Genomic DNA, 60948 nt, shown 5'->3' on the forward strand with positions numbered 1-60948 from the left:
TGCTTGATTAATATTTGTTGAATGATCTGAATAATGGAAGTAGATCCCTGAAATAATGGTGTAGATGAAAGAATTCTAGAATCACAGAACCTCCCAGTTTGAAGAGACCCTAGCAATCCTTTCAGTGACTTGCTGTCAAGTATTCCCATTTAGAGCGAACAATCTAAGAAGTGAAGCGGTTTGATCTACGTCAAGTATCAGTAAATGCCATCGTGATAGCAAGGATGTTTCTTCTAAAGTGTTGGTTGAAAGTATTCATGAGAATCCCGACAAAAACTCAGCTTCGGGCTCTTTGAGGGAGACGCCTTACTAGTCTACACGTCCATCCTCAAACGGATTTCACAGTCAATCCAGGAGTTGCAGGTTAACTAAATTAGTCCCCTTCTCTGGGCAACATATTTGGGTTTCTCTCCTCACTGCCACTTCCCCTGCAGGACAGGCCACCCACGAAGAAAGCAAGCCGAGCCAATCCCAGGGCATGAGTTTTGGCAACTTTTACAAAAGCCAGGCCCGGGGAAGCAGAGTTGGTACTTGGCACCTCCAGTGTTGTCTCTCGGGAGCTTTTCCACTCAGTCTTTTTCTCTTTGCTCGACACTGTTCTGTGTTTTACTCCCTGAAGGGTCGAATGTCTATTAAGGCAGCACTACTCCGAGTGCGGCCCCTGAATCCACTTGTCACCGGCATGTGACCAATCAAAAACTCACGCCAGCACGTAAATCACAACTCCGAAGCTTTTCCATTGGAAACATCTAGCCACCAAGACAAAATGTATATGTATCAGGTGAACTACACCGTCTGCTTAGGGACAAAACGGACTTACATCCTGGCACGGGGTCCTGACCTGGCTGCAAATCAGTAACAAATCGCTTCAGAAGCCTGGCACTTTCAGCAGCATTGTGCCGGGCATAAGACGGTCTCTAAAGGACAACAGGAAGCTTCAAATCAAAGGAACGAATCCCTAGGTATAGGTTCTAACACACACATACATAATATATTATTCCTGGAGCAGCTGGACACAATTTTTTGAGGTTTGAGGGGGAGGTTTGGGAGGGAACCATCGAAAAGAGATATCCCTGGATGACCAAGTCAGTAACACAGCAGGTGCAGGAAACAGCATCAACTCATTTTCTCCTACCCTCTGCCCCAATCCATTGCCTTTCAAAGGAGCACCTGCATTCAAGTCACCCGAGGACTTCATTAAACACGATGTTGCCAGGCCCTCCTGCATTAGAATCTCTGAGTAGGAGACCTAGGAAGCCACATGCTTAACAGGCATTCGAACTTTTTTTTTTTTTTTTTAATGTACACCAAAATCTGGGAACCACTGGACTAGGTCAGCTGAGACTGGAAAAAAAAAAAAAAAAGATCTTACTGCTTACACAGTTTTACAGCTGCCCGCCCCCGCCCCCCAAAAAAAAAGCCAAACGTGGGCATCAAATAGGAACTTTTTGCCCTTGACATGCTCACTTCAGAAAGCATGTGACTACGGGTAGCTGACCAACCAAAACCACTCGCACCATAAACAGGCTTTGCCCTGCAGCCTGTCTACCATTTACCGTTTAAGCAGCCCAAGTGCATGGTGTCGGGAAGGAAAAATTCTTTCTCTATCCTTCAACATCTCAGCTGGACTGAGAATTCAATTTATATGAAACAGGTTAACAGGAAGAAAAACCTAAGTTTCATCACTGTGTGCATGGAGCCCCAAATAATGAAACTGAGACCAAAAGAAATGACCGAGGCAGGCAGTTTTTATATGTTTTAGACGAAGAGACAATAAATTTGTGAGAAACAGACAGTATAAGGAAAAAGGATGTTTGGGAGCTTTAATTAGTAAGGAATTCTAAGCCGAATTTGGGCTGAGGTTGTAGATTAGTTTAAGAAAAAAAAAAAAAAAGATAAGTTCACAGAGGGTCCCTTTCATATGGGAAACTGATTTTTGCTTTCAGAGAGACAAAGGAAGATCTGAGTTTTCACGCTGGCTGTTTCTTTAGTAACTTTTATTTAAAACAATGTGCAAAGGGGGCACATTTTGGGGCAGCCTGCCCTTGGCCCCTACAATGGTAACTGCCATTAACCTCATAGGATTCTTGATATCGAGGATCCCATTTCTCAGTATGATACTGAATTTTTAATTGTGTTGACTTGAGGAACAATGGATCCTTTTGATTTTTTTTTCTTGATTTTTTTTTTTCTAATAGAACTTCCTCATCTCAGAAGTAGGCTGGACTTCAATCAACCTTTTTCTCAGTACGGAAATTTCAAAATAATGGACTTCCTTCAAACGGGATTTGTCTCGCAAGTCCCCTCAGTGACTGGCTTGCCAAACCCCGCTCAAGGAAGCAGGTGGAGTGGCACTGCTGGAAGTTAAATCATCTAGCACTGCAGCGACAATGTAAAACAGGATATCAATCTTTAGATCTTCTCACTACCCTGAGCCACCAGCCATGACCCCTCTATAAGACGGGGGACCATGGGGATCCCTGGGTGGCACAGCGGTTTGGCGCCTGCCTTTGGCCCAGGGCCTGATCCTGGAGACCCGGGATCGAGTCCCACGTTGGGCTCCCGGTATGGAGCCTGCTTCTCCCTCTGCCTGTGTCTCTGCCTCTCTATCATGAATAAATAAATAAAATCTTAAAAAAAAAAAAAAAAAAAGACAGGGGACCAGGCCAAGTGCTGTATCATAAAAATGACATTTGTCTGCTGTGCCATCAATGCCCAGTCAAGCTACTGAGCTCAGTACACAGTATAGTTACACCGGAACAAGCATCGAGGGGAGACTCTAAACCATAGGGGTGGGATCCCTGGATGGTGCAGCGGTTTGGCGCCTGCCTTTGGCCCAGGGCGCGATCCTGGAGACCTGGGATCGAATCCCACATCGGGCTCCCGTGCATGGAGCCTGCTTCTCCCTCTGCCTGTGTCTCTGCCTCTCTCTCTCTCTGTGACTACCATAAATAAATTTTTTAAAAAATTAAAAAAAAATTAAACCATAGGGGTGAACACCAAGAAAAGAGGCATAAGAGGCACCAAAGGTCGGGGATGCTGGGTTGGCTGGGAGAGGAGTCAGAGTCCGCTCCCTCTGTGTTCAACGGTCTCGAGGCTGAATGCTTCGTACTGACTTAGGATATGGAACCCGTGAGAACCAACAGCCTGGGCGTGAAGTCTACGCTTGTTAACAAGTTGGCTCATAATGAAAAGGCTCTCACCAGCTGGAAAAAATGGACCACGTCAGGGACACCTGGTGGCTCAGTGGTTGGGCGCCTGCCTTCAGCTCTGGTCATGGTCCTGGGGTCCCGGGATCGAGTCCCACATCGGGCTCCTCGCAGGGAGCCTGCTTCTCCCTCTGCCTGTGTCTCTGCCTCTCTCTGTGTGTGTCTCTCACGAATAAATAAATAAAACCTTTTAAAAAAAAAAATGGACCATGGCAGCTGAATCACACACTTCATAAGAAAGCCGTGACCCAATTTGTTGAAACTGCTCAATGCTGGTTTTCACAAACTGACTCCCAAACACAGAGGGATAAGGAGAGCTTGAAGAAAGGCCCCTCCAGACTGGTAGGTGGCCGTCCCCAGAAGCCAGGGAACTTACGAGGCTCGTCTTCAGCAGCCAAGAGACAAGTAGATGTTCATGCCCACCCGCAAGGACCTTGAGAGTTTGCACAGAGGCCTGCACTGGGCTCAGTCCCAGCCTGCTGTTCAGGTGGTCTGAACCACACGCGGCTCTCTCAGGGCGGCCTCCTTGAAAATGGCTCTGGCTGTGGGAATGGTGGGCGGACAGAGGGTACCTTCCAAGGAGGGGATCAGGTGAGGAGTCTCTGATGGCCTCGCTTTAGGTCAGAGGTCAGCCAGTGGTCACGTGCTCCCATCAGCCCCACCAGCAGTAAGAGGAAAGATCAGATAAAGAGACTCAGATCTTTGCCTTCTGAGTTCATAAGAGTTATGCTGTGCCGGACACGAAGTAAATCATTACCCTAACCAACATTCCCGTTTCTTCCCTATCAGCCCACACTGTCTTATACACCTGACACCAAATATTATAATTTATTTTTCCTCTAGTAGAGTCGGAATCAGCAGAAACAGGAAAATTTGGTTGTTGGGTTTTTTTTGTTGTTTTTTGTTTTGTTTTGTTTTGTTTTTTCCCCCCACTAAAACACAGGGATAAGTCGGATAGCTGAATGACTGAAGGGGAAAGCAGCGCTTCACGTGTTACACCCTCTGTTAGGGTGTCGGAGGTTTCCCGCCTCCTACTCCAGGTAAAGTTAAATGATGAGTGTCCCTGTTAAGTGCTGGTTCCATATACACCCAACAACGGACAAGACGTTGGTGTGTGATAGAGATCGCACTCCCAAACTGGTGGGGAATAGGTGAAATAGCAAGTAATGTTTGGGAAACGGGGCAGCCATTCACAGAGAACAAAACTCTGCATTCGTAACTCAAGCTCAGAACTAATGCCAAATTGAAGCCCTTCAAAGTGTATCATGGAAACCAGAGACACTGGTGTACTTGATCATATTAAAAATTATGTGTGTGAAGGATAAGTACTTGATGATTCCACTTATAGGAGGCATCTCACAGAACCAAAGCCATAGAGACAGAGGTTAGGATGGTGGTTGCCAGGGCCTGGGGGAGGGGAAAATGAGGAGTTGCTATTCAATGGGTATAAAGTTTCAGTTAGGCAAGGTGGGTAGGTTCTAGTCATCGGCCGTACCACGCCGTGCCTATCGTAAATGATACAGTACGTGCACTTCAAAATTTGTGAAGAGGCTAGACCTCATGTTAAGTGAGACCTTACCACAATTTTTTTAAGAAAACATATGATAAAATACGCAATATGTAATAGATAAATGGCTGATCTCAAATATGCGAAAAGGTCTTCAATATCAATAGGATTGAAGTCAATAGAAAAACAGTCAAAAAGAACGTTGAAACAGAAGTGACACACACGCACTCCTCGGCAAATGACTAGCAAACAGGTGAAAGCCCCATCAGCACTAACCAGGGGAGATAGAGGCCTTCTCTGCCCGTTGGAATTAGCAACACACTGTTGTCAAGGGCGTGGAAAAACTGTTATCCGCTGTGAGTGGGAGACTAACCAGGATAGACTTGCTGCCAAGAGGGTCGGCGACTGCCATGAAAATGCTTAGCTATGCTTCCACAACAGCTAATCCACGTGCAGGTTTTTATCCGGAGGAGAATTTAGGCACCAGGGCGTTCACCCCTTTTGTTTAGAGTGTTTAAATGTAGGAAACAAATGTCAATAATGTAAGACCGGGTACGTAAAACAGCGTACTTACATTCGCTTGTGTGCACAGGTGTTAAAAATGAGGCAGACCTCTATTGGACACAATGGAGAGATGCCTAAGGGCTTAGAAGAAAAGCACGTTACCTGGAATTTGACCTTATTTATGTAAAAGCCTGTTCATATATCTGTGCCCATCTGCTCATATGTAGAGAAGACCAGAAGAATATTTACCAAACTGTTAACAGCTGTTATCTCTGGGTTCTGGGGCTGCCACTGAGTCCTCGTCTCTGTACTTCCTGTACCAAGGAGGTTTTTATGTTTTTACAACGGGTATGTATCATTTTCCTTGAAACAAAGGTCTCTTTTTCTAAAAACGAGGCTAGTTTCATCAGACACATATATCAGAAACAGAATAAAAAGATGCTTTTCTGCTTTTAGGACTGACCATAGGACTAATCCTGAACCACTCAAGGTTTGCCGTTCGTTTCCTTATTATAAAATATCTGTCCTGTCACCTGGAACTGCAGGACTGCAAGGTCTCGGCCAGTCTCGGTCAACTCCTACCAAAGACACTGACGACGTCAGTGTGCAGATTAGCAGCATACAAACCAGACGTGAGGCTCAGGCCACCCCCGGCCCTCTCCCTTCATACCCCAATTTGCTCAACTGATTTTCTGTGTTAGCACCCACTGGACTCCGGGGCACACAGCAGTCTGCGTCTTTTCTGCGTAATGGCGATTGCTTCACAAATTTACCAAGCTGTGAGGACCATCGTATTGACCCACAAACTATTCAATGCCGAGCCTCCCTGCACTAGATGTTTGTTTACATCCTACTTCCAATTTGTAGTGTTTGCGTCCTCCCACTGGACGTGATGGAGCTTTCCTCAGTCCCACTCAAAGTATAATCTGTGGACTGACGCTGATCTGATCCACAAGCAGCTCACAAAACTGCAAGAGATAAGCAGGTATTTAACAGTAAGCATTTCGAAACTTGGATAGCAATCTGAAGTTCTATGCTGTTGAATAAAAAAATAAAAGCATCGGGGGGCTCCTCTTTTATGTGCTTTTTTATTTCATTTCTTGTCATTGTTTTGATTGCATTTTCTAAAAGAATCGTCCATGACAGATTAGAAAATTTTAAATTTCTAAGAAACAGCCCTTCGCCTCAGTTTGAGAGAAACTGACTTTTATGACTAATATACAGAAGCAAGGATACATTAGTATGATAAATTTCCTGTTGCTGCTAGAGCAAATTACCACCAACTTAGCAGCCGAGAACAGCACAAGTATTATCTCACAGTTCTGTAGATCAGAAGTCCAGATAGGCTTGCCTGGTTTCTAGCCTCAGGGTCTCACAAAACCAAAATCAAGGTGTCAGCCAGCTATGCTGTCATAAGGAGGCTCCAGAAAGGAGCCACTAATAAATGCATCCAATTGTAGCAAAATCCAGTTCCTTTTGGCTGTAGGACTGAGATCTCCGTTTCCTTGTTGCTGGTCAGCTGAGGGCTGCCCCCAGTTACAGGCTTCTCTGTGGTCCTTGCACACAGACTTCTCTACATCTCAGAAGCAGCAATGGGATATCGAATTCTCATGTTGAAATCTCTCAGCCTCCCCTTTGGCCACCTCTCTCTCACCTCCAGCCAGAGAATGTTCTCTTCTTTTAACAATTCATGTGATTAGATTGGGCCTTGCTATAGGCTGAATATTTGTTCCTTCAAAACTCCTACATTGAAACCTAACGCCCATATAGACAATGTCAGGAGGTGGGGCCTTTGGGAGACACTTAGATCAAGAGGGGGGAGCCCTCACAAAGGGAATTAGTGCTCTTCTAGGAGATCCCGTAAAGCACCGTAGCTCCTCCAACCATGTGAGGACACAGAACACATCGCAGGCTCTCACCATACACTGAACCTGCCGGCGCCTTAAGATGTTAGGCTTTCCCAGCCTCCAGAACCGTGAGAAACAAATTTCTGTTGCTCATAAGCCACCCAGTCTATGGTATTTTGTTGCAGAAGCCCAAACAGACCAAAACAGGCCTATGGGCATAACCCAGGATAATCTCCCTGTTTTACAGTTCACAGAGCCTTAACCACATCTGCAAAGCCCCTTAGCCACATAATGTGACATGTGAACAGTGTCCAAGGAGTAGGTGTGGATATCTGGAAGGAGCTACCATCCTGCCTAACGGACAGGGTCAGGTGAGTCCTCACACATTTGCTGGTTCACGTAGGAAACCTAAAGGCGAACACCAAAGGAATGAAAACACATAATGATGGAACCACAGAGGAGGTGATGCGGAGGGTAAATCAAACTCCTTTAGGAAGTAACTAACTGGATCCTGGTAGGGTCGTCCTTTCCAGTGTCATGTTCCAGGATGGCTGCTGACTGACAAATTTGCTGCTGTGACCGCACAGCCAATGAGAATGTCAAGCGAAGGAAGGCAAAGTGGGGGTGGCACGCGTGGCCGGGCTCCCTCCTCACTAACCATGAAGGGAAGGCAATACACGGGAAAACAACAGCATACACACAAGATTGGAGGAAATCAAAGATAGAAAGAAGCTGCTTACTTGTAGAGAAGCAAACGTTGTTCATAGTCTTACCACCTTGTGAGACAAGGCCACGAATTACAAAGAAGCTCACGTTTCCCCAACGTGGACAGAGAAGCTGACAGAGCTACATTTTTGAAAAAGAGAATGAAGACCACCATAGCGTCAATCCTGAGACCAGACAGGGGACAAAATCCTGGCCCCCGAGGACACTGTGCCTTTACAATCTCGAGTCCCTCTGCGTTGGCACAGCCCTCCCTCCTCGGGCCTCCCTCCAGCTGCCACTTTGGATGCCAGCTTTTAAATAATTATTTTATCCCTTCACTTTCACCTCTTCATTTTAAATCACGCTTTAGACGATAACTGATTTGCCAACCTTTTGCCTTTCCTCACTTTATAGTGCAAACCTCTAAATCTTATTTCGACTTTTTTACTACCACGCAATAAATCACACGAATCTGAAAATTGATTTTTCCGCCGGTCTTATCTCACCCCCTTACGTTTCAAGAGGACCAAAGAGCATGACTGTAATTAGAGCACCTGCACCACAGCCTAACATTTATGCCCATAATCTTAAAGTTTCTTTTCTAAAAAATTGTATTTATTTGAGAGAGTGAACGAGAGAGAGAGAGCACACACAAGCCAGGGAAAAGGCAGAGGCAGAGGAAGCAGATTCCCCACTGTGCCTGATGCAGGGCAGCTCCCTCCCAGGACCCAGGATCATGACCTGAGCCAAAGGCAGACACTTAACCAACTGAGCCACCCAGGCGCCCCTTAAAATTTCTTTAAATAGAATTCTATGCCAGACAGAAACAGCTCACCAAGATATTTTTAAAATATTAAAAGATTCAATGTCTTGCTGGGTTGCTGTGGCTACACAACCTGTCCCCCTGCCTTCCTTTCTTCCTTTTTTCTTTCTCTCTTCCCTCTCTTTGTTTTGTTTTTACATCTTCCCCCTATCATGTGGGTTTCTAAAATCCCACCTACTACAAAGTATGAATATCAGGGTTGGTGTCCTGGGCTCTACGAGCTGATATCATAGCCGAAATTGGTTATATTCTATGCTGAACGTGGAGTCGTTCAGATGGATTTACTCAACTGTAGAATTCAAATGTTAAAGTAGGTTTTTTCACAGGAAGCAGGTAAGGCTGTCAGGACAGAAATATCAAGCCTGCAAAAAAAGAATACTTGAGGGGTTGCAAGATGACAGGAGAGTAGGGGACCTCGTTTCATCTTGTCCCTTGAATTTAGCTAGACAACTATCAAATCATTCTGAACACCCATGAGTTCAACCTGAGATGTAAGAAAAGAATATCTGGAACTCTACAAGTGGAAAAGCAACCACTTTTTGCAAAGCAGGACGTGTGGAAAAAGTGATTCTGGGGGGATATATCTACAGACAAATGGCAGGGGGTGGGGGAAAACCTTCGGTAAGCCGGCTACTGGAATGTGATAGAGCCCTGGAGGGCAAAATCAGAACCCTTAGAAATCTGCTCCAGTGACAGATACCCCTGCCTGTAAGGTGCTCAGGTGGTGACATGGAGCAGAATTCTAGGTGGGACAGTGTGGTCTCAGCAACCCTGCAGTTACAGACAGAACGGGGGTGCCTGAGCCAGTAGAGTCTCCAAGAACTGGAGCAGGGAAAATGGTTATGGTCACCAGCCCAAGAGGGGGCGCTCAGGTCATTTGGCCATAAAGAGTGAGCCAAGTGCCCGTCAAGTGACTGCTCTCCATGTGGGGACCCTGCAGTGGACAGGAACGCAGGGTCCCTTCACCTTCCCCTGGGAGGGCAGAGCAGGTGTGCCCATAGCCAGATAAGAGCCCTCAGTGTCAGAGCCCTGCAAAAGAAAGGAAAGCAGTGATCCTCACCTTCCCCTGGAAGGGCAGAGTGGGGGTGTCCATGGTGAGGCCACCAACCTTGGAGCCAGGACCCTACAAAGTGCAGGAGCATGGGCCCCTCCACTGTCCCCCAGGAGGTTAGGTGTGGGCGCACACCACAGGAGTCTACATTTGCCACACTCAGAGTGAAGACCATTTATCCCCAAGGTTTGCTGAAGAAAGGGGACTGTGATCTTTCAGCTCTGAGGCTGGAGATCCCGGCAGGGCCACCTTTATTAAGAGGTACACAAAATGTTCAGGGAACAAAAGCCACACAGAGCAACCAAAGTAAGCCCGTCCCTGGTGAGCGGCGGTGCAACCCCACCCAGGCACAGACGCCTAAGAATCTGCACAGCAGTCCCCTGCCCCAGAAGACCAACAAGAACAGGTGCACGGCAAGGTTAGGACCAGGTAAGACTGTAAAACTCCAAGGCTAGGGGAAAATAGTATATAAAATTCTAAGTTTTTTCTCATGATTCATTTATCTTTCGGTTTAAAATTTCCACTTCCTTTTTTTTTCTTCTTTCCCTTTTCAACTAATTTGTTATTTTATCAACTCTTTAAGTCTTTTGACTTTCATTTTTTACATTTACATTTTATAGATATATTCTTCATTTTTGGCTTCCTTTCACTCTATTCAATTTTATTTTTGTATATATATATAAGTTTTGCTTTCTTTACAGTTTTGGGATTTAGTATCTTCTAACACACATACCAAAATACACTCAGGACCAAGTGGATCGCCCTGTTTTATATACCCTGTGAAATCATATTCTCTCCTTTTATTTTATTTCTCTCCTCCTTTTTCTATTTTTTGCTTTTTCTTTTCTCTTTCTTTTCTTTTCCTTCCTTGGTTTCTGACCTCTTCAGATATATCTAATGTGTATTTTGCTTGGGTTGTGGTTGATATTTTTGTTAATGTGCACTCATTCATCCATTCTTCTCTGGGCAAAATGACTGTAGAAGGAGGAATTCAGAACAAAACAAAGAACCAGAGGTAACACTCTCTGCCACAGATCTAATTGCTATGGATATAAGGAAAATATTGAAGATGGAAATCAGGATAACAAATTATCAAGTTACTAGCTGGGCTTGAAAAAACCATAGAAGACACGAATCTCTTAGGGGAGAAATGAGATCTAATCAGGCCGAAATTAAAAATGCTCTGAGATGCTGTCTAACCTGGATGCTGTAAGAACTAGGGTAAATTAGGTAGAAGAGAGAGTAAATGACATAGAAGACAAGTTGATGGAATGGAAGGAAGCTAAGGAAAGGAGAGAAAAACAACTAATGGACCGTGAAGGGAGCTTCAAGAAATCAGTGATGCCATTAAATGAAATATCAGAATTATTGGGGTCCCCGAGGGTGGGGGGGGCAGAAGGCATATTTGAGCAAATCATAATTTAGAACTTCCCTAATCTGGGGAAAAAAACAGGCATTCATGTCCAAGAGGTAGAGAGGACCCCCCTCAAAATCAATAAAATAGATCAACATAAAATAGTGAAGGTTGAAAATTTCAGAGATAAAGAGAAAATCCTGAAAGCAGCTCCAACAAGAGGTTCTTAACCTGTAAGAGTAGGAATGTTAGACTGGCATCAGACTGCTCCAGAGAGACCTGGCAGGCCAGAAATAGCCGGCATGATATATTCAGGGTACAAAACGATAAACACATGCAGCCAAGAACATTTTATCCAGCAAGGCTGTCATTCAGAATGGAAGGAGAGATAAAGAGGTTCCAGGAAACAAAAACTGAAAGAATACATGACCACTAAACCACCTCTGCAAGAAATATTAAGGTGGATCTTATAAGCAAAGAGAGGCCCAGAAGAAACAGAGACCATCTACAAAAACAGGGACTTTACAGGTAATTCAATGGCACTAAATTCATATCTTTCAATAGTTACTCTGAATGTAAATGGGCTAAATTCTCCAATCAAAAGACACAGAGAGTAACAGGTTGGATAAAAAAGCAAGACCCATCCATATGCTGTCTATAAGAGACTCATTTTCAACCTAAAGACACCTCCAAACTGAAAGTGAGGGGATGGAGAATGATTTATCATGCTAATGGACCTCAAAAGAAAGCTGGGGTAGCAATCCCCGTATCAGACAAATTGGATTTTAAATCAAAGACCGTAGTAAGAGATGAAAAGGGACACTATATCCTACCTAAAGGGTCTATCCAACAAGAATATCTAACAATTATAAATATTTATGCTCCTAATTTGGGAGCAGCCAATTATATCAAACAATTAATAACAAAATTAAAGGAACACATTGATAATAATACAATAATAGTAGGGGACATCAATAACCCACTTACAGCAAAGGACAGATCATCAAAGTAGAAGATGAACAAGGAAAGAAGGGCTTTGAATAACACAATGGACCAGATGGACTTCATATATTCACATTCTATCCTAAAGCAATAGAATACACATTCTTCTCGAGTGCACATGGAATTTTCTCCAGAATAGATCACATACTGGGACACAAATCAGGTCTCAATCCATACTAAAAGGTTGGGATTATTTCCTGCATATTTTCAGACCACATGCTTTGAAACTTGATCTCAATCACAAGAGGAAATTTGGAAGGACCTCAAACATTTGGAGGATAAAGAGTATCCTACTAAAGAATGAATAGGTCAACTGGGAAATTAAAGAATTAAAAAAATCCATGGAAACAAATGAAAATGGCAACACAGCTGTTCATAACATTGGGTATACAGCAAAGGCAGTCCTAAAAGGGAGGTACACTGCAATACAAGTCTCCCTTGAAAACTTAGGAAAAGCTCAAATACAAAAGCTAACCTTATACCTAAACGATCCAGAGAAAGAACAGCAAATAAAGCCTAAACCCAGTAGGAGAAGAAAAATTTTTTAAAATTAGAGCAGAAATCAATGAAATAGAGACCAGATCGGAACACATTAACAAAACTAGAAGCTGGGTCTTTGAATGAATTAGTAAGATCAATAAACCCCTAGTCAGACTTATCAAAAAGAAGAAAGGACCCAAATTAGTAAAATTATGAATGATTTCAACCCCAAGTTGCAAGAATCATCAGCAATTGGTAACATGGCAAGATATAAAATCAGTGCACAGAAGTCTATTACATTTCTATACACTAACAATGAGGCAGAAGAAAGAGAAATTAAGGAATCGATCCCATTTACAACTACACCAAATACCAGAAGATACCTAGAAATAAACCTAACCAAAGAGGTAAAGATCCATAATATAAAAACTACAGAACACTTAGGAAAGAAATTAAGGAAGATGCAAAGAGATGGAAAAACATTCTATGCTCATGGACTGGAAGAATAAATATTATTCAAATGTCCATGCAGCCACCCAGGGCAATTTACACATTCAATGCAACTCCTATCAAAATACCAACATTTTTCACAGAGCTGGAACAAATAATCCTAAAATTTGTATGGAACCAGAAAAGACCCTGAATAGTCAAAGGAATGTCGAAAAAGAAAACCAAAGCTGGTGGCATCACAATGCCAGACTTCAAGCTGTATTATAAAGCTGTGATCAAGACAGTATTGGGACAAAAACAGACAAACAGATCAATGGAACAGAACAGAGAACCCAGAAATGGGTCCTCAACTCATCTTCAACAAAGCAGGAAAGAATATCAAAGAATCAATATCAAAGAATATCAAATGGATATTTGCTATACATATATTTTTTTTTTAAATCTCCTACATACTTTATTGGACTTCAAAGAGTCTTATGAAATAACACAGAAAAACCATGTGAGGGTGTCCAGGGGGTACAAGGCAGTCTGCAGCCTAGCACCCTCCTAAGACCAGCCCCAGGTGCCTGCACCCCAGGCCCAAAATAGGATCCCAGAGTAAAGGCATGGGAAGGAGTGGGGCAAAAGGAAAATACCTTTACAGCCATAGCAAAAACAGGTAAGGAAAAGAGTTGTCTAGAGGGTGGAAAGGGTGTGAGGGAAGAGGTCACTGACACCATCTTCCTTAGCCACCCCCTTCCCTAAACCAGCTGTGTTCAATAAATGGTGCTGGGGAAATGGAGCAGCCACATGCAGAATAAAACTGGACCTTTTTCTTATACCATACACAAAGTTGAACTCAAAGTGGATGAAAGACCTAAATGTAAGGAATCCATCAAAATCCTAGAGGAGAGCACATGCAACAACCTCTTCAACCTCGGCCACAGGAACTTCTTATTAGACGTGTCTCCAAAGGCAAGGGAAACCAAAGCAATAATAAACTATTGGGACTTCATCAAGACAAAAAGCTTCTGCACAGCAAAGGAAACAGTTAACAAAACTAAAAGGCAACCTATGGAATGGGAGACGATATTTGCAAATGATACAGCAGAAAAAGGGCTAGTGTCCAAGATACATAAAGAACCTACAAGCTCAACATCCAAAAAAACAAAGAATCCAGGCAAGAAATAGCCAGAAGACATGAACAGACATTTCTCCAAAGAAGACATACACATGGCCAACAAGCACATGAAAAAATGTTCCGCATCACTGGCCATCAGGGAAATACACAGGGAAATTTCCCATCAGGGAAATACATCAGGGAAAAACCACAATGAGATACCACCTCACACCAGTGAGAATGGCAAAACTTAAGACAGGACACAAATGTTGGTGATTATGCAGATAAAGGGGAACCCTCTTGTACTGTTGGTGGGAATGCAAGCTGGTGCAGCCACTGTGGAAAACAGTATGGAAGTTCCTCAAGAAGTTAAAAATAGAGCTACCCTATAACCCAGCCATTGCACTACTGGGGATTTACCCCAAAGATACAGATGTAGTGATCCGAAGGGGCGCCTGTCCCGCAATGTTCATAGCGGCAACGACAATAGACAACCTGGGGGAAAAGCGGAGATGTCTATTGACAGATGAATGGATAAAGCAGATGTGGTCTATATATACAATGGAATATTAGCTATCAGGAAGGACGAATACTTACCATTTACATTGATGTGGACAGAACTGGAAGGTATTATGCTGAGCGAAATAAGTTAAACAGAGAAAGACAATTATACGATCTCATTCATATGTGGACTGTAAGAAACAGTGCAGAAAATCGTAGGAGAGGGAGGGAAAACTGCAGGGGAAGCAATCAGAAAGGGAGACAAACCATGAAAGACTCTTAACTCTAGGAAACAAACTGAGGGCTCTGAGAGGGGAGGTGGGTAGGACAACTCGGTGATCAGCATCAAGGAGGGCATGTGATGTGATGAGCACTGGGTGTTAAACACCACTGATAAATTACTGAACACTACATCTGAAACTAAATGATGTACTATATGTTGGCTAATTGAATTTAAATCAAAAGTTTAAAAAAAGAATACTCAAGGGTGAATGGATGCTTAGGGGCTGCAGTGGGAGGGTGTCTAAGCAGCTACTAGGCAGTTGTTTCCACTCTATATTCTCTACAGAATTCCCACTTCCTCCCCATGGCTACACCACCATCATCACACTTACCAAGTTGTTACATCATTTCAATTCCACTAAATATTTCTTGGTCCATATGTTTCTTGACTTCTTAGCTGTGTTTGGCACCACTGATGACTCTATCCTTGAAACATCCTTTCCTTGCCTTCACTGATAAATGTTCCTGTAGTTTTCCTGGGCCCACCGCTGAAGCCATAGCACTCTCCTTCTCAGGGCTGCAGGCATCAGAAGTCTTCCCAGCTCCCAGACTCTCCCTACTACCTCAGTCTTAGCAGTTAACTAATCTCTGAGTTAATTCAGCATCCAGTTTGCTCTATCAGCTTCCCAACACGTGTTGTGATAGTTTGAAAATATGTCAACAAATTCTTTGATACTTCTCCCTTTGAGAATGGAGCTGAATTCCCTTCCTCTTGTGGCCTGGACTTGGTGACTCATGTCTAACACAGAGTGTGGCAGAAAGGACAAAGAACAAAGAAATGAGAACACAAAAGGCAATGTCGCTTCGCTCTTGTCCCCTTGGATCACTGGCTCTGGGGGAAGCCAGCTACCATGTCACGAGGATATTCAAGCAGCCCTGCTGACAGGCCCACATCAAGAGAAACTGAGGCATTTGGCCAACAGCCATGTGAGAAAGGCATCTTGGAAGTAGGTCCTCTAGCCCTAGTCAAGCCATCAAATAACTGCAGTACCAAAACTACCATCTACCTAAACTGCTTCCAAATTTCTGACCCACAGAAACTATGAGATAACAAATGTTGTTTGAAAAGCACCTAGTTTTAGGGTATTCTATTACACAAGAACAGGTAACTGAAACACTAGTATTAACAACAGCCTTTATTATATCCTCTCCCAAATACCAAGCATTATTTTAAATTCCTGAGTAGACCCCAACTAATACAAAATGCCAGTCTTTTCTGAGTTCATCATTGGCTGACATTCTTTAGAATTTTGATTATTAATTAAAAGCCAAAGGCTTGAACAATTTTCAATGATTTAATGGCTCTAATTTAGTCTTTTAATATGCGAACAGGAAGGGCAGACTGGCAGATAATGATATATATATAGTTGGTTTAAATATATATTGTATATATTCTCTTTATATGATGTCTCTTCCTCTTTCTCCCTCCCCCTCCACCACCTGCTGTCCTATGTCTCTATCTCCCTTTCCCCCCACCAAATAATTCTAGTCAGGATGAGAAAGGAGCTAAGGAAACTGAGATACAATGAAATTTAAAAACTGGTCTAAACTCATATAAGTAGTGGAGCCAAGATTCAAACCAGACAACTTTCAAATTCTGTGCTCATCACCACTATGCTATCCGATGTCTCCTAGAATATATATCTGAACACATGTTAAGAACATCAAAACAGGTAAAAGTTCTCATATTCGCCATTACGGTTACATAGTCTCTACCATGTGGCTGGTATTCCTTTCCATGGTATTAACACTGTTAACAGTTAAATATCAACTGTTCTAAGCAGTGAACAAAAGATTAATACACACACACACACACACACACACACACAAAGGGACACAAAGGAAAACATCTTTTTAAAGAAGGTACCAGATGGTACACAGATAAATATCAGAATTCAAAGGAAATATCTGTAGGTAGTTCCACAGTATGTAATGTCATGCCCCAGTACATGATCTACAACTCAGGTCCTTGAAGATATTTAGCGCAAAGATGGACACATCACCATCTACTGTGCTTACTTAGAAAAGAAAAAAAGAAAAAACATTAATCCAAGTCACATTGGGAGATTTTTATTAACTTAAATTGACATCGCTAATTTTGTCTGCCAAGTCCTTAGTGAATATACCTTTATTTGATACAAACCTACTGGTTCTTATCAATACCACAGGATCATGAATACTTACAGTAATCAGTGTTTTATAATGATTAAAACAATGTTCAAATAACAAGTTACTTCACTGACATACTTAAAAGAATATTCTGGGGAGTGTTTGAAAGCTCTGTTTATAAATAGTAATTGATATACTTAGGTATTTGGTGTTGAAGATAAACACTTCTTATATAAAACATTGTTTTAATACATTGCTCTACTAATGAGCCTAGTTAGATATAATATATTTCTAACACTAAAGAATAAAGCTTTATCTTCATATTTATTTTATTCATAGGACTCTTATCAATGAAGAATGTTGAAACTAACAGTAAACTGGCATATTGCAAATGACATTCTATAGAAGTGAAAAAGAAAGCTGCAACAAAACAAACTAGATCACTGCATTACACATTCTTTATACAAACAGCCCACTCTGAACAGTAGAATTAAATGCAGACCAAATGCTTTTAAGTTTTTGTGCCTAGCTGGCAATTACAATCTCCACACACTAAAGAGAAAAGGAACAATAATAATAAAGAACACAGTATTTTTAACGATTATAGCACATTTAACACCTTCAGCCATCCATTGGGTACTCAGATCAGATTGGCAACTGAAATTTCACATCCACCTGGGCTTGCTTGGCTAAGTTCACTATTTCAGAGAGCTTTACAACCTGAAAGGAAAAAACAAAGCAGCTTTCTCTCTTATTTCCACAAAACCATAAAATCAGAACTACTAGTAAATGTGAAATTAATGCATGTTCAATCTTTTTCACTTAAAACATCTGGGCTATTCTTACATGGTTATATTCCACTTCACACTCTTATAAGCATGTGCCACTCTTGAAGGATAGTCAAATCTGACATACTTCATAACTCATGCCCCAGTTCAATACCTTCTGATTTCGTATATATATACCTCTTTTTTATTGCCTAAATTTTATCTATTTTAAGGCAGAAACAGTGTCTTAGTTGGATATCACATAATACAAAGCACATCTAATTAAAAGTGTAAAAGTGTTCAAATAATACGTATACAATCTTAACTTGCAATATCGGGATAGGAGCTTAGGTCCAGGAGTTAGTATTTCGCTTTCTGTCAAGCTGAATTCCAATGTTGTCTCTACAATCTGTCTGAGAATAGCCAGCTGGTACCATACAAAATATCAAAATTAAACATGTCTAAAACCAAACACAGATTCAGCCTCCCTCCTGCTGAAGAGAGCAGCAGAGGGTTTCAGTTAGGCCCCCTGGGTTCAAATCCCACTCTGATGTTTATGACATATGACCTTGATGAATAAGTTCATTTATTCAGCCTCTGTTTCCACATCTATAAAAACAGAAATTATATAACCAAATTCATAACAAGATAAAACCAGAAGAAAAAGCTTAGCATTGCATGCACAATAAATAATAAGTGGCAGCAGTTGCTACTATCATTATCACATTATTATTAATACTGTCATAACTTCCATAATCTCATAATCAGTAGAAAAACACTGCAGTCACAACTTAAACCAACTGTTCACTTTTATCTTTCATGGTCTGTTTGATCAAGATTTGATTGATTCTTCTACTTTTTTCCCCATGTCCACAAAGCTCTCTGAAACACTTTTGCTTTAGCATTCCCTTGCTCAAAATTTTAAACTCAGGATTGAGTATAAATCTCTCTGATACTAAAGTATAGTTGATTTTTATTTACTAGTAAATACTTTCCCAAAGTATGTCCCAAAGAAGGACGTTAGGACCTCCATTATTTTAATGAAATGACTTCACACTAACTCAGCAAGTCTCAAAACCTTATTGCTGATTAAACCATATAGCCCCAGAGTATTCCATGAAATGTCTATAAACAAAGGTAGGAAAGAATCAAAAGTTCTCATTTAAAAATATCTCTATGTCTACTATGGTGTGTGCTCCAAGACAGATTATTAAGTAAAAGCAATGAGATAAAATATATGTTACCATCATACAATGTGAGAAAGCAGAGCTCTAATATAGATGTATACACATACATTAAATATTTCCTAATCATTTTTAAAAAGTAGAAGGATAGACTAAAAACTTCTTTAAAAAGCTGGTTATGCGTGGAAGAAATAGGAATAAGTAGAAAAGTTAGTTTCTCTGCATATACCTTGCTTTAGTTTTGACTTTGGAACCATGTAATATTTATATAAAACAAAACTTCCTTTAAAAATAAATAAATAAGAGGTGCCTTGGTTAAGCGTCTGCATTCGGCAAGGTCCTGATCTCAGGGTTCTGGGGATGAGCCCCATGTCAGGCTCCATGCTCAGCAGGGAATCTGCATGTCCTTCTGTTACTCCCCACTCATGCTCACTCTCTCTCAAATAAATAAAATCTTCTTAAAAAATAAAAATAAATAAATGAAACTAACTTAGATTCTAAAATGAGTCAGCTAATATTGCTAATACTGAGTATTTCTGCTGAATATTAGGAGCACTGAGCACCTTATACTTGTATCTCCATCTTACACACTTTGCAAATTTGTGTCCTTAGATTAACATAGCCTTTTTACCATTTTAGCAGCTTCATCCAAGTCATCACAAGCAAGAATTTTAAGTCCACTGTCTGTTATCAGTGCCTTGGCATCATCAACTCTTGTACCTAGAAATGATTTATGCAAATATAAAGATGTTTTAAATATATACACAAAATCATTTAAAATGTTGGTCACAATGTGAAATTTCAACATAGGAGTACTTCCCATTATTTAATATAAATGTTTCTAAAACCAAAGAAAGTACTGTAGAAGTCTGGAATTACCTCATGAAATATCTTGCCTTACCATGTCACTGGTAACTCAGACAGGTCAGAATTCAAGACAAAGCACAACAAATAAATAACATACTAAATTATACCACGCAAAATGATAAACAATTTTGCCCCAACGTGAGAAATTTTTTGTGAACTCACACTTTAAAAATTTCTATTATATAACATTTTCATTTAAAAGACACAGCTATTTGAAAACTGTATTTTAAATGAACTGAACTCCTTGGAATTATGAACTTATAAACAATCAGAGTTCACAGACAAGTCCAAGATATCTTTTACACTCACCTTGTAACCGTACCACAATAGGTATTTTAATTTCCAAATCTTTTACTGCCATAACTATACCCTGTGCAATAACATCACACCGCATGATTCCTCCAAAAATGTTGACCAGAATAGCCAGTACCTGTGAATAAAATGTTTTTTGTAGATTAAAATTTAAAAGCAAGGAGTATGTGTCCTTCCTTCTCAAGAAAATACTAGTGTCTGTACTTTATGGTACAAATTAATTCCATGGTACTATTTTCAGGCCTGACCATCACATCCTCTGCAGCTCTTTTAGAGAGACTTATTCTCTAAAATCAGAACTTATTCTCCCCAACTTGGGTGATTTCAACACCTGGCTCATAGTCTCTTCTCTCCTGTCCCATATGAACAGGATTCCCTGGGGATTCCATTTACTTGTTTCCTATTAAACATCGCCGTTCACCAACATGACTGCCCCAGATCATGATAAAAGATAACATCACATACAAGATCTCCAATTTAAAGTTCTTCTTCATTTATCCCCATCAGCTCAACCAAATCCTCACACAAAGCAGAACCTCAGAATCACTCAGCTTCTCTTGAATACCCACTCCTAGCTTCACTTGACATCTAAACTTCAAGACCTGTTTGGATCAGCATTCTTACATCACTGATAGTCTGAATCACCGTCCTTCTATCACTTACACCCCCCAAAAAGTGTCTTAGTTTACTCACCTACAACAGAGCTTCCAACTAGTGAAATACAAATGGGTTACAGACATACCAAGATACTGTTCCCCTCTACTCTTAGGGCAGCTAGGAAGGTTCTGGGACAGCTAGCACCTCTGGGCCACTGGCCTCCGACTACAGGCAACCTTCTCCATCTACTCTTCTACCTTTTCTGTGAATGATTTGACATTAAAAAGGTTGAAACACACCAAACTATACTATGCATTCCTTATCCTTACAAATATTATTTCTAGATCTTTAAAAAAAATTAAGAAATAGACTAGATCTCATAGTGACCTTGACACCTTCCTCTCTTCTTCCCTCCCACCGCATTCCGGATAGCTTCAATATGTACCACAGACATCATCTAACACTCCAGCCTTAAAATCACTGGATCACTACCATGTTACTTTTACCTCCAGTTCATTTCAAATAATGACACCAAGGCTAAATCCTTGATGACCAAATGAAGATTTCTAGAATATTGAGTGTATAAATCCCACTCTCTGCTTAACCTCCTCTCCTTTTGTCTGTAACACCTCTCACTTTTAACTCCATCAAACCCAGTCTTTTCCTCTTAAAAGCCTCTAGTCTCTCAACCTTGTTCTAATCTCCAAGACTCTCAGCTCTCAGCAGATCTGGCTTTCTTCACTACAGAGCCTGGAACCTGTGGCTGAGCACAAGGATACTGCTACCTACATGCTTAATTTCCCCATATCCGTTCCTCTCAAGACCAGTCTGCCTCTGCCATTCCTTCAAATAATACACACTTGGATGATTCCAGCCGATCAGTTTACTCATTCAAGGAAAACAATCCTTCCTTTAATAATCTGCCTCATAGCTCTCACTTTCTTCATAAGACTCCTATCTGACTTCAAGCTCTAATTTTTAGCATGAGATCGATCTTCCTTTCCCCAATGATATCTCAAGGAAGGAGTTAACCTCCTCTCTAAAACTAATCTCACCACCTCATTACTGTATTGTATTTCCTCCAAGTCTTCACTCCTAAAATCCCTTCTCTCTCCAACTACAAACAGCTCATATTCTTGGTCTTCTAAACAAACAAGCAAGGAAATACACACTAAACAGCTCTCCTCAACCCTACCTCCATTCAACTGCTAATTCTAGGTCCTCCTGTGCCTTCAGAAAAAGTACCCTAGGGGCACCTGGGTGGCTCAGTTACCTGCCTCTGGCTCACAGCATGATCCCTGGGTCCTGGGATTCAGCCTAGCATCAGGCTCCACACTCCAGAGAATCTGCTTCTCCCTCTCCCTCTGCGCCTCCTCCCTGCTCATGCTCTCTTTTCTCTCTCTCAAATTAATAAATAAAACGGAAAAGAAGAAGAAAGAAAAGAAAGAAAAAAGAAAAAAAAAGAAAAAGGAAAGGAAAGGAAAGGGAAAAGGAAAAGGAAAAGGAAAGGAAAAAAAAAAACCCTCAAAGGGTAATCCCTCCTAGATCCACTGCCTCAATTCCTGATGACAGTTCAAGCCATTACAAGCTGGTCTCTGCCCCCTTCTTCCCTACTCTTGGTAGGGTTCCCAATCATTATTTCAGTCCTTACTCTACATGATCACTCCTATAGATGGACACTGCAGCCCATCCCTTACTTTTCAAAATTCTCCACCTTGGCCTTGGATGTCATCGTTCTCTCTGGATCTGCACCTGTCAATTTGTTCTTTTATGGTGTCTTCCTCCTCTATTCAATCCTTCAGAAACCCATTCTTGGTTTTCTCATCTCACTCACATGGGTCATCTTACCAACTCCTAACACTTCAACTTTTCTCAAAGCACCAAGGACTCTCATATATATACAACTATTATAGGAAGTACAGTAACCTTATAATCGCCTGCTAGATACAGTCACCACACTCCAAACTTAACATATTCATTCAGAAATATCCATTTCTCTACTTTCCCTCTGACTGTACAAAAAGCATCTCCACCCAATGATTGTCCCCAACCAAAAGTCCTAATGTTAATCTAACAAACCCTTCCCCACGGCCCTCCAACAAAAAAGGGAAAAAATGAATTTAATGATTCTATCTCAGAAATGCCTCTAAATTAGGGTTCTTTGCTTTATTCTTACTGACACTACCTTTGTCAGACCTCTTCATATTTTTTAATAAGCAGGTGTAACAACCAAATTATCTCTCCTGGCAGTGCCTCCCTACTCTCCATTGCATCCTCTACTAGCAGAGTTACCTTCTTTTAAAAAATGTAAAAAAATAAACAAAAAAGTAGGGGACATATTTACATATATGCCATGTATGGACTAGGGTAAGGGAGTTAAAATCCAAATGTCCTAACTACAGATACAGAGATCTTTACAATGTGGTCTCCATTTGACAACATTAATCATTCATTCCAATAATGCTGTATTCTCACACATAAGCATCTTACTATCCCATAAACATAATCGTCTTTTTTGAACTCTATATGCCTTTGTATATTTTCTTCCTCTTGCCTAATTTATTCAATTTCTCAAGACAACTCAAGGGATCATTCATGCAGTGAAGGACTCCCTGATTCTCCTACTAGTTACCAGCTCTGACTTCTGTTCTTCCAAGCACTATACTCAGTTTATCACCCCAGTCAGACTATAAATGCCTTGAGCAAAGTAACCATGTATTCTCAAATCCAAGTACAGTGTCCAACACACGGAGACATAATAAGTATACAGCTACTTCAATGCTATCCACATTGTCTCCCTGGATTCCGGGCCTGTTTCCAATTCTAATGCCCTTCCTGACAGTCCACAATACTGGAACTCTTCATTGCTTTTCTCCACTCTTGTACCTAGACTTAAAAGTCATACTTAAAAAAATAATTAGAATTCTAGTTCCTTAGTAAGTACTCAACAGTTAAATAATTAGTAATTATTTATATAAATATATATATAAGTATGAAAAAACTCTTTTATACTCTTTTAGAGTTTATGCCAAAGGAAGCTATAAAAATATAATTCCAATAAGACTTATTTTTTGAATAGTTATTAAACAAGGAAAATAAAGCACTTTTATTTCTCATTTCAGTTCAATGCTTTGTGTAAAATAAATATGGCAAATGATTCTAGGGTCTAGAGATAATTCTCTAGGTTCAGAGAGTAGTAAAATAGATTTTTTTTTAAGATTTTATTTATTTATTCATGAGAGACACACAGAGAGAGGCAGAGACACAGGCAGGGAGAAGCAGGCTCCCTTTGGGAAGCCCCATGCAGGACTCGATCCTAGTACCCCAGGATCACAACCTGAGCCAAAGGCAGAGAGTCTCAACCACTGAGCTACCCAGGCATCCCTAAAATAGATTTTTTAAAAACAATTCTAGAGTCTAACACCATAAGTAAAAATGTACATTGTCAGCATCATCAATGGTAAATACTTATTAATGACCTCTGTATGCACTGAATACTATGCCAGCCATGGGAAGAGGGAAAAAAAAGAGAGAAGAGAGAAGAGAGAAGAGAGAAGAGAGAAGAGAGAAGAGAGAAGAGAGAAGAGAGAAGAGAGAAGAGAGAAGAGAAGAGAAGAGAAGAGAAGAGAAGAGAAGAGAAGAGAAGAGAAGAGGTTACGAAAGGAAAGAAAGGGAAGAAAAGAAAGAACAGAAAGAAACGATCTTTACCAATGAGCAATTCTCAGTTCTAAATTCAGTAAAACTAGTTCCACAGAAGCCACTATCCTTTTTTTCCTTTAGTCTTACAAAACCGACAATGGCCACATATAGATACACTTCTTTAAAAAATGATTGATAATCTGTGTATCTTTTGGATCATGATGTTTCACATCCCTTGTATTCTGATAATTACATATAAAATCATAGTTCTAATTTATGGCCTATCAATATGTGAAAGATTTATGCAAACATTAAAATGAGTGTTTTAGAAGAACACCTCAGTGAATGCAAAAAGTGTTTCAAGATATGCTAGCCAAAAAACTCAAAGTATGTGATTTTGAAAGATTAAGTATTTATGGATGGGAATTATATCTTATGCCATATCTTTATGGCATGTAATTATATCTTAATAAGTTTGTTTCTATAAAGATATATATGCAAACAGAAGGAGAGAGAGAAAGACAGGGAATGTGTGTGTGTGTGTGTGTGTGTGTGTGTGTGAAATATACAAGCATTAACAAGTTAAAAAAAATGATCAATAGTAACAAAAATTCTCTCTGGATAGACTTAAAGGTAATTTTAATTCTCTTCCTTGTAGCTTTATAGATTTTCCAGATTTCTGGGCTCTTGTGATCAAGTAACATCTCCAGCAGTTTTCCACAGGAATGGCTCCCATTCCTGATCACTACCATTTACAGTATTACCTAATACCATCTAATATATTTTCATCTTGTTTTCCAAATTACTGTGAGAAATTTTATCTTTTTCTAGTTAATTTTATTGCATTGATTTCAGCAACTTTTTCCAAACTAATTAGGTCTTCTGAATTTTAATGCTCTACTACTATAATGACCACATCTACTAATCAAGTAAGTTGCTTCTCATCATTCAAATTCTAAAACATAAGCTCTGCCCTTACCTTTTTATCTGAAGTGATAAGTTTAAATGCTTCTGTTACTTGATGGACTGTGGCACCACCACCAACATCAAGAAAGTTTGCTGGAGTCCCTCCATGAAGCTTTATTATATCCATTGTGGCCATAGCCAAACCAGCACCATTTACTGTCAAGAGGGAAAATGATTTACATAAACAACAAACACGAAGAAAATAAATTAAGCTCAGCCAATCCAAATTTAACATAGCAACACAGGGTACCTAGACAGCCTATATTTCCATCAAGGCCAATGTAGTTGAGATTTGCCTTAGCTGCACCTTTCTCCCTTTCATCTTCTTGGGTCCAGTCCTGTAAGTCAAAGATTTTCTTCTGGCGATAAGCTGAATTAGAATCAAAATTGATCTTTGCATCCATGCACAGCACTTTGAAGGAAAAAAAGAAAGTGATCTTAATTTCAAAACAGACACAATAAACAATCCAATAATCAAATGTTCTTAATTTAGGGGAAAACGGTTTTGTTACTTATTGAAAGTATTTCAATTTATGCTCACAAATTTTTATGTATCCAAATTGTTATTAAAAAAGAATATTTGGGAATTAAAACTGTTCCATCAAAGCTACTAGTTCTATGTCCATCCTAGGCAGATGATAACTGATAAAAGAGGGGGAAAAAAAACCTTCAAAAACACTTCAAATTTGTTTTAAAATTACCAAAATATAACCAGCCATGCACCTAGCTAACCCCTTCACTTGCACCCTGGACCCCAGTGCCTCTTCTTACCTACTTAAGGACATTGTTCTAACAATTCTATCTTTTCTGCATTATCAACTGGCCCCTTTTCTATTGGCTAAATCCCAACAATTTGCCAAAATGCTGTTATTTCTCTCATCTTAAAAAAGAAAGAAAAAAATATTTTGCCACTTCTTCCCCCTTACTCTTCTCTTCATATACAGCAAAAATTCCTGAATGAATGGTCCATTTAAACCAGGGGCCAGATTCAGCCTATGCCTATTTTGTATTGCCTGTGAGCTAAGAACGGGTTTCACATTTTTATGTATTTTGAATGGGTCGTGAAGAAGAAAGAAGGGAAAAAGTAGAAAGAGAAGAACAGGGATATGAAGAAAAGAAGCAGGAACTAAGACCATACGTAGCCCACAAAACCTAAAATATTTATATATGCCAACTTCTTTGCCTAAACTCATTGTACAAATTTTTTCTCCCACCATCCCCCCTAACTCTCATCAGGTTTTAACCCCAGCATTCTACCTAAATGGCTAATATGAAGGTCATCTCTCCCAACTTCATCTTTCATAGCATTATCTCTTCCTCATTCCAATATAACTGCAACAATCTCCTTGCTGTCCATGATAAAAGGCTGAAAGAACTGAGCAATTTCCGCCTCAACACAAGCTGCTCAACACAAGAGATAGAATTTGAAGTCCAGTTAACTACTAATAACAAAAATCAACACTCTTTCTGAGAAACACAAAAGAATTCCATCTCTCCCAAAATATCCCGTGCACAACTAAAAATCACTAGATGGGTAAAAGAAAAACAGGAAAATATGACCACCCATATAGAGAAAAAGCATCAAGAAAAACCAAACCCAACACAACCCAGATTTGGAACCAAAGGACTCTGAAAGTTGTTTTAGGGCAGCCCCAGTGGCACAGCGGTTTAGCGCGGCCTGCAGCCCAGGGTGTGATCCTGGAGACCTGGGATCAAGTTCCACGTCAGGCTTCCTGCATGGAGGCTGCTTCTCCCTGTCTGTGTCTCTGCCTCTCTCTCTCTGTCTCTCATGAATAAATAAACAAAATCTTTTAAAAAAATCTATTTTACCACTCTCTGAATAGAGAATTATCTCTAGACCCTAGAACTATTTGCCATATTTATTTTACACAAAGCATTGAACTGAAATGAATAAATAAATAAATCTTTTAAAAAAAATGAAAGTTGTTTTAAATATATTTAAGGATTTAAAGGAAAATATGGCCATAATAAAAGACAAGATAGGTAACTTTGAGGAAATAAAACTATGAAAAGGAGCCAAATGGAAAATCTAGAACTAAAAGGTATAATACGTAAAGTGAAAAATTCAATAGATATGCTTATGCTTAACAACATATTTGCTGGAGATGGATCAATGAATCTGGAAGCTACCCAATCTGAAAAAAACAGTGACCTGTTAGACAGCATGAAGTTATCTAACATGTGACAGTGGAAGGAGAATGGGCCAGGAGAAAGTATTTTAAGTGATGAGAAAAGATATGTCAAGCTAGACTTCTGTGTCCAATAAAAATATTCTTCAAATCATGTAAACAAATTTTCAAAAAATAAAGACCTTATCAAATTACTAAGAAAAACTATCCATGTTTCCTTTGAGTACTATAATAGGCTGAATAACAGCCACCCAAAGATACACAGATCCTAACACTTAAGAACCTGTGAATGTTACCTTATACGTTAAAATGTTCAGAGATGTAATTAAAATAAGGATCTTGGAAGGAGATTATCCTGGGTTATCTCAAAGGGCCCAAGTATCTTTACATCACAAGTATCTTTATAAAAGACAAGCAGAGGGAGATTAGATACACACAGAAGAGAAAGAGGCAATGTGACCAGAGAGGCAGAGACTAGAACCAGATGGCCACAGATGACAAAATGCCGCAAGAAGTTACAAAAGGCAAGGAATGAAGGCTCCTTAGAACCTCTAGAGGGAGCGCCTTGAACCTGTGTGACACTCATTTTGGATTTCTGGCTTCTAAAGCTCTGAGAGTAAGTACCTGTTATTTTAAGCCACCTAGTTTGTAGTAACTTGTTACAGAAACCACAGGAAACTAACACGATTACCAAAGGACATCAACAGAAAATGTGCAGTCTATGGAGGAAAATGTCTGCCCAATAAATGTGAAAACTTCACATCACAAATAATCAAAGAGGGCAGCCTGGGTGGCTCAGCGGTTTAGCGCTGCCTTCAGCCTGGGCCATGATCCTGGGGACCTGGGATCAAGTCCCATGTTGGGCTCCCTGCATGGAGCCTGTTTCTCCCTCTGCCTGTGTCTCTGCCTCTCTTTCTCTGTCTCTCATGTATAAATAAATAAAATCTTTAAAAAAAAAAAAACAAATAATCAAAGAATTGAAAAAATAAGACACCATTTCCCGGTTATCACTGAAAGAGTTTAAACCCAATATAAAACTCACTTCTAACACAACAAGTAGGCAATAAAATGGACACTCTGTATGTTAGAACAAATTTTCCAGACAACAATCTGGCAAAATATATCTCAAAATGGGGATCCCTGGGTGGCACAGCGGTTTGGCGCCTGCCTTTGGCCCAGGGCGTGATCCTGGAGACCCAGGATCGAATCCCACATCAGGCTCCCGGTGCATGGAGCCTGCTTCTCCCTCTGCCTGTGTCTCTGCCTCTCTCTCTCTCTCTCTCTCTGTGTGACTATCATGAATAAAAATTAAAAAAAAAAAAAAAATATATATATATATATATATCTCAAAATGTTATTATCTGACCCAATAATCAAACATATGTTACAATATTATTCCTCTTTGACCCAAAAATTCTACCTCTAAGAATCTACATGAAAGATAATCAAGACTTCAGAGATTTATATACAAATAATGTGCAGGCTTCTAAAAATTGAAAAATATTTAACATCTAAAGATTCTATTATGTAGTTTTAAATTTAAAAAGGGAAAAATACAAACTGAATAGACAATATTATCTCAATTACAGAACTGACTGAAATGAACTACTAAAATATTACAATGGTGTTAGGTGATGAGGTTATAGGAGTTTTTTCCCAACCTACCTATAGTTCTTGGTGCAAATTTTCTAAAATAAATATACAATGCCATTAATTAGAAACAAAAAAATCCTTCTAATATATAGAAATGCGGGACGCCTGGGTGGCTCATCGGATGAGCCTCTGCCCTCGGCTCAGGGCATGATCCCGGGATCTTAGGATTGAGTCCCACATCAGGCTCTTTGCGTGGAGCCTGCTTCTACCTCTGCCTATGTCTCTGCCTCGCACTCTGTGTCTCTCATGAATAAATAAATAAAATATTTTAAAAATATATACATATAGAAATGCCTACAAAGAAAAGAGAAACTAAATATAAAGGGAAAAAAATGGTTTTTAAGAAAACAAAGACATTCTCTTAGCAAGAGAATATAGCTGCAGGATTTCACAGAGGAAAATAATTCAGGAATCTTGCTTTCAATGTTAGCATTACATAAAGGGGAAAAAAGAAATACCTGTTTTATACAAATAATTCTTCCTCATTGAACACTGCATTCTTAAAATATGTCTTTACTCTTTCTAAAAATTTTAATTTTTCAGTTTTATAAACTACCCATATGATCATAAGAGTACTCATTTGTTATATAACCATATAAATGACCAACCAAAAATCAATTTCTATAATAAAGAATATAACTAATCAGAAGTGTAAAAATGAAAGGTGATCTACAAATGCTTAAGAGTAAAATGTCCAAAGGGACTTGAAACCAAATCCAATAAATTACAGTAATAAAAGTAGTTAATACAAGTTATCAAGAAAAATCTAGGCTGCAATAATGCAACTTAGATTTTTAAAATAACTATGCATGGAAGGTGTGATAATTAAGAATCTTTAAACACATGCAAAAGAAAAGAAAAGCTAATCTTACCTCTCCAGTGGATAAAAATATAAAAGGACTCAACTATCAGAGTCTACCTTTTACATAATAAAGATTCATGATGACTTTAAAGTCTGAAACTTGTGAGACACTCAGATGGCTAATTCCCAAAACTACAGCCATTTACTCACTACCACACTGGATACTCTCTAATCAGCACTGCCCAAAAGAGCTTTCTGCAATGATGGCGATATTCTCTATGTGTGCTGTCTAATGTGGTAACTGCATGCAGCTACTGAGCAGTTGAAATGCAACTAGTTCGACTGCGGAACATTTTAATCACATATCATTTTAACTAATTTTAATTGCTCCATGGGGCTATAGCCCCTATATTATACAGTGAAGCTTTTATTACCCTATGTGTATAAAAATATATATTTAATGTGTCTGTTTTAATAGGCATCTTTAATACTTGTTCACATTCATTCTACTTATAGTAAATAAGTTTCTACATAGGAATGAGCTCACTCCCTTATGAATTCAACTTCCTTAGTGTAACATATGATTGACAGATAAATACATCATCAATATTTGATTTAAAAAGATACCTTACCAGTTCCATCTGAATCCTCTACCATTGGATTTATTTCTACCATAGTTGCATCATATTTCAGGAAAAGGTTGTAAAGCTTGACCATATTTTCTGCCGCAGAGTCCACAATATTAGATGGAAATCCCATCTTCTGTGCAAGCTGAAATCAATTTGTCTCTTTATTGTAGGTATGTTACATATAACCAATCAACACTAAATACTTGTAAATATAAAAACTTACAGTTTATCATTAAATTGATAAGCATGAATCATTTGTAGTCAAACATGAATGACTGAAATAGCAACTACTATTACTAAACGGTTACACAGAACTTTTCCTAAAGATGTTTATTTAAGAGAGCACGTGCACACATGTGCACAAGTGGAGGGGAGGGGCAGAGGCAGAGGAAGAAGCAGACTTGCTGGTAAGCAGGGACTCTGACGTGGGGCTCAATCTCGGGAACCAACTGGGCCATTCAAGTGCCCCTAAGCAAAACTTTTTATTCAAAATTCTCACATGGCAAGTAGTATGCCCATTTTACAAGTGAGAGGTCAAGTGACCCGCCATTTGCCTAGATTCTAGTTCCAAAGCTTATTCCATACTGTCTCTAGCCTTATGGCAATCTAAACTGAAATAAGAGGCTTATATTTTATTAAAACAATGTATAAAAGGTGGACTGATAATCACCATTGTCCAAATGATAGCAAAAATACTAAATCACCCAATTTTGTGTTTTATGTAATTTATGAAGAGTATCTACCAAGCAGTGAGGACCAGTATAACTGCATTTATTCAAAAACCTACTGAATACCTAATACAAGCAAAGACCAAATGATGTATATACTTAAGCTTCCAATCTAATAGAAGCATTTAGTCTTGAGCAGATTCCTAGCTAGATATACTTGAAGAGATTTTTTTTTTAATTACATATCCCAAGGTCCCAACACAGCAGTTCTAGTTCACAAGTTCTACAGTGGAACAAGCCAAGCCATCCATAATTTTTGAAGTTGCATAAGCAATTCTGAACCACGGGTACGAGAAGCTACATGTTTATATGTTTATTCTAACTGCTGTCACTGCTCAAAAACCCTATGGAGGAGGTTTTACTCTTTTCCAACTGCTATCTAAGGCTGCAATACATTTGAATTTCAATTACAGAAAATCATAAATTCTTTAAGGGTGAATATGATTTTTATAAAAAGTCAAATACTGCCAATAAAAGGCTAAGAAATATCATTTTCAGTTAAGACTTATTTCATTTTTTTTTTAATTTTTATTTATTTATGATAGTCACAGAGAGAGAGAGGCACAGAGACACAGGCAGAGGGAGAAGCAGGCTCCATGCACTGGGAACCCGACGTGGGATTCGATCCCGGGTCTCCAGGATCGTGCCCTGGGCCAAAGGCAGGTGCCAAACCGCTGCGCCACCCAGGGATCCCTAAGACTTATTTCAAATAAAGAATAAGAAATAAATGAGAAATTATAAATAATAAATAATATATTATTTCATTAAGAAAGATTTTCACTAGGTCATAATCCACCATTTAGATCTAAACATGTGAGAATTACAATAGAATGCTGATCAACCCAAAATGACATTAATTTGTTGAATGCTGTGCTAGGTAACTATTTCTATTCATCACTCAAAAATCTTAGGGGCACATGGATGCCTCAGTGGTTGAGTGTCTGCCTTTGCTCAGGGCATGATCCCAGGGTCCCAGGACCAAGTCCCACATCAGGCTCCCCACAGGGAGCCTGCTTCTCCCTCTGTGTCTCTGTCTATCATGAATAAATAAATTTTTTAAAAAAAAAAGCTATAACCTTAGTAGATTATGTCTTCAAGTATTCTTGTAAATCAAGTATTCTTTCTTATCTAAATTTAACTGTCCAGTCATCATTCTTACATAATTACCTAATGAATCAAATCTCTGTCCCCTTTAAAGATTTATACCATTCTCTTGCCTAAATGACATTACCAAAGTAACTTCTCTATCTCCTTTAAACCTCTGTGCCGGTCAAAAATTCCTGCTCTACTGTACTTCAATATCCTAAGCTTATTTTGACATAGTTTCCACTAATAGATGCTAATTTCTTTCAAACTTTAATATTGAAACTTTTCTTTTAAAATGGGTCACTTATCTTTCATATCCAAACTAAACAACTTAATTCAATTGCAGTTTTACCAACCTTCCCAAACAACTCTCACAGGCCATGGTATTAAACTTCACGGTTGGTTTTTTTTGGAGGGGAGTTGGGGGAGGAGAGTAGGGTGGGTGGATAGAGGAGGGAGGAAGAAGCACACAGAAAACTAGTTAAATTGTGGGCAAAATTTATTGTGTATGTGCAGACACTAAAGTCCATAAACCGCCCCCAAAAATAAAATCACTGATCTATCACAGGGATGTATAAGACAGTGTCCCTACCATTCCATACAATTTACAGGAAATAAAGGAGAGGCTGGAACATATTAAATGCTACCATGGGGATGTAAAATTCAGACTATGATAAATTATAAAGTATAATCATCCCAGTGTCTTCAAGAAATGAAAGAAAAAGGACAAAGAGAGTAAGGGAAAGAAAACCTATAAATTAGAAAAAGACCTATGAGAAAATAACCACAAACAATGAAGGACCCTATATGGATCCCAACTCAAACAAATTATAAAAGAAAAAAAATGAAAAACTTGAGAAGGGAATGTGAATGACTGGGTAAGTAAGTAAAGATATTAAAGAGTTATTATCAATTTTACTAGGTGTAACAATGGTATAGTGGCCATTTTAAAAGAATCCTTACCTTTTAAAGACAAATACTGAAATATTTATGGAAAGAAAAAGGAAATATTGTAGATACTTCTAAAATTTTCAATTTCAAACAAGATATTAACATGCCTTGACACTCAAAAAAAAATTTTTTTTTCAAAAATTTTTTAAAAAGTTTCATCAATCACTTCACTTATTCAAAGTTAATTCTCTTTCTTTTTTTTAAAGTATTACAATTATGCAATAAAGCTAGATAAAAATTTTTCAGAATATAACATACCCGGACAGCTTGTTCTTTCTTGATGCCTTCTACAATATCAATAGGTTCTTTAACTATGGCCTCAGGAGTCTCAGCAGCAACATCTTCAATGTTGACTCCACCTTGAGAACTTCCTATTAATACAGGACCCTAGCAAGATAAATACAGGATCCATCGATAAAATGTTAAAACCTACTTACGCACAGTATCAGACTATCATTCCCCAATCCTATTTTTAAATTTCCTCAAGATTTTCTCCTTATACCTCCTGCATACTCCCTCTACGTAAGTGTTCATTTGAAATAATGGAAAAGAGGGACACCTGGGTGGCTCAGCGGTTGAGTGGCCCGGGGCAGGATCCTGGAGTCCCGGGATGGAGTTCCATATGGGGCTCCCCACAGGGAGCCTGCTTCTCCCTCTGCCTGTGTCTCTGTCTCTCTCTCTCTCTCTCTCTCTGTGTCTCTCATGAATAAATATATAAAATCTTTAAAAAAAAAAAAAAACGAATGGAAAAGAAATAAAAACGTAGAGGAAGACAGTATCTTACCTGTGAGGGGAAAAACATTAAAAATATATATAAAACTTATATCAAATAAGTTAATATAAATACATATATATAAAATATAACCTGTGTGTTTTTCTTAAGAACTGAAGGACAATTAAAGTATTATTTAAAGAATTCTTTTAGGGCACCTGGGTGGTTCAGATGGTTAAGCATCTGCCTTCAGCTCAGGTCATGATTCCAGGGTCCTGGAATTGAGTCCTGCATTAGACTCCCTCCTCAGCAGAGTCTGCTTCTTCCTCCCTCTCTGCCCCTCCTCCTCCCCTGCTCACGCACTTGTGTGTGCGTGCTCTCTCTCCCCCTAATGAATAAATTTAAAAAATAGAAAATAATGTTTTTAAAAATCATAAAAAAGATATTGATATTTAAAAAGCCTAATGAATTAAAGTTGAAGATTTTATAAGCTCTAGCCCTACTGCAAGTTAGTAAAAAAGAAAGTTACTGACCTTAAAATAGTCCTAGCTAAAAAAAAAAAAGAAAAAAAAATAGTTCTAGCTATTATCATGACCAATATAAGAAGTTAAGATAAAAATACTAAATAATTAACTTTTAAGTCCTCTAAAATAAACTAAGAAAAAAACCTTAAAGCAAAATAATCTAATGGATTTGTTTATTTATTTCACAAAACTGGAAATAATCCTAACATGCAAAAGCAAAGAAATGGTAAAATCATATTAATGAAGATTATTTAATGATACAGAAGAATGATCTCAATAGTATTATGTGGGAAAAAACTGATATAAAACTTTAGATTCTATTCTCAATCATGTGGGTTTTTTCAACATAAAGTATGTTTAAATGTGCAGCTACTAATCACACCAACTGAAAAAAAGATGGGAAGACGTTAAATGATAAGATTTTTATTATTTTATGTTACCATTCCACCCACAGACACAATTTTTTTTACAGTGAACATAGTATTCTTAATCCGGGCGGGCGGTGAAAGTGTGACTTTCATGGGAAAAAAGCAAGAACAAAAAACTACTATTTCCACTTTTCTATCCCAGCAACTAGTGTGTTTCAGTAACAAACTCATTTCAAGACATAACGCAAAGGAATAGTATTGTATTCGTTATTGTTTAGAAAACAAAATAATACTTCAATTCCTCAAAATAAGACAATAGCCAGAGGAAAAACACAACCTATTACTTTTTTAAGAGAATTAACTGTTACTTAAATGAAAAAAATGACTTAAAAAATAGTACTAACTTCCATGAAGAAAAACTGAGTGGCTGAGAAAACAGGTGTGGCTGGGAGATTTACATTTCCTTGTACATCTTCAAACACTTTAAATTTTATATATTAAGTGATTAGATTTCAATATGTATGTATAAAGAACTTGGCAGGCCTTTGTCCCCAGCATCTGGAAAGCAACCTTTAAACCTACTATATAGGAGCACCTGAGTGGCTCAGTTGGTTAAAATGTCTGCCTTCGGTGCAGGTCAAGATCCCAAGGTCCTGGGATTGAGCCTCGCATTGGGCTTCTTGCTTATTTAGCAGGGAGCCTGCTTCTCCCTCTCCCTCTGCTTGTGCTCTGTCAAATAAGTAAGTAAAATCTTAAGAAAAAAAAAAGCCCTTCCACTAACACTGACAGTTTATGCTACTGAAGTGACTCATGGTGGGCCTCTAGTTAATACAAAGGAAATGACTCAGGTAGGCCACAGGCCAGGACAGAAAGACAAACACTTTGATTAGAGGTTTGCAGCTTTGAGCCACATTGTTATCAGCCCACCCTTCTGGGAGGAAAGGGGGCCTGGAGATTAAGCTCAACTAAGTGGCCAATGATATAATCAAACATGTCTACTTAATAAAGCACCTCCAAAAAAACTGGATTTTGGCATCAGCAAGATGGTAGAATGGGAAGTCCTAGACCTAATTCTCCCATAGAAACACTAACTTAACAATATGTGATCTGAATTTTTATTCCCTTCTATGAGAATAAATCTCTTTATGAGAATGTCAGAAACCAGTTAGGAAATTGTAGTTACTGAAGTTCAACTGCAATGAAACAGGTAAGAAAAGCAATTTCATTTCATCCAAGTCAGCGCCTCCCCTAGGCTTACACAGCTAAAGATCAAAAGAAATAGCCCAATGCCCTGCTTCCTCCTTGGGAGGAAAAGGGGAAAGTGGATCCCACAGCCAACATTCCTGCATTTCAGGGGGCTACAAAGCAACTGGTTTCTGTCTCACCTGACTTGGAGGACCAGCTGGGAAAAGCATACTCTAACTACCTTTGGGAGGGGGAGGGATACAACAGAACAAAAAAGAGCTCAGCAACTTGGGACAGCACTACTTGTAACTTGTAATACTACAGAAAGCAGCCAACATAGCTCCCAGAAACTGGATAGCCTAAAAGAAATGGATAAATTCCTAGAAACATATAATCAACCAAAAATGAGTCGTGAAAGAAAAAAAAAAATCTGAATAGACATATTACAAGGAGATCAAATCAGTAGTCAAAAACCTCCCAACAAAGAAAAGCCAAGACCAAAGGACATCACTGAAGAATTCCACCAAGTATTTAAAGAACAGCAGTGTTTCTCAAACTTTTCCAAAAAACTGAGGAGGGGGAACACTTCCAAACTCATTCAGTGAGAGCATTATTGACACCAAAATCAGACAAAGATATTATAAGAAAACTATTAACCAATATCCTTGATGAATACTGATACAAAAACTCTCAACAAAACACTAGTAATCAATTTCAGTAACACACTAAAAGGATTATACATCATAAATAAATGGGATTTATTCCTGAAATGCAAGGATGGTTCAACATACCAAAAACAAAGTAATTCACCACATTAACAGAATCAAGACCAAAAACCACATGATCATCTCAATTGATGCAGAGTAAGCATCGGAAAAAAATTCAATATCCTTTTATAAAAACACTGTACAAACTAAGAATTGAAAGAACTACCTCAACATAATAAAGGCCATATATTAAAAAAAATAGTAATAAAAATAAATAAATAAATAAAAACCACAACCAACATACTCAATGGCAAACAATTGAAAGCTACCTTCTAAGATCAGGAAAAGGGTAAAGATGCACTCTTGCTACTTTATTCAACGTAGTATTTAGGAGTTAGGGTTTCAACATGTGAATTGGGGTGGGAGATAAACCTCAGTCCATTGCAATATACAAATGGCCAACAAGTATAAGAATAGGTGTGCATTATTATTAATTAATCATTAGAGGAATATAAATCAAAATCACAGAAAGACATTTCCTCACACCATAAAGGATTATGACAAAAAAAAAAAAAAAAAAAGCACCGGTAGAAATGGAGAAATCGGAACTCCTAAACTCTGTTGGTAGAAATGTAAAATAGTGGAGCTACTGTAGAAAACAGTGTTCAGAAAATTAAATACCATATCATCGTATGATCCAGCAATCCCATTTATCTAGGTATACATCCAAAATAACTGAAAACAGTATCTCAAGTAGATACCTGCATACCCATGTTAACTGCAACATTATTGAAAATAGCCAAGAGGAAGAAACCTGAAAGTTCATCAACAGACAAAAAATAAATTTAAAAAGCTGTACATACATATAACTGAATATATTCAGCCTTTAAAAAAAAAGAAATCTTGACACACGCTACAACATGAATCTTGAAGACATAACACTAACTAAAATGAACCAGTCACAAAAAAAGATAAATACTGCATGATTCCACGTATCTAGTCCACGAGGTTTGACTGTATCTAAAACAAACTCTTAAAAACAGAAAGTAGAATGGGGACTGCCAGGAGCTAAAAAACAGGGGTAGAGGGGAAATTGCTCAATGGATATAGTTTCAGTTTTGCAAAATGAAAAAGTTCTAGGTATCTGCTATACAACAACAGGCATAAAGTTAACACTATTGTACTGCATACTTAAAAATTTTAAATAGTAAATTTTATTATATATTTTTGACCACAATTTTTTAAAAAGAAAAAGCAACTCTAGAAACTTGATGAGAGTACTGTGGTTGGCAGTATTCTTTCTGTACACTGTCATATATCAATGTCCCAGGAGAGTGACATGTACCTGAAGAAAATGGAAACTCTCCCAGACCTTGCCCTATATGTCTTTATTTGGCTGGTTCTGATTTATGTCCTTTGGATATAGTAAAACAGTAATCATTAAGTACACCACTCTCCTAAGTTCTGTGATTCATTCTAGCAAATTATGAAACCTGACAGGTCAGTAGGAACCCCCAAATTTGTAGCCAGCTGTTAAGTATAAGGGTTACCCAAGAAACCCCAAACTTTAAAAAAAAAAAAAAAAAAGAATCCCCAAACTCGAGGCTGGTGTCTGAAGTGAACAAAGGGCATGTGGAAGACTGTACCCTTAACCTGTGACATTTGGCCCAATTCTGGGTACTTGGTATCAGAAATCACTGTAACATACACAAACAAAAAAACTCACTATAACATAAATAGACAAAAGAATTCACCGTGCCTTCTAAGACTAAAAAACAAGAAAACAGCAAGAGTAAAGCCAGAGTAAAAAACAGCAAAAGAGTAAAGAGAAATGTTTGAAATTATAGTCTAATTTTTAGTTCCTCTATAAATTTCAAATGAAAAGGTATTCTTAAATTTCCTCTCTAGCACAGCAGTTCATAATTATAAGCTTTTATAAAGATCTAAAGGGGGGAGATCTCAAATTTAAGAAGACCCTGTTCAACTAGCATCATGATACTGAAGTAGAATACAGGTTAATTAATCTATAGATAAGCCCAAAATATAATTTTATCCAACAAAAGAGGTAGAAACCATCAAACTTTTAAAATATTTGAACATTGGGATCCCTGGGTGGCGCAGTGGTTTGGCGCCTGCCTTTGGCCCAGGGCGCGATCCTGGAGACCCGGGATCGAATCCCACGTCGGACTCCCGGTGCATGGAGCCTGCTTCTCCCTCTGCCTGTGTCTCTGCCTCTCTCTCTCTCTGTGTGACTATCATAAATTAAAAAAAATAATAAAATAAAATAAAAAATAAAATAAAATAAAATATTTGAACATTTTATTTTAGTTTTACTTTTTCAAAACTATCTGTTGATAATGAGATAAAGAACCACATAGAAGGCAGCACTACAGGAGGGGAGAAGATAATATTAAATTCTCACTGAAGTAACGATTAGGTCTCCAAGAGTTAGCTCTTAGCTAGAAAAAAAAAAAATACATATTAAATAATAATATATAAAAGAAAGTGAATAGCCTTTCTCTGTACTAATTCCCTAACCAACTAGAAAAAAAAAAAATTGTAGGCAGCTGGTCAGAAGAAAGATTACATGGGTAAATATAAATCATTTAAATGACTGTAGTTCTGCATTTGGTCATGACTGCTGAATGCATGCTGCTTCTGTTTAAACAATTTGGTTTTAACTTTAAATTTTAGTAATAAGCATCCAGAACAATTTAAGTTCATCAAATAGTTGCAATTTCAAATAAATTAATAATGCTATTTTCTCCTCCTTAACCTAAATTCCTCTTCTCTTTGGTCCTGCAAAAAAAATTTTGCCTTAAAATAGATCTGAATTTTAAATACAACAAATAAGCCACTTAATAAAGATCTCTTTCAAAAATAATAAGAGTTGAGTGCCTGAGTGTCACAGGTGGTTAAGCATCTCACTCTTGGTTTCAGTGCAGGTCGTGATCTCAGGGTCATAAGTTGGGCTCAAGCCTACTTAAGACTTTCCCTCTCCCTTGCCTCTGCCCCCCACACTCTCTCTCTCAAATAAATAAATCTTTAAAAAAAAAATTAAAGTATGGAAAAAAATTGGAATTCTTGTGGCACATACATCTATTCCAGACAAAGTAAAAAACTTGATATAGTTAAATGCACCATTTACAGCAGATTGCAATGTTTTACTAGATAGCAAATGTAATTTGTTAAATTAGATTTGCGTGAGCCCAAAAGTGCTCAATAGGTACTGGGCAAATGTTAAGAAATCTAATTAAAAAAAAAAATCTAATTTTTAAAAAGTGCTGAAACAGAGAAGGTACTTAAATTGATTTTTTGGTATGCCAACCCTATGTAAGTATCTACCCAAGCTTCCTAATATAACATACTAAAGAAGACCAGCAAAGCCTATCTATACTCCTAAAAACAGAAAAGGAACAAAAGCAATGTTTAATGATCAGCTGACTTCTATACACTTTAATTCAACCAAAAATGTTCTTCTATTTTTAGTTTAAATAGCTGATTATTTTCTTATTAATAGAGTCCCAAAAGATGGTTGCCATACCCCAAAAGGTAACACCAACCAACTCTACACTGGAGTGATACAACAGCATCAAAGAACATCTGCCAAATGGTTTTACTGGTACTGGTTTTTTTTTTTTTTTTTAAAGATTTTCTTATTTGAAAGAGAGAGCACAAGCTGGGGTGAGGGACAGAAGGAGAAGGAGAGGGAAAAGCAGACTCCTGGTTGAGCACAGAGCCCAACATGGGGCTCCATCCTAGGACCCCGAGATCATGACCTGAGCCAAGCAAAGTCAGATGCTTAACTGACTGAGCCATCCAGGCTCCCCAGTGGTACTATCAAATTTTTACTCTGAATTATTACAACTATGCAATGTGAAATAAAAACATTTTTTTCTCAAAAGAGACTCAAAGAGTTCTCTAAAAACTCAAGTCCTTAAAATGAACTCAATTCTGACCCTTTTCCCTAATGCATTTGGTCATGGCTCTTCTCTCATTGGTCATTTTATTTTTAATAAGATATTCATTGTGTTATATCCCTATCTTTAATAACATAGTTCAGTTTGCTGTATTTACTCCAATCAAAATGAGGTACTCTGTGTAGTATTATAGGACTCTCTATAACAAAAAATAAAAACACAATAACAAAATGAAAAATGCTGATATACAACCTCAATGCAAAGTATAAGGAAAATAAGTGAATTTGTAAAAATATAGTTTTTGTAAATATATGTAATATATAAGGTTTTTGTCATGAGATTTTTTTTTTTTTAAGATTTTATTTATTTATTCAGGAGAGACAGAGGGAGAGAGAGAGAGGCAGAGACACAGGCAGAGGGAGAAGCAGGCTCCCGGCAAGGAGCTCAATATGGGACTTAATCCGCTCCCTGGGATCCGGCCCTGAGCCGAAGGCAGACGCTCAACCTCTGAGCCACCCAGGCATCCCTGTCACAAGATCTCTAAAGTAACTTATAAAACTAAATTCTACCACAAAGAGAAGCCTATAATGGTAAAGGCATCGCTTATAAATAAAACAATGTCTTTTACCCTACATCCTAAGTGGGTTTTTACTACCATCTAGTGTTAAACTTTAAGAAATACTTTCTTATAAAAATTAAGTTCCAAAAGACACTTTATAATATCCCTCAAACATTACTAGAAATGTAATTAACTGTAGGGGGAAAAATCACAATATAGATATTAACATTTTTTGAAAAAGCTGTTCTATATAAGAAATCTATTTTCATTATCTTAAAATTTTTGTTGTATTACTAATTGTGTAATTGTTTAATTTACATCAAATCCTTACTAGGACTTCCAAATACACAGTCAAGTTGCCTCAAAAATCAAAGTAGATACCACAAAGATTCAGCCCATTAAATTAACCAACGCACTCAAAAAGCAAGATAATTGTGTTAAGCATCGGCCTTTAGCTCAGGTCAAGATCTGAGAGTCCTGGGATGGAACCTATCTGGCTCTCTGCTCAACAGGGAGCCTGCTTCTCCCTCTTCTTCTCCCCCTGCTTATGTTCTCTCTCTCTGCCAAATAAATAAAATCTTTAAAAAAACAAAACAAAAAGCCAGATAATGATAGTATAAAATGATTATCAATGCTGTCTCCATGCCAAGAGGTTTATGAAAGGACTTCCTCTTCATCTGATACATTAAATGCTAGCATTTTAGGTTGCATAAAGAGAGGAAAGCAGAGGTAGGATTATGCTTCTTAAAATCATACTGTCTGCTACTGAATGTCATCCTTCAACTTGCCAAATAACAAATCATACAATAAAATAAACCCCAAACTAAAAAAATAAACAAACAAACAAACAAAACACCAAGAGGTTGAAAAAGAAGACAATGAAGCCATGGAAACACATTCTTTTAATGGGTTCAGAAACTCTGTCAGATTTTACTCTGCTAGAAATTATTTTCTCTAGTCAATGGAATCTAGAGATGAATCCAAAGGATTTAAGCAGCTGTTAGTAAATTAAAAATTTTAGAAGTCCTATGGATTCTATCTCAGCAAGGTTTTGTCTACAGCTTTATTTACAGTACTATACATTAAATGTTGTAACATTAACTATGCTGGGTTTTTTTTTAAAAATAACACAAAAATACTGTGCTCATGATATACACAAATAAGATTATGGGTCATACCTTTTAAATCCTTCCCAAATAGAAATAACCAACTTTTGAAATTGAATGTAATAAAATCATCCTAAAGGTATCATGCCTACAATTACTCACTTGAAATGACCTTTCCATTGTTATTGCAAAGTAGTATTCTCTCCGGGGGTATCTTCGCTCACAAACCAACACTTGATTGCATATTCTCCCCTTTTCTCCCGTTTGCTTCGTAAACAACTTTTTCCCAATCATTTGTGAGGAAACAGCTTTTGCTTCTTCTGGACTGAAATAACAAAAAGAACTCATTCTTTCTCCAACTCAGAAAAACAAAAGCACATGACAACCAAAATTTTATCTTTTTTTTAATATTTTTTTTAAAAAGACTTATTTATTCTGAGACAGAGAGAACACACCAGTGGGGGGAGAGGCAAAAGGAGAGAAACTCAGACTCTGTGCTGAGTGCAGAGCCCAACACGGGGCTCGAGCCCAGTACCTTGAGATCATGACCGGAGTCAAAATCAAGAGTTGGACACTCAACCAACTGAACCACCCAGGCACCCCTCGCATTTAATATTTAAATCTCAGTATTTTCATCAATTCAATAATAAGGAGTAATTTTTACAACATATTTTTTCTTTAATAATAATGATTTTTCTTTTCAAAGCAGGACTTACGAGAAAACTATCTTCACTCCTCCTTTGAGGCCACTCTCAAATGTTCCTTTTCCTCTACCACCAGCTAAAACCTGTGCCTTTATCACAACATCTTTTGAACCTAGAAGAAAAACACTTGTTAGATCCCCAGCATGGAACAGCATGCAAGACATTATTTTGTTATTAAGCATACATATTAAGTGATGTTATTAAATGTAGCTAAGTCTCATTTACCCACAATGTCAAAAAAATGAAGTATTCCATAGTTTTTCTAGATTAGAACATTAAAACACATTCACCATCTAAAGATCCACAAGTTTAAAAAATGAGCCAGCCATTCATTCGTATGAAATCATTTCTTAAAGTATACTGAAAATAATTTTACTTTAACACTTTAAATCTCTAGTGCTTTGGAAGGTATGAAAAGTACAAAATTGAAACTCAAATGTCTTCCCAATATTTCCCTCCCTTTCTATTCACATGTAAATTGCCATCCTGTGAACAATGGAGTCAAAAATGCCACTCTGAGTAGAAATACACCACGACTTAAGGGGAAAGTACTAGTAGTGATACCAACGGACATTGTTCCACTAACAGAAAGACCTGTGATATAAATTCTTGAGCTATAGTGTTATGAGGGGTATTATCAGGAGGTAAGCTATATTTATCAGAAGATTCAGGGATGTTACGTATGTAAGTCTTAAGTTTTTGATTTTTTATTAAACTTTTTAACATTTTTTAATGAAATTGTTTAAATAAATACTGAGTTTGTCTTCTTTAATAGGTAGACTGATCTCGCTCTTCTGTCTTCCTCTTTCAAATGTGCTGAAGAAAATCAGCAAACCAGCTGTTTAGCCTAGGTACCACTCATCACTCATGATCCGGGGCTAGGCCTCTTAGAGGGGCGTTCTCCATCTCCTCAGACAGCAGAATTTTAGCATCCCCTCATTTTGCCTACACTAGCAGTGCAATACTAGTATTACATGATGGCAAAAGAATAACCTTGGAGATTAGGATTAAGGACACGGTCTCATTCTTATTGGTTACAAGCCCAAGGCAGACTCTGGGATATAACCACGGATCCATGTTCACACCATGCAGAATGCAGGGACTCGCACCTCATCAGATAAGCCAACCAAATCAAAGAGGTAACAAACGCAGCTTGTGATAAAACCAGTAAGAAATGACCTAAAGTTTACCCTTAAAAAATTACTACCAAAGAACATTCAGAAAATGATGTAAATGAATCTACATTTAGAAGTTAGAAGCTGACCTGTGAGTCAGTCAAGGTAATGCTAAAAAAAAAAAAAACTCTTTCTCACACCCCATATCCATTCAATTGGGAAGTTATGAGATTCTATCTTTAAAATTTATCCAGAATCTTGACCACTCATCACCTCCTTTGGACCCTGGTCCCAGCCACCATTCTATCTCACCTAGATTACCCTTGTCCCTAACAGTATTCTCAAAGCAGCAAAGTGAGCACTTCACTCCTCTACTTAAAACCTTACCGTGAATGCCCATTTTACTCGGAGCAAAAGTCACACTCCTTACAATGACCTACAAGGCCCTATATAATCCCCCAGCACCTTTATTACTTGTATTTCCTATGACCTCCTCATTGCTCACTCCACTCCAGCTAGACTAGTCTCCATTGTTCCCAGGCATGCTTCTGCCTTCAGGACTTACTTAGCTCTAATGCTCCCTCCACCTGAAATACTCTTCATCCAAATACAGGAATTCTCTGCTTTTCAAAAGTTTGCATTACATCACTTCTCTTTTACAAAAGACCCACATCATTTACCTGTTTTCACTAACCAAAAGAAATCGGAAAGTGATTTTCACTTTTGCAAAAATAGCATTGTGTTGATTTTGCAGAAAGCCATTACAGAGGCAGCATGCACTCCAAGCATCGAGTGGCCCTGCTAACCTTTTTATCCAAGATGCTTCTTGCAGCATCTCGGCATCAAGCCACCAAAGCTTTGAACTGTGCCTGTGAGCACCTGTACTTTATCTTGACTTATTTTGTGTATCGCTGTTACCAAGATGTGCTCTAAGATATCAGAAAAGCCTCACTGGGTCTGGGAATACTTGAAAATCCTTCCATATAAGTTACCGCTAACTGCTTTTTCTTTATGCCATTCTGGGTAACAAAAGGTTTCACAAGAATGTTCTACTTTCAGATACCAGAAGATACCTGTATCCATTTGAGAAAGGTCCTCATTCTCTTCAAGTTTTTCTTCTTACATCTCAGTATCCATAAGGCTTACCCTGATCATCCTACTTAATATTACAACCTGTCCAGGTGGGACCAATCTTCCTTACCCTGCCCATTTCTTTTCCATAGAATTCATCACCTTCAAACATAATATATAATTTTCTCATGTCTACCATTTATTGTTTTGCTCCCCCACTAAAATACAGGCTCCAGAAGGGCAGAAGCTTCATTGTGTTCACTGATGTTCTCAAGCTCCTGGGAGGGTTCCTAGCATATATTTTCTGAATGTTGAATAAAAGAACATTTAAAGATGGAAAGAATTCTTACAAACCTAGATTTTCCACTGCTGTTTTAAAAACTCAAAACTGAGGACTACTGGGTGGCTCAGCAGTTAAGCGCCTGCCTTCTGGCCCAGGGCATGATCCTGGAGACCCAGGATCGAGTCCTGCTTCTCCCTCTGCCTGTGTCTCTGCCTCTCCTCTCCCAGCCCACGCCCCCGTGTCTCTTATGAATACATACATAAAATCTTTAAAAAAAAAAAACTCAAAACTGGAAATACTGGGCCCTGCAACTAAAGCTGATTAGAAGTGCCTTGTTTACACAAGATAAAGTCTTTTCAATCTGCCACAGTCCCCATCATACCCAGGTAAAAATAACTAATAAGAAATTTCCTTAAAACAAATAATTTTCTTATTGGAAAGAAAACAGGTAGCTTCAGGGACAATGGCAAATTACAGAGTTCATGCCCAAAATAAAAGGGAGTAGTCACTAGTCATTTTACCTGTTTCTGGTTACCTTCCAAGTCATGGTTTTCCAGTACTTGAGAAACATTCATTTATATCCAAAGAGCATAAATATAATTCCAACAGAATAAATATAATGTAAAAATGGTCAATAGTTAAACTGGTGCTTTGCTGGGCTAAATTCAAACATTCTTAACATTAAATTGAGAACTTAAAAAACTGACCTATTAGAGTAATAAAGTTCTAGTTTTTCAAAAACATTTTACAAGAAGGAAGTCTCTTCCCCCAAAGTGTCAATTTCCTTTCTTTAGGAATACAAGTTTCTTTAGGGCAGAAGCAATTTCACAAAAGTTCCTTCTAAAAAAGCCCTTCACAACAAAAGAAAAGCCAAAAAATATATAATGAATATAGTCTCATCAACTATCAAGACAAGAAGAATTACAAGAGAAATCTGAGGACAACTGATTGAAACAAAGATTTTATTCAATTCCATTAATTCATTCAATAATTACATCTATATACCAGTTACTTGCTAGAGCCACAGATACACCATTGAGCTGAAGAGACCTACCCTGCCCTTAGAGAGCTTACAGTCTTATTAGATTTGGACCTTTGCTTTAGTCAGACAAGATCTTTTATGGATTCAAAGACTGTCTTTAAAACATAGTCACTATCCCTTCTAGCCTTCATTATTCACAAACACCTTAAGCATTCTTTATACGTAGTCATCTAATAAAACACTGGGAAGAAAAAAGAAGGCAAAGTCCTATTGTATGGCATTAAAAATCTCCCTCCAGGGTGGCATTCATTAATTGGCAACCTTTGCACATGTTTATTCAACCAGACAAAAATTCCACCTTAATTATACTAGAATCCTAAACATCAGGAATGGCTGGATAAATAAAAAAAAAAAAAAAGACTAATCTATGCTGCCTATAAGAGACTCACTTTAGATGTAAGGACATAAACAGACTAAAAGTGAAAGGATGAACAAAGATATTCCATGCAAACAGAAACCAAAAGAAAGCTGAGGTAGCTATACTTATATCAGAAAAAAACAACTTTATAACAAGGACAGTCTTGCAAAAGAAGAAAAAAGCTGGGTTACATAAAAATAAAGGGGCCAATCTAACAAGAAGATGTATCATTTATAAATATCTATGCATCCAACATAAGAGCACCTAAATATATAAAGCAAATAGTAATAGACATAAAGAAGAAAACAGCAACACAATTAATAGCTGGGGACTTTAATACCAATTGCATCAATCAACAGATCATCCAGGCAGAAAATCAATAAGCAAACACAGGTCTTAAACTTAACATGTTCGACCATGGTCTAGACACACACACACACACACATACATACAATATTCTGTCCAAAAGCAACAATACATATTCTTCTCAAGTATGGAAGGAACATACTCCAGGACAGATTACCTGCTAAACCACAAAACAAGTCTTAATAAATTTAAGAGGACTGAAATCACATCAAGCATCTTTTCCAACCATAATGGTATGAAACTAGAAATCAATTAAAGGAAGAAAACTGGAAAATTCACAAATATCTGAAGATTAAACATGATACTAATGGATCAAAGAAAAATCAAAAAAGAAATTAATACATTCAGACAAACAAAATAAGACAATACCAAAATTTACAGGCTCAGCAAAAGCAGTCTAAGAATTCACAGTAATAAATGCCCATCTCAAGAAACAAGAAAAGTCTCAAACAAATTAATTTTTGCACCTCAAGGAACTAAGAAACAACAAATGAAGCCCCAAAGTTAGTAGAAGGAAGGAAACAACAAAGGTTAGAACATAAATAAAATAGAAACTAAAAAGACAATGAAAAAAATCAATGAAAGTTAAGAGCTGCTTCTTCAAAAAGATGAATATGGACAAACCTTCAGCTAGATTCACGAAGAAAAAAAAAGGGTGGACTCTAAAATAGACACAAAAGATGAGCTAGTACAACTGAAAACTCAATACAAAGGATAAGAGACTATTATGATCAATTACATGACAACAAACTGGACAACCAAGAAGAGATAAATTCCTAGATACAATCTACCAAGACTGGATCAAGAAGAAATAGAAAATCTGAACAGACTACTCGTAAGGAGACTGAATCAGTAATCAAAATCCTCCCAACAAATGAAAGCCCAAGACCAGGGGGCTTTATTGGTGAATTCTATCAACATTTAAAAAAGAATTAATATCAATCCTCCTCAAACTGTTCCAAAAAATAAAAGAGGTGGGAAACTTGCAATTCATTTTACAAGGCCAGAATTACCCAGATACCAAAACCAGACAAGGATGCCACAAGGGAGAAAATTACAGACCAATATCCCACGTGAACACAGATGCAAAAATCCTCAACAAAATATTAGCAAACTGAATACAACAATACATTAAAAGAATTGTATACCATCATCAACTGGGATTTATCCCAGGAATAAAAGGTTGGTTCAACACCCACAAGTCAATGTGATACACTATATTTATAAAATGAAGGATAAAAAAACATATGATCATCTCAACAGATGCAAAAAAAAAGGTCATTTGGCAAGATTTAATACCCATTTATGTAAAAATCTCAACAAAGCAGGTATAGGGGGAACATAGCTCAAGACAATAAAAGCCATATAAGACAAGCCCACAGCTAATACCCAACTCAACAGTGAAAAGTTGAAAGTTTGGCCTCTAAAATCAGCAACAAGAGCAGTCCGGGTGGCTCAGCGGCTTAGTGCCGCCTTCAGCCCAGGACCAGATCCTGGAATCCTGGGATCGAGTCCCACATCAGGCTCCCTGCATGGAGCCTGCTTCTCCCTCTGCCTATGTCTCTGCCTCTCTCTCTCTCTCTCTCATTCTGTGTCTCTCATGAATAAATAAATAATCTAAAAAAATAATAAAATTAAATTAAATTAAATTAAATAAATCAGCAACAAGACAAGGTGCCCTATTACCACTTTAATTTAACATAGTATTGGAAGTCCTATCTACAGAAATTAGGCAAGAAAAAGAAAGAAAAGGCATCCAAATTGGAAAGGAAGAAGTTAAACTGTCACTATTTCATTATGCATGGTATTTTAAGTAGAAAAACCTAAAGACCCCACTGAAAAACTATTAGAATAAATGAATTCACAATACTGCAGAACACAAAATCAATACACAAAAGTCGATGACATTTCTATACATTAATCATGAACTATCAGAGAAATTTAAAAAAAAAAATCTCACCTGCAACTGCATCAAAAAGAATAAAATACCCTAGAATAAATTTAAATTTAACCATGGAGGTAAAAAAAAAAAAAAAAATCTGATACTGAACTATAAGGCATTGATTAAAGAAATTGAAGACAAAAATAATGGAAAGATATTCCGTACTCATGGGTTGGAATAATACAGTTAAAATGTCCATACTACCCACAGCAATCTACAGATTCAATGCACTCCCCATCAAAATTCCAAAGGCATTTTTCACAGAAATAGTATAAGCAATTCTAAAATTAGTATGGAACCACAAAAACAACCCCAAGTAGCCAAAGCAATCTTACAAAAGAAGAAAAAAGCTGGAGATATCAAACTCCTGGATTTTAAATTATATTGCAAAGCTACAATAATCAAAACAGTACAGTATTGACATAACAAAACAAAATAGAGAGCCCAGAAACATATCCATGTATACATGGTCAATTAATTTTTCAAAAAAAAGTCAAGAATATACAACGGAGAAAGAACAATCTCTTCAGTAAATGGTGTTGGGATGGGGCACGTGGGTGGCTCAGGCAGTTAAGCATCTGACTCTTGATTTCGGCTCAGGTCATGATCTCAGGATCCTGGGATAGAGCCCTGTGTTGGGCTCTGCACTTAGCAGGGAGTCTGCTCGGGATTCTCCCTCGCCCTCTCCTTCTGCCTCATCACCCTCCATGCTTGCTTGCTTGCTCTAAAAATAAATAAATCTAAAAAGTTTTTAAATGAATAAGTAAAATAAATGTCATTGGGAAAACTAGACAGCCATGTGCAAAAGCATGAAACTCAACCATTATCTTACACCATACACAAAAATTGACTTGAAGTGCTTTAAAGACTTGAACATAAGACCTAAAATACCATAAAACTCTAGAAAACATAGATGGCAAGCCCTCTGACACAGGTCTTGTGGTGATTTCTTTAATCTGACACTAAAAGTAAAAGTAACAAAAGCAAAAATAAATAAATGGGACTATGTCAAATTAAAACACGTCTGCATAGCAAAGGAAATCAACAACAGAATAAAAAGCCAACCTACTGAATGGGAGAAAATATTTGCAAATCATTTATCCAACAAGGAGTTAATATCCAAAACATATAAAGAGCTCATATAATTGTGAAAAAAAAAATAATTAAACAGGCAGAAGATGTGAACAGACATTTTTCCAAAGACATACAGATGGCCAACAGACACACAAAAAAATACTCAAAATCACTATTCACCAGGGAAATGCAAATCAAAACAAAATGAGTTATTATTTCACACCTGTTAGAATGGTTATTATCAAAATGACAGGGAATAAAAGTGTTGGTGAGGATGTAAAGAAAAGGGAACACTCATGCACTGATGATGGGAAATATGAATTGGTGCAGCCACTATTGAAAACAGTACAAACATTCCTCAAAAAAATTAAAAAGAGAACTACTATATGATCCAGCAATTCCACTTCTGGTTATTTATCTGAAGAAAATATTAACTTGAAAAAATATATGTACCCCTAGTTAATCACAGCACTATTCACAATAGCCAAGATATGGAAACAACCTAAGTACCCATCAATGGATGAATGAGTAAAGAAATTATGGGATGTGTGTGTGTGTGTGTATATATATATTCAGCCACAAAAAAGAATGATATTTTGGCACTTGCAACAACATGGATAGACCTAGAGGGCTAAGTGAAGTATACTAGAGAAAGACATATTCCACATGAATGGAATCTTATATATGGAACTGGAAAACAAAACAAAACAACTAAGCTCATAGATAAAGAGAACAGATTGCTGGCTGCCAGAGGCAGAGGGTGGGGCATAAGAAAAATGGATGAAGCGGGTCAAAATTAAAGGAAAATTTAAAAAAAGAAAAAGATGGGACTTAACACCCATTTCAAACTTCTAACCTATAAAATGTGAGAATAAATTTATGTTTTAAGCAATTGAAACACATATAGCAGATATAAGTACTACTGTTAATGAAATTTAGAATTTGGCAATTAAAGTCTCCTCAAAAAAAAAAAAAAAAGGCTGAACAAAATATGTACTAAACACAAACTAGTCAGGCAACACAAATTTCACTAGGCTAAACAATTTTCAAGCAGCAAAATTATTACATTGTGTGTAATTTCAAACATGGAAATCCAATACAGATGCAATTCTATTTAGGGTAATGGGGGAACTAAGATGTATTTGTATCTGAGCCACGTACTAGGGTTTCCCTATAAAAATTCTATGAAGCACAGTTTTTACAGTTCCTCAGAAAACCAGAACAAAAATGGCAGAACCTTCCCAAGCCTAAAGATATTATTCTTACTAAAGATCTACCATTAAAAACAGATATGAGAAGGGGCGCCTGGGTGGCTCCATCGGTCGGATGTCTGACTCTTGATTTTAACTCAGGTCATGATCTCAGGGCCCTAGGATCAGGCTGTGTCAGGCTCCCAGCTCAGTAGGGACTCTGCTTGAGATTCTCCCTCTCTCTCACCCTCTGCCTCTACCCAACGCACTCTCTCTCTTTCCCTCTCTCAAAATAAATTAAATCATTTTAAAAATGGATATGAGAAAACCAGTCTATTTAAAAATAGGGAGGGGGCCACCTGGGTGGCTCAGTCGGTTATGTGTCTGCCTCCAGGCTTAGGTCATGACCCTGGGTTTATGGGATCCAGTCCTACGTCAGGCTCCTTGCTCAGCAGGGAGCCTGCTTCTCCCTCTGCTATCTCTGTCACTATCTCTGTCTCTCTCTCAAATAAAATTAAATAAAATAAAATTTTTTAAAAAAGGAAAAGAAACCAGAATTAGATTTCTTTCCAACCATCCTTCCATCCCTAACTTCAATTATTCACAACAAGCAAAACTAGCCTCTAGAATAGCGTTTCCAACTTTTTCACATCATGATACACATAGAAAATTACAGAATTTGTAGGGAATACTGGGGAAAGAGGCCAGAGCTATTTCAGGAGTCACCAGCTGTAAGGCTCAGTGGCCCCAGTCCCAATGCTGACTCAGCTTCTCCTGCCACCCACAAAACTTAGGGGAAGCAAGTTTGGCCCAAGCTTGCATTTATATCTCATAGTATCAGTTGGTGATGTAAGACTTTTTAATAAATGGGAATTAATGCTTTGTAAGTTTTTCAGTAACTCAAGAAGCAAGGTAGCCACAATCAGCGTTGGGGATTGCTAGCTAGATTGACAGAACCAGGTGTATTTCTAAGGCGCTTTATACCACACCTTATGCAATTAGATCCCATAATCAGTATCTTCTAACATTAATGAATCCCAACAAAAGACAAAACTGTCCTCAACACCTTCACAGTAGTTACTAAATATATCTTTAAAAAGAGCATTTCTGATTCTCTAAATTTAAAAGATCTCCTTAGTCACTAATCCCACTTTCATACTATAAACCTCATCAGCAGTGTTATTTGACAAAAACACACTTTCTAGATGAACAAGACACCTTCTGTTCCAAAGGGGTTCAAAATCAGAGCTGCCTACCACCCGTCCCTTACTTGAAATAAGTCCTGGTCCCAGAGACTTCCCAGAAATACTCATAACTAAAGTATATCCTGTACATGCTAACTATTCTTTCTTCCTTTAATCACTTAAGCATCATTAAAGTTTATAAGGAGTAAAGAAATCAAGAAATTGGCATCCAAATAAATCCTATTTGTTTTATGAAAAAGTTGCTATACAATTTTTTTTGACAAAACAATGAACTTTGACTAAGTGAGCAAATATATGGAAAATACAGAAAAATCAATTAGAATTTGGAAATAGAAAAAAATAGTTTTTACTGGTTTCATTATATATAAATCAGGACTTACTAAGACTGGCATGAAAAATATTTTATGCTCCAGCATTATTACAAAGGAAACAATTGGTAAACAAAAAAAAAAAAAAAATCACTCAAAAGATTAGACTAACAAAAATAAAAGAACAAAGTCAAGGGTCTACATTTCATTCTTAAGGACAGAACGGCCGAATAAGAAAATCTTACACTTTCTCCATTGCATTTCCAAGTTTTTCCTCCTACTTAGCTGACTTTTCTTTAGAAATTAAAGTTTAGGTCATATAGATAAGATCAATCCCAAGGGAATAGTCATTAAAAAGTAGCCTTTGCAAGAATTACAATCACGAGTTTTCTTTAAACTTGACCTTTAAGAACCTCTAATGTACAGTGTTTTGAAGGTAAAAATAAGGCACGTCTTTTATCATGCACAAGCTCAAACTATAGGTCACCGTTAATTAACAAAAATTTCACCAAAATTAATATCAATCTACATAAGGTTTTCAATTAATAAAGAGAAGTTTGCTTATAATCTGAATAAAAAGGATTTTTTGATTAATAAAAAATTATCAATGAAAACTCATGCTTCCAAGTCAACATCTCATTCAAAAACAGCTAAGAATATACGACATTTCTAAACTTGTACATGCCCTCACTTTTGGAAGAAAAACTCATTCTAGACACAAGTACAGAATGAGAGTAAAACTTTAAAATTTTTCAACATTTTTAAATGCCCCATAGCCTTCCTAAAATACTAATAAAATCAAAGTCTTCACCAAAGCACATTCAAAGTCATGTTAATCAAGTATAAATCCAGCAGAGATTGTGCTAATCTACATAAAATTGGTGGGACTTTAAATATTGTTAAAAATAAAATGCAGTGTATAGTTAGCACATTACTCATTATTATGGCTTCATATTAAATCATTAAAAATGTAAAGTGAAAAATATCTTCTAGAGTCAAGATTATTAAGAGATTAATATAAATCAACAAAATTCAAGGTAACAAAAGCTTTTTAGATTTGTTATCAATAAAAGAATTTACTAATAAACATAGACAAGTACTTAATTCATTTAACAAATACCAATAGTTATTGATTATCTAAGTGCCAGGTACTCTTCTAAGAGTTTAGGATGTATCACTGGACAAGATAAGACAAAGAAACCCTGCTCTCATGGAGCTTACAGTCTAGCTTCTTCCCCACCCCCACCTTGGTTCCATAATTTTCCCATCAAAAAAAAAAAAGTGGAGGGGAGGAATATTAGACCTCTTAACAGCCACAGAAACAGCTAGGATTTTCTTCAGTATTCCTTTTAGAATCATCACAGACATCAGTCTTTTAAGCTTCAGAATATTAAACAGAACTTCCTTCCCCATAATTATATTCCAACTAAAAAGAGGACTTTAAAGGCTTCCTAAAGCCAATATAACTGGTTCTTAAGTTCCTAGCTCATAATAATCTCATAATAATTTTAGAATGTCAACAATCCCTAAGTTCTACCTTCTAAGTAAATAAATTTTTTAAAAAATTAAAACCTATAAGTTGGTATAAACCAAAAGTGAAGTTCACATCTTAACTGAGTGCCCATGTCAAATGGCATAAGTTTTCCTTAAGTTAGTACCTAATTTTTTGGCAACTGCATAAGCTTCATCTGGTGATTTTGCCACATGTCCTTTGGGAATGGAGACACCAGCTTCTTGCAACAATTCCATACTCATGTATTCATGTAGTGAGAGATTCCTTTGTTGCTGCTGCTGTACTTGGAGTCCATGGTTGTTAAAAAATCCAGAACTTCCCAGAACCTAGAGAAATCAGGGACACATTACTATGACAGTGATTTGGAACTTAATAAAAACAACTTCTCAAAATACTTTTTTAATATACAGTACCTGGTTCTTCATAACCATAATAAAACCATTACATTAAATCATCAAAGTATAATATTCAGAGTACCTAAATGATAACCTGAGATAACCTCCAGCCAAATATCAAATGTAATTCTTGTAGTTTTAACTATTTTCTCATCAAATGTCTAGTCTTTATGTTTTGAGCTTTACTACTGTATCTCTAATGACTTACAGAGCATTTCTATTTCAATGACAAATTCAGCAGATCTAAAACCAACCTCATCCTTTCCAACAAACCAAAAATCCTTCCCAACTTCCTTCTCTCCATCATTCTTCCAGCACCTAACAAATCGCTTGGCACTACAAATGTGGTAGTTGAGTGATTACTCTTTCATACACACAAGACTCAAAAAAACTGTGGTCTCATCTGCAGTGGTCACTGTGGTGTGCTACTCAGATTCCTCTTTCACAGCCCAACTGCCGGAAGCGCTGGCTGCTGACAGCCCTCAGCTGAGTCCTCTCGTTGGCGCATCCTTGTCCAATGTCACATCTTCCCTGGTCAGCATGCATCCAATGACTGGTGTTTAAGATAAGGATATAAAGTCCTAGCACCACCCCAATTTAGGATAATTCTGAAGGAAAGGTTCCAGATTTCCCACAGGAAAGGCAAAGGTTCCTACTGCAACTGTACCACGGTTCTACTTCTCCTTCTACTCATTCCTCCTTCGTTCCCTCACAGCTGTTGATCCAGATATCACTTTCCAGTTGACTTCCTCTATGAAACTGATTTCACAGCCTGCAAATATCATCCAAACTCCTCAATCCGATCAACTTTATATGACAATATGTAGAATAAATTAAGTGCTATGAAAGCCCTGAAATTAGACATTTTAAGTATTATCCATACATTTCTATTCTCTATACAAAGAATGCAGGACACTGAAATTAGGTTCATATGAAACACACAATATTGTAAGAACTGAATTTAAAAGGATCGTATGTACAGGCTATTTTTTTTTTAATATAAAATACTGGAAACTATGGATAGTCCATGTTATAGATAGTTTAGAGGATTAGAAATGTATAGTTCTGGGTTATCTCCTACTGCTTTATTAAACAGTCTATTTTCTTTTTTTTTTTTTAAACAGTCTATTTCCTGAAGGGATTTCATGAAACAATTGCATCAAAATTACCTGGGATGTATCTAAAAATGCAGATTCTGGGGCCCCACTCTCATCTACAAAATCAGAATCTCTGGAATAGGCCTCAGGAAATCTGCATTCGTTAACAAGTAGTTCATCTGATTCTTAAGTACCCTACAGTTTGAGAACCACAGTCTAATAACAACACATCTAGTGACAACTTATTTGATTCATCTGATAAGCTAAAATCCTGAATAATATTTCACCAGAGTAGCTCAATTCCCTGATTTAGTGTCACTTCAATATTAAAAACTGGCAACATCCCAAACCGTTCAGCACACATCTACTTTCTGAAATTCCACTCTGGTTATATACCCAACAGAAGAGAGTGGTTAGTCTACCAAAAGGCACCTATGATAAGAATGTGCATAGCGGGATCCCTGGGTGGCTCAGTGGTTTAGCGCCTGCTTTCGGCCCAGGGCATGATCCTGGAGACCTGGGATCGAGTCCCACATCAGGCTCCCTGCGTGGAGGCTGCTTCTCCCTCTGCCTGTGTCTCTGCCTCTCTCTCTCTCTCTCTCTGTGTCTTTCATGAATAAATAAAATCTTTAAAAAAAAAATGTGCATAGCAAGCTTATTCAAAATAAATAAAAAATGAAAATGACCTAATCACCCATCAAAAGAATAAAATATGGCATATTCATATACTAGGATAACACAGAGCACTTTTTTTTAAATACCCATCACTCACAAAACAATGAATTAATCTCAACATAATTTTGAGGAAATGAAACCACACACAAAAATACATACTTGTACTTTTTTATATAGTTCAAAACCAATCAAAATTAGTGACAGGAGTGTGTCAGAAGGAGTGGTCACCTTCTGCTGGAGTACTGATGAGAGAGGACATGGGTGCTTTTGAGGGCTGAAAATATTACATATCTTGATCTAAATGGTGAAGACATAGCTGGATACCTACAGAAAAATTAATCTAGCTTCCCACCCAAGTTATACACTCTATATAAATTATACTTTAAAATAACAATAAAAATAAGAGGAAAAGGGGAGTACCCAGCACAGCTTGGTAAAAAGAGTTCTACATTCAAACAGTTTTTGAATGCATATATACCAGACGCTGTACTAGGGATGCTAAAAGAATAAAACCAATTTGGTCACAATCACAGAATTCATCTAATGTAAATGAGCATGCAAATGAACACCTACAACACATGTAAGAGCATCTGCAGTCATTAGGTAGCACTGTCCATTAATTAGCTGGACAGACTAGAAAAAAATATTAGAGACCTGATCCCAGTTTGAAAATAAAAAAAAGTGGGGCACCTGGGTGGCTCAGTCAGTTAAGCATCCAACTCTTGGTTACAGCTCAAGTCATGATTTCATGGTCATGACATGGAGCCTCAGCAGGCTCCATGCTCAACAGCAAGTCAACCTCCCCTTTCCTTCTCCCCTCGACCTCCCTGCACTGATGCACACATGCTCTCTCTCAAATAAATGAAATCTCTTTAAAAAATCAATAAATCCATAAAAATAAAAAACTAGTATCTGTAAAGGACACTTAAGAACTGAGGAAACCTAAATCTAAATTTCTAAGTAGGATAACTATAAATTTCCTAAATATAATTGTGGTTATTAGGAGAATATCCTTATGTTTAAAAGGCCATGTGCTAAAATATCTAGGGACAAAGTGCCATGGTTGAGCAAATATAAATAAATGTCATTTTATACATACATATAAAAATTCACATATGCACATGTAATTTTTTTTAAAGATAAAGCAAATGTGGCAAAATGTTAAATTTAGATGAAAACAATATATGTGCTCACTGAAATGTTGCTGGAACATTCTACCAGTTTCAAACTTTTCAAAAAATAGCTCAAGGTAAACCAATGACACAAAGCTCTATTTTTACAATTTCTTTCAAATATCTATACTCACAAAGAATCAGTAGTACTCGTAGGGTAATGCTGGTAACTTTTATACCCCTTAGAGGTTTTTGAATATCTGAAGTATTGATAATCCTTTCCTTGTACCACTATAAGTTATGACTTGAAATACGACTTTTGAATTATGCTGGTAATAAATATTCCTGCATAATCACAAGGATTCCCACATTTAAGTCTTTGTCTTTCTCCACATTATCACTTAGCATATTCCTCCTGCCAAAAGGCCACCAATTCCTGGCCAAATCCCTATACTACCACCTATTTAGTCATTCACCTAGTTTAAATCATATTTATTAAAATGTGGGGAAAGGTCGTTACTGGGGGATCTGATTCACGACAACTGAGAAAATATTTTAAATTAGTTCATCTGCTCATAATCGGAACTATGTTACCAGATATATACTGGACAAAAGATACAGAGAAACTAGAAGGTGATCAGAGAATTAAACAAAATGTTTAAGAATGGGATCCCTGGGGGGCTCAGCAGTGGAGTGTCTGCCTTTGGCTCAGGCCATGCGTGACCCCAGGGTCCTTGGATCGAGTCCTGCATCGGGTTTCCCACAGAGAGCCTGCTTCTCCCTCTGCCTGTGTCTCTGCTTCTCCATCATGAATAAATAAAATCTTTTAAAAAAAAAGTTTAAGAATATTTGCTTAAAAAAAAAAAAAAGTATTTGCTAAACTCAATGTGTGACCTTGAATAAGTTTCCTAGGATCCTGAACCTCTGTGTCCTCAGGTACAGAAGGGGTTAGTCTTCAAAATTCTAAAGCTGTATTATTTAACGTGTGGGTGGGAAAGAAGAGATGTTACAAGACAACATATGAGGCACTTCCCTACAGAAAGACAAGAGGTTTTTAATAGAATATCCAAAAGGATAGATGAAAACATAGTTGTTCATCAAATCTTCATTTTCTAAAACTCATGAGAAGGAAGTTCAAGGCCAAAAAAAAAAAAAATCACTTCTCCTGTTAAGAAGCTTACTCATGTAATTCACTGCCTCCAGGTTTAGACTATGAACAGCTTTAAAAAAAAAATCTAGATCAATTCATCTTTGTCATGTCTAAGGAGTTCATTTCGGAACAAAACGTAAAACTCTGAAATCGACTTGGAAGCCAATCACGCCCTTTCACAAGTTTCTTGGTGACAACGTTGAAAAAAAACAAGCCAAGGCTTCCTGGGGGAAAAAAAAAAAAAAAAAAACAAGAGCAGATTGAAGTGCACAGGCTTTGGGGCCAGACACTTCTGGAATTACGCCTTAGCTCTGACTTCACCTGCTTTATGGCTGAGCCCCAATTACTTGTTCTCTAAGCCACAGTTTCTCCATCAACGATGAGAATATTGACAGCCCTTAAAGCGGAGCTGAAAAGCCTCCCTACAAGTAAGGGAGTAAAACTACAAGTAAGGGGCACCTCAGGGGTCGAGCATCTGCCTCTGGCCTAGGGCGTGACCCCGGGGTCCCGGGATCCGGTCCTGCATGGGTCCCGCAGGGAGCTGCTTCTCCCTCTGCCTGTGTCTCTGCCTCTCTCTCTGGATCTCTCATGAATAAATAAATAAAATCTTAAAAAAGAAAGGAAAGAAAGTACAAGTAAAATGCCTAGCTCAGCACCTGGCCCAGCTCAGCAGGTGTGGGGTCCAGCAGCGGGGGGGCTGGCCCACATGGTCACTGTCTGCCCGACAAGAGCTCAGGTTCAGGGGCAATAAGAGGGATGGGATCACACGCCCACAACCTGTGCGCGGCACACACTCCGGAACAAGAAAACCCAAACCAACCAACCAGAACTTGGGACCGCTGGGCTGCACTCTACCCAGAAATGAAGCGACCCAGAGGACCGCCGTCCGACCTCCCAGCTGGGTAAGCTGATGATCAACAGCATCTTGTCCCCACTGTTCACAAGCACAGGAGGAAACCGCCAGGCGGGGCAGGTGGGAAACTTGCCCGGCCTCGACCCCCCAGAAGGCCCGTCAGCAAGCGTTCCCGCCTATGACCGCTCCCAAGGGACCCGAGTCCCCCTGCAGGGCATCTCCCCCCCCACCCCCCGCCCCTAGCAGGGCCGCGGGGCGACCTGCCTGCCTCTCCCCCCTCCCCCCCGCACCTGCACGCAGAGGCGCCCCCAGCTCCCCGCATCTGCACCAGAGGCGCCGCCCGCCCCCCGCACCTGCACGCCCCTCCTCCCCGCCGCACCTGCGCGCAGAAGCGCCCCCCGCTCCTCCCCGCCCTCTCCCCTCCCCCTCTCCCTCCCCCTCCTCTCCCCCCTCCCTCCTCCCCCGCCGCCGCCGCCGCCGCCGCCGCCGCCGCCGCCGGGGCTCCCCCGGGCAGAGGACGAGCGCGGAGACGCGCGGTCAGGGCGGGCAGCCCTCCGGGACACGCCGCCCGTCGGCCCGGCTGGCGCCCCCGTGTCACCCAATGTCACCTATTGCGAAATGACCCCGAGCCGGGCCCGCCCGCAGGAGCCGGGTCTCCCACCTCGCCCTTTCTCCTGCCGACCCTCTCGAAGCGAGAGCCGGCGGGGCCGCAATACCTGGGCGGCGGCCCGCAGCGCCGGCCGGGACCCGCGGCTGCGGAGGGCGGCGGCGGCCAATCGCCGGCTGTAGAACACGGAGGCCGCCATTGCTGAGCCCGACCCCGTCCCCTCGCGGCGTGCGCAGGCGCAGTAGGCGCGGCGGCCGGCGGCCCAGACGCTCGGGCCGCGCGCTCCGGCCCCGCCCCTCCCTCCCTCCCTCCCTCCCTCCCTCCCTCCCTCCCTCCCTCCTCCCTCCCCTCCCCTCCCCTCCCCCTCCCCTCCCCCTCCTCCCTCCTCCCTCCCTCCCTCCCCTCCCCTCCCTCCCCCTCCCCTCCCCTCCTCCCTCCTCCCTCCTCCCTCCTCCCTCCTCCCTCCCTCCCTTCTCCCTCCTCCCTCCCCTCCCCTCCCTCCCCCTCCCCTCCCCTCCCCCTCCTCCCTCCTCCCTCCTCCCCCGCGGCGGGC

General features: G+C 38.5%; 1 protein-coding gene across 4 annotated transcripts; it reads right to left on the reverse strand.

The window, feature by feature from the left end:
• Positions 1-16868: 16868 nt before the first annotated feature.
• Positions 16869-60659, reverse strand: SUCLA2 (succinate-CoA ligase ADP-forming subunit beta). 4 transcript variants are annotated; one of them, XM_072783098.1, is made up of 11 exons: positions 60505-60659; positions 54652-54832; positions 43052-43151; positions 42498-42660; positions 33513-33641; positions 30493-30631; positions 25506-25667; positions 25269-25411; positions 20051-20171; positions 19506-19594; positions 16869-17643 (listed from the first exon to the last, which is right to left on the reverse strand). In XM_072783098.1, the coding sequence occupies exons 1-11, from the start codon at positions 60592-60594 to the stop codon at positions 17569-17571; spliced, it is 1392 nt and encodes a 463-aa protein (XP_072639199.1). In that variant the 5' UTR covers positions 60595-60659; the 3' UTR covers positions 16869-17568. The 4 variants fall into 4 exon arrangements, with proteins under 4 accessions (XP_072639199.1, XP_072639200.1, XP_072639203.1 ...); XM_072783099.1 differs by having other exon boundaries at positions 16869-18299; XM_072783102.1 differs by having other exon boundaries at positions 60450-60596.
• Positions 60660-60948: the final 289 nt, after the last annotated feature.

The sequence above is a fragment of the Canis lupus genome, chromosome 17 (assembly GCF_048164855.1).
Source record: "Canis lupus baileyi chromosome 17, mCanLup2.hap1, whole genome shotgun sequence".
In the NCBI taxonomy this organism is placed as follows: domain Eukaryota; kingdom Metazoa; phylum Chordata; class Mammalia; order Carnivora; family Canidae; genus Canis; species Canis lupus.

Bases quoted from the DNA above. Each gene is read 5' to 3' on its own strand.
- SUCLA2 (XM_072783098.1), bottom strand. From the start codon at position 60,594: ATGGCGGCCTCCGTGTTCTACAGCCGGCGATTGGCCGCCGCCGCCCTC. The intron at 20,172-25,268 runs GTAAGGGCAGAG...TTTTATTCACAG, and splicing joins TTATCACTTCAGATAAAAAG to GTACTGGCTATTCTGGTCAA. The intron at 19,595-20,050 runs GTGAGTGTAAAA...AATCATTTCTAG, and splicing joins TATTGTGGTACGGTTACAAG to GTACAAGAGTTGATGATGCC.